Here is a 72,089-nt window from a genome sequence, read left to right on the forward strand (position 1 = left end):
ATGCTCTGTGGTCAAGGCACTGCTCACTAACTCCTCTGTGGTTTGTGTCCTATGTATGCCACCAGCCACGTTCACTGCTATCTCTGGCCTCAGCATCTTGAGCATCAACCGGATTCGTTCCTTCTCTGTGCTGACAGACGAGCCAACCTGCTGAATTTCTTCACGGCTTCCTCAACCGAAAGGTTGCACGAAACTCGCTGAACTCGTCGTAGTGGCGGTTTGTAACCGTATGTGAAAGAACTCCTCGAAGAACTCCTTCTAAGCCCATGACATCCGGTTCACCGGGCGCTTTGTTCGATTCTTTTCCACCACATGCGTGCATCCCTGTCAGTGAAGGAGGCACACTTCACCTTCTCGTGTTACGGCCCGAAGCTCCATCGTGCTCTCCAATGTTTTGAACCAGCTTGTGCATCCTGTGGTTCACTAGTGCCCGAGAAGTTCTCTGGCTTGACTCCCACTGGATCGATAGACTTCCTTTCTTGGCTCAGCTGTTGGAACTGCTGGTGTGCTGAGCTGGTGGAACCTCTAAGACTACCGAAGTCGTCAAATTCGGTTCACTGTGGGGGTACTCTGCCGATTAGCCTTTAAGGTGGCTATTTCTGTTGCTGTTCAGCTAGCTGCTGCAGGGGGAGGCACTGAACTGCCTGCCTCTTGCTGGGGCTCAGTAGCTAGTGCCCTTCTAGCTGGGCGTCCTCGTGCCATTTCTAAAGACATAGAGAACATATGTATAACTAATACTATCACAGTTATATAACTACTGATATCATGTTCAAACACTATCACATACCAACAAGCAATAGGCATATAGACATGAATTGTAATAACCAAAACAAGGAGCATAAATAAAGTAGAGGTATTCTTACTTGGAAGCTGTAGGTACAATGCTGATGTGTGTGTAGGAAGTATGGAACACTGCTCTGATACCACTCTGTAACGACCCGCCTTCTAGGTACTAAGCTGTAAGGCTGATCGCTACAGTTATGCTGAGCTAACTGTGTGGAAAACTGATCTGATTTAAATTTTAGTTGCTAACTGATAACTGTTCCTGGTTCTACATGTACTGAAGGATGTAATCTAAAGTATACCTAACATATACTACATCCCCTATGGTCAAGGAGCTGAAATAAACGTTCTCCGGCTGTTATCAGACCTCCCAATCGATCCGTTGATCGATTGGGACGTCGAATCGATCCAGGGATCGATTCAGCCGGCTACTGTACGCGGGACATAAGTTGGATCGATCCAGTGATTGATCCAGCACGCTACAGTGCTCGGGACGATATTCTGGATCGATCGGCTGATCGATCCAGACTGACCAATCGATCCAGGGATCGATCTTCGAACCTTCTGTTCGCGACAGAAATTGCTGGATCGATCGGATGATCGATCCAGAAACCTACTGTTCGCGGAGCAAGTTGCCCGATCGATCAGCTGATCGATTGGGACCCCCCCAATCGATCCACCGATCGATTGGGGTGTCTGATTTCGCACTGAAACTCTGATTTCAGCACTGGTTCGTGCCAAAACCTCACACTACAACTATCTAATGCATAATAAACACTCTAATAACATATGACTAGCAATCTAACTTGTTATAGTGCATGGTTCTTTAATTTCTAGCATTGAACAACTTAAAATGCATAAAAAGCAAAATACTAAAAGTTCATAATTCTAAGCTAGAATGTTTAAGTCCCCTAAAGATCTTTGATTCCAGTTCCTGCCACACACACCATCTTTGCATTGCCCTCCAGCTTCCTCTGTTAGTCCATCTTTCCTTTACCTTTATCTGCAGTATAAGGAAAAGTAGAATCTGTAAGCTTAAAGCTTAGTAAGAAACCATCTACCTCACAAAAACATGCATTCGATGCAATATGCTTTTAAAACATGCTGGTTGAAATATATACTGATTGAACTAAAACATAGCGTACCATCATACAATACATAGCAATCAAAGCTAGTCATGGCATACTATCATCTAAAGCATGTGTACATGAACTGAACATAGAGCTATCATACCCAATCATAGAAAGAAACTGGCTGAACATATAATGAGCTAAACTGATACTGAATTCAAACTCAACTAACATAACAAATTTTGAGTTTTGAAAACTAATTCATAATAAGTGAAAATACATAATCATGCTGTTTGGGCCCGGCAACTGCGCGCGTCCCTAACTAGACCCGAGTTTGCAAGTCCCGAATTTAGTAAGGTTAACTAGGTTATCTAAACCTAGGGACGACTGTGGGAGTCCAACCCAATGGATATCTGATCCAGTACAGTGCCACTGAAAATAAAATACTGAATATAGCTAACTGTTTAACTTGCTGTTTCTAGGTTATCTGAACCTAGAGTTAGGTTATCTGAACCTAGAGGCGACTGTGGGAGCCCACCCATTGGACCGTAGTCCCATAAAACTGGACTAAACTAATGTGCTGTTTTAAATGCTCCTAATGCATTTAACTGAGCTATTAAACACAACTGAGGTGGCATTTAGCTACACTAACATTTTACCGAACACTTAGTGTGCTCAAACTCTCTCCTCTAATAGGGAGATCACCTCTAGGCACCCGACAACGTCTAAAATCTCCAACTAAAGGGGAACAATGTGTCCGGCCCGTCTAGAGATGCTCAACTAGATCCCTAATCCTCGAGGAGGGTTAAAACACACCCTATGTGCCGAAAAACCTGCATATAGCTAAATCTAAAAGTATGCAATCAAACGAAAGCTATTATACTGCAGGTGAGGGGTTTCTTACCTCCTATTCGTAATTTCTTACGATTCTATTCGCTAGAACTCCGGTGGAGATGATCTTCTCGACGATCCGCTCGCGTCTACGGGTTCTTCTCACGAAGGGGAACGTCCTCGTATCGAAGATCTCGCCGGAAGAAGTTCCCTTGGCCCTCGGGCTTAGTGTGCCGTGAGAAGGAGGAGGAGAAGAGGGGCGCCGGCGTGAGGGTTTAAGAGGAGGAAGTGGCGTGAGGTTTTTGTGAGGAGAGGGCTGCCGAACCAAATTAAACCAAACCCAACTTAAGTTCTTAATTTATATTAAGTGGATTATTGAACCCAACTCTAATATAAATATAATTGGTTCCTCTTTCTTTCAGCACGGCCCTGCTGGGTTCACCGGTTACCAAGGCTAACTAAAGGTTTAGCGGACCCGAGAGGTCCCGGGTTCGATTCCCGCTTAAGCCTTTTTATTCTTCTAATTATTTTTGCTACTCTCGCTACTCGGAAAAATATCTAAAAATTCCAGAAAAATCAAAGGATAATTCTAATGCAAGTTTGAGAATTTTCGGGTGTTACATTACGTTAATGTCATTTTTTCTATTTACATTAAAAATAATTCCAAGGTTTATTAGTAATTCCACAAGCCAAACAATCAGTGATCTAGAGTTCGAGACTCAGCTACAACGTATTATTATGAATTTTTCTTATCATTAATTTTCTCTGATTGTTTTATATAAAAAAATATAGTTCTCTTTAGTCTCATATCTTAGAATTGACAACACTATGATCAAAGAAGCTTTTATAAATATTTTAGACTCACGATGTTAAAAATTATACTTTTCTTAGTTTTTTTTACTAAGACAAGTATAATATTAAATTAAAATAATTTTTTGCATAGAGAAGCCCGTTACAGCAGTTTATTGCTGGGATTCTCTAGCGTCACTATTGCATAGGTCTGACAAATCTTACCCAAATAATTAATTCTTGGTTTATAAGGGTGACAATAGAAAATCCAAACAATTCGGATTTTCAAAGATCCAAATAACTTATATATTATTATATTACATACGCAACATGTGTGCACGATCACACTAGTATTAAGAAAGTAGTAAGATAAATTATCCATCTAATCATAATAGTAATAAAATATAAATAATATATATATATATATATATATATATATATATATATATATATAATATAATATAATATAATATAATATAAATTATAGAGTATAAATTTAATGTAACGTGTGTATGATAATTAAGAAAATATAAAGGACTTAGCATTTAGGGATAAAACTTAGTATGTATAAATTTTCAGAGATTATTCATCTAATTAATATAGAAATAAAATATAGATAAAATATTATGCAATATAAAATATATAATATAAATTTCAAAGCATTAATAGAATTAAATAAGGAAAATATAAGATTAATATATATAGAATGTGCACATAATAACTAATTAAGAAACTATAGTATTATATGTTGTTCCCGGTATCTCCCGGAGTGCGCAAACTGATACTGATCATCGAGGCTAGTGTTCAACACTATTTCCGTAAACGATATTGCTCCGCTACGGTACTAACAGATAGCAGCAATTCGTTCCCAAGATACAACGACGAACATCTCGGAATCGTAGCACTCCGAATTCCGAGACCAGCCACTACAACAAAAATAGCTTTTCGCAGCGCGTAAATTCGCTTTCCGCAGCGCGCATTGCATGCTGCACAATTAAAAGCTGTTAAAAATCCTAAATTATTGACAGCGTACTTTGCGCGCTGCGGATAATATTATCCGCGGCGTGCTTTGCGCGCTACGGAAAGTATTATCTGCAGCGCACAAAGCACGCTACAAATAGTAGTTTCCGCGGCGTGCTTTGCGCGCTGCGGATAATATTATCCGTAGCGCACAAAGCACGCCGCGGAAATCATTTTTATGCACTAAGGATAATAATCTACACCTTATAAATGTATGCTGTTGATAGTCTTAACTATATTAAAAAATATATTAATTTGATGAAAATAATAAACCAAAATTTTACAATAAATTTAGTGCAAATAAATCCACAAAATTAACAAAAGTCATAGTTTTTCATTATACCAAAAAAATTTAAAGACCTTAAACAAGATACAAAATCTCTATCAAACTAGTTATTACATAACAACAATTAAACTTACAATCCACACAAATTAGTATATTATGTATCAATCACACAATACTATAAATTTCGATAACCATGCAACCGTGCTTCCTATTGCATCATCAAGAAACTGCATTTCAACATTTGGTCGAATTAGGTCTACCTTTTCCACCAAAACTTTATCAACCCAAACTTTCCAACATGATCCACTAAGAATAACGTGATGCACTTTTTTATTTGGATCTGTGGATGCAATTCGACCTTCTGCAACAACTAATTCATCAGCAGACCAATGAAGCAGCTTACATTTAGTATTAGCACATATATCTCCACGACTCGCATTTCTCAAATTTGACTGTAAATAAATAATACAAAGTTATTAATTCAATCATATATATTTTTGTAACAATTTTGTGATTCAGAAATACATAATTTTATGATAATCACCTGAAAAATATGACCAAAATCACCACTTTTTTTGGCACCAATATTAATATCGCTATTGCTACCAAATTCATTCCCAATACCGCTACAAACATGTAACGACCCGCCTCCTACTGACTAGGCTGCGAGGCCGATCGTTATGTAATGCTATGCTAAATTACTATTGCGGAAATCTGGATTGATTAATATTTTGCTAAACTAATTACTGTAAAATCTGAACTTAATATTCTAGGTGTACCTAGGAGTTGTACACATGCTAGGGAAGATAATCTATGCCTCTCGGATGACCTGCTAGCTGTAATCAGGCATTTCAATCGATCCCTGGATCGATTGGCCTGCCGGATCGATCCAGTGATCGATCCAGCTTGATACTGGCATGGAGAAAAGCTCTGGATCGGTCGGCTGACCGATCCATAGGCTACATTGCTTCTGTATGCGGCTGGATCGGTCTACCGACCGATCCAGGAGCACACTGATCGGTCGGCTGACCGATCCAGTGGCTCACTGATCGGTCGACTGACCGATCAGTGAGTTTCTGTGATTACTTGCTTCTGTATGCGGCTGGATCGATCTACCGACCGATCCAGGAGCACACTGATCGGTCGGCTGACCGATCAGTGAGTTTCTGTACTCTCTATTCGCATCTGGATCGGTCGGCTGACCGATCCATAACTGACGCTAACTCTCTGTTCGCGACTGGATCGGTCAACTGACCAATCCAGTGGCACAACCCAATTCTGATCGATCTGTAGATCGATCTGGGTTTCTGATTTCGCACTGAAACTCTGATTTCAGCACTAGTTCATGCCAAAATCTCATATAAGAGTTCTAAAATCAATTGAAATAAGTTCTAACATCTATTAACTAGCATTCCAACATAATTACTAACAACTTAAACAAATCTTCCATGGTTTAAACATTCTAAGGTCTAAAAGTGCATAAAGGTACTTGAGAAAAGAAACTAAGTTCTTAATTTGCTAAACTCCCTAAGGATCATCATTCCAGGTTTCTGCCACTCACACCATCACTGCATTGACCTTCAGCTTCCTCTGCTAATCCATTTTCCCTTTACCTTTATCTGCAGTATAAGGAAAAATAGTATCTGTAAGCTTTAAGCTTAGTAAGAAACCATCTACCTCACTAAAACATGCAATGATGCAAACATGTTTTTAAAGAATGCTATTTAAAAACATGCACTGAATTTGTTAAAGCATGGCATACTGAAGTTACATGGCATAAACACTGAAACATGGCATGCATAATAAAATCTAAGCATGGAGCTATCTCATGGTATCAACTAGGAGAAACTAAACTAAAACTGAAACTGAAACTGAGCTAAAACTGAGCTAGTGCTGAACTTAAACTATAATCACATAACTAGGTTATGAATTTGAAAGCTATTATCATAATAAGTGAAAATAGTAATCATACTGCTATTTGGGCCCGGCAACTGTACTTGCTGTGCACGCATCCCTAACTAGACCCGGGTTTGCAAGTCCCGTATTTAGTAGGGTTTACTAGGTTATCTGAACCTAGGGACGACTGTGGGAGCCCAACCCAATGGACATCTGGTCCAGTACAGTGCCACTGAAAATAAAATACTGATATAGCTGAATTTACTTATCTTGCTATTACTAGGTTATCTGAACCTAGTGCTAGGTTTTCTGAACCTAGAGGCGACTGTGGGAGCCCACCCATTGGACCGTAGTCCCATGAAAGCTGTAGTAAGGCTAACTAAGCTATTTTAAATGCTTCTATTGCATTTACTGAGCTATTAAAAATGCCTAAGTTGCATTCTACTGAGCTAATCATTTAATCGAACATCTAGTGTGCTTAAACTCTCCCCTCTATTAGGGAGACTACCTCTAGGCACCCGACAACATCTAAGACCTCCAACTGAAGGGGGAAAGACGTGTCCGGCCCATCTAAAGGTACTCACTAAATCCCTAAACCTGCGAGGAGGGTTAAATACACCCTATGTGTCGAAAAATCTGCATATAACTAACTAATGCATAGAAAACCAAACGGAAGCTACTTATACTGCAGGTGAGGGGTTTCTTACCTCCTGTGCTAGATTTCTTACAAATCTAAGCGCTAGTTTTCCGGTGGAGACGATCCTTTCGACGATCTTCTCGCGTCTATGCGTTCTTCTCGCGGAGAGGAACGTCCTCGTGTCGGAGTCGTCGCTGGAGGGTGTCTTTGGGACCCTTGGGGTGGAACCCTAAGCTCCCTTGTGGTTGGCGCCGAGAGAAAGAGAGGAAGAAGGAGGGGCGGCGGTGAGGGTTGGAGGGGAGGAGAAGTTGCCGAACCAAACAAAAATAAACCAAACCCCACTTAAACTTTCTATTTATATTAAGTGGGTAACTCGGCCCAACTTAAATATAAATATAATTGATTCCCCTTTCTTTTAGCACGGCCCTGCTGGGTTCAACTGGTTACTTAAGCGGTCTAAAGGTTTAGCGGACCCGAGAGTTCCCGGGTTCGATTCCTGCTTAAGTTATCTATTTTACTTTTCTAATTATTTTTGTTACTTCCGCTACTCTAAAAATTCCGGAAAAATATCTAAAAATTCCAGAATAATTATAGAATATTTCTAATATAGTTTTGAGAATTTTTCGGGCATTACAATCCCCCATACCTTATAAAAAGTTCATCCTCGAACTTAGAATAACTCTGGGTACTTCTGTCTCATGCTGACTTTTGTCTCCCATGTTGCCTCTTCTGCTGTGTGATTTTGCTAAATGACTTTGACTAATGGTACTTCCTTGTTCCACAATTTCTTAACTGCTCGGTCTATTATCTGAATAGGCCGACTGTCATAGCTGAGGTCTTCGCGGATCTGTACCGACTGGGGCTCAATCACTTGGGTGGCATCTGGGGTATGCTTCTTCAGCATAGAGACATGAAATACATTGTGGACAGTTGACATTTCCTGGGGTAGCTCTGGCTCATATGCTACCTTGCCCACTCTTCTGCTGATAAGGTATGGTCCCACATATCTGGGACTTAGCTTGCCCTTTTTCCCAACCCGCATTACTCCCTTCATGGGAGCTACTCTGAGGAACACTGAATCCCCAACTGAGAACTCTAAAGGTCTGCGCCGTGTATCAGCATAGCTTTTCTGGCAGCTCTGAGTTGTCTCTATCCTCTGGCGGATCTGTTGTATAGCTGCTGTGGTATCTGCTACTAGATCTGTCTGAAGTTCTAGTTCCTTCTGTTCACCACTCTCATACCAGCAGATTGGAGATCTACACCTCCGCCCATAGAGAGCCTCGTAAGGTGCCATGCCGATAGTGGCCTGATAGCTGTTGTTGTATGCAAATTCTGCTAGGCTCAGATATTTACACCAACTTCCCTTGAAATCTAGGGCACATGCTCGGAGCATATCTTCGAGTACCTGATTTACCCGCTCCGTCTGTCCATCTGTCTGAGGATGGAAAGCTGTGCTAAACTTTAACTTCGTGCCCAAAGCTGACTGTACACACTCCCAGAAGTGTGATGTGAATCTACTATCTCTGTCTGATATAATGATTCGTGGGACTCCATGTAGTTTAACGATCTCCTTGAGATACAACTGAGCTAGCTGTTCCATGGAGTAGAATATCCTGATAGCTAAGAAGTGGGCTAATTTAGTCAATTTGTCGACTATTACCCAGATGGTATCAAAACCATTCGTGGTTCTGGGTAATCCCACTATAAAATCCATAGAAATGTCTTCCCACTTCCATTCTGGTATCTGTATGGGCTGCAAAACTCCCCCTGGTCTCTGATGTTCTGCCTTAACCCTCTGACAGGTTAGGCAGGTGCTGACATATCGAGCGATGTCTCTCTTCATTCCGGGCCACCAAAAATGCTTCTTCAAGTCCTGGTACATTTTGGTGGAGCCTGGATGCATCGCACAGGGAGTCTTGTGAGCCTCATCTGAAATCTTCCTCTGTAGCTCCTCCTGATCTGGAACACAGAGTCTGTCACCAAAATACAAAACCCCGCTGGCGGACACTCTGAACTCTCCACTTTCTGATCCTGCTATCCCTTGCTTGATTTTCTGAATTTCAGGATCCTTCTCCTGAGCTGTCTGAATGTCACCAAGCAAGGTCGACTCTAAGGTCATAGTAGAGAGCTGTCCGACTATGAGTTCGAGACCAAAATATGTGATCTCCTTCTGTAGGGGCGGTGACATGGCCGCTAACGATAATAAGGTAGCACTGGACTTTCTGCTAAGTGCGTTTGCCACCTTATTGGCTTTCCCTGGGTGGTAGAGAATGTCTATATCGTAGTCCTTGACCAGTTCTAGCCACCTGTGCTGTCGCATATTCAGATCCTTCTGAGTGAAGAAGTACTTCAAACTCTAATGATCTGTATACACTCTGCACTGAGCTCCATATAAGTAATGTCTCCAAATCTTGAGAGCGAACACCACTGCTGCAAGCTCAAGATCATGAGTAGGGTAGTTCTTCTCATAATCCTTGAGTTGTCTGGAGGCATAGGCGATTACCTTGCCGTCTTACATCAGCACTGCTCCTAGTCCCAGTTTAGAGGCGTCACTGTAAATATCAAAGCTGTCTGTATTTCCTGGCAGTGTCAGAATGGGTGCACTGGTCAATCTCCTCTTGAGCTCGCTGAAGCTGTTCTCACAATTCTCTGTCCACTGAAATTTTTTGTTCTTCCTGGTGAGAGCTGACAGTGGAGAAGCTATCCTGGAGAAGTCCTCTACGAATTTCCTGTAGTAACCTGCTAATCCCAGAAAACTTCTGATCTCACTAGCATTCTTGGGCCTTTTCCAGTTACTCACAGCTTCTATCTTACTGGGGTCTACCATGACACCATCCTTCGAGATGATGTGACCCAGGAAGGACACCTGATCTAACCAAAATTCATATTTCGTGAATTTGGTGTATAACTGGTTCTGCTGAAGGGTCTGCAATACTGTCTTAAGGTGCTCTGCGTGTTCTTCCTGAGTTCTGGAATAGATAAGGATGTCGTCGATGAACACGATGACAAACTTATCTAAATATTTCCTGAATACCCTGTTCATGAGGTCCATGAAAGTAGCTGGAGCATTTGTCACGCCGAAGGGCATGACTACGAACTCGTAGTGTCCGTATCTGGTCCTGAATGTTGTCTTCGGTATGTCCCCTTCTTTGACCTTCACCTGATGATAACCTGATCTGAGGTCTATTTTAGAGAACACTGCTGCTCCCTTTAGCTGATCGAACAGGTCATCTATTCTGGGAAGAGGATACCTGTTCTTGATTGTGACTTGGTTCAGTGCACGGTAGTCTATACACAGGCGCATGCTCCCGTCTTTCTTCTTCACGAACAATACAGGTGCTCCCCATGGTGAGTGACTAGGGCGTATGAAGCCTTTGTCAAGCAGTTCCTATAATTGCTCATGAAGTTCCTTCAGTTCTGCTGGAGCCATGCGGTACGGCGCTTTGGAGATAAGATTTGTACCGGGAACGAGTTCTATCTCGAATTCAATCTCCCTGTCTGGTGCTAAGCCTGGTAACTCTTCAGGGAAGACTGCTGGGTAGTCACATACGACTCGGACCTCCGCTAGCTGTTGGTCCTTGTCCTGACTGATACTGACTATATGTGCTAAGAATCCCGTACATCCTGAATCCATTAATCTTTGTGCCCTCAGAGCTGAGAGAAACTTCTTGGCCTTCCTCCTTGGTTCCCCCATGTATTCAAACTGTACTTCTACTTCGGGTTGGAATACGACTTTCTGTTTACGGCACTCTATGGAAGCACCGTATCTGATCAGGAAGTCCATTCCAAAGATGACATCGTAGTCGGTCATATCTAGCACTATCAGATCACAAAAGAGTTCTCTGTCTGCTATAGTGACTGATACTGCTCTGAGCCAGTGCGTAGATGCCATAATTTCTCCCGAAGGTAATGTCATCAGAAACTGACTACTGAGTACCTCTGGAGGTATTGCTAACTTGTTTACGAATGCCCTGGCTATATAAGAATGGGTTGCCCCAGTATCGAATAAGACAGTTGCTATTTGCTGAAAAATACTAATCTGACCTGTAACAACTGTCGAGGCGTTCGCTACGTCATCTCTGGTCAGTGAGTAGATCCTCGCATTGGTCATGGTTGAGGGAGCTTCTAGTCTGCCCTGACTGATGTGTGGTCCCTCTAACGCAGCCTGCATCTGATGTAACTGAGCTGGCTGGCCTCCATACTGAATTGGCTGCGGTGGAGGAAAACTGGTCTTGTTTGGGCATTGCTTAGCCATATGCCCTTCTTGTCCACACTTGAAGCATCCTCGTGTGCCCTTGCGACAAATTCCTGAATAAAGTTTCCCACAAGTAACACACTTGGGATGGCTGGGCTGTTTACTGGCTGGTCCTCCCTTTGGGTAATTCCCTGGTTTACGCTTGTTGCTAGAGTTCCCTTTCCAGTTAGGGCCGTGGGAACTGTGGCCCTGGTGTTTCTAAGTACTTGAGCCTCCTTGGCCCTTAGACTCTGAGAAGACTTGCTTCTGCTGTTTGATGTTGTTCTGGTAGTGTTCTGTGGTCAGAGCACTACTAACTATTTCCTCAGTAGTTTGCGGCTTATGTACGCCGCCAGCCACGTTCATTGTTATTTCCGGCCTCAGCATCTTGAGCATTAACCGGACTCGTTCCTTCTCTGTGCTGACTAGCTCTGGACATAGACGAGCCAATCTGTTGAATTTCTTCACGGCTTCCTCCACTGAAAGGTTGCCCTGGCGAAACTCAGTGAACTCGTCGTAGTGGCGGTTCGTGACCCGCATGTGAAAGAATTCTTCAAAGAATTCTTTCTCGAAGTCAGCCCATGTCATCTGATTCACTGGGCGCTTCGTTCTAATTCTCTCCCACCACATACGTGCATCTCCTGTCAAGCAGAAGGAGGCACATTTCACCTTCTCCTGTTCTGGCTAGTCCAGAAGCTCCATCGTACTCTCCAGTGTTTTGAACCAGGCTTGAGCATCCCATGGTTCGCTGGTGCCTGAGAAATTCTCGGGCTTGACTCTCTGCCACTGGATTAGATAGGCTTCTCTCCTTGCCTTGGGTGCTGGGGCTACTGGTGCTGTAGGCTGGACTGGTGGAACCTCTAAGACCACTGGTGTTGCTATGTTCGGTTCCGGGGTGACTGTGGGAGTATTCTGCTGGTTAGCCTTTAAGGTGGCTATTTCCTGTTGCTGTTCAGCTAGTTGCTGCTGTAACTGCGCCACCAATGCTGTAAGGTCTGTAGGAGGCACTGAACTGTCTGCCTCATGCTGGGGCTCAGTAGCTAGTGCCCTCTTAGCTGGGCGTCCTCGTGCCATTTCTAAAGACATAGAGGGCATACATAACTAAAGCATTCATGTTTGTAAAATTTCTACTATCATGTTTAGCTAGCTACTATAAACATGTTAAAGCTATCATATGTAAGCATGCTATAATTATCCATAAACATGAAAGCAAGACATAATTAAAGTAGAGGTATTCTTACTTGGAAGCTGCAGGTTCAATGCGGATGTGTGTGTAGGAAGTATGGAACACTGCTCTGATACCACTCTGTAACGACCCGCCTCCTACTGACTAGGCTGCGAGGCCGATCGTTACGTAATGCTATGCTAAATTACTATTGCGGAAATCTGGATTGATTAAAATTTTGCTAAACTGATTACTGTAAAATCTGAACTTAATATTCTAGGTGTACCTAGGAGTTGTACACATGTTAGGGAAGATAATCTATGCCTCTCGGATGACCTGCTAGCTGTAATCAGGCATTTCAATCGATCCCTGGATCGATTGGCCTGTCGGATCGATCGATCAATCGAAGCTTAATTTGAATCCAAACATGAGAATGTGACCTGCAACCTGCAAGCTAGAAAGACTCACAGCAGATGGTTAAAAACAGATGGTGAAGACAAATACGGCAATCAGAAAAAGTACATGCAAAACAAACAATACTGTGGATCGGTCTGCAGACCGATCCATGCTTTCTGGATCATCTCTGATCGGTCTGCGGACCGATCAGGAACTAATCTGATCGGTCCCCAGACCGATCAGGCGTCGCTTTTTCCGAAGGTGCGCAGCTTCTGATCGGTCTGCGGACCGATCAAGCACTAATCTGATCGGTCACCAGACCGATCCAGTGGCACAACCCAATTCTGATCGATCTGTAGATCGATCTGGGTTTCTGATTTCACACTGAAACTCTGATTTCAGCACTAGTTCGTGCCAAAATCTCATATAAGAGTTCTAAAATCAATTGAAATAAGTTCTAACATCTATTAACTAGCATTCCAACATAATTACTAACAACTTAAACAAATCTTCCATGGTTTAAACATTCTAAGGTCTAAAAGTGCATAAAGGTACTTGAGAAAAGAAACTAAGTTCTTAATTTGCTAAACTCCCTAAGGATCTTCATTCCAGGTTCCTGCCACACACACCATCACTGCATTGACCTTCAGCTTCCTCTGCTAATCCATTTTCCCTTTACCTTTATCTGCAGTATAAGGAAAAATAGTATCTGTAATCTTTAAACTTAGTAAGAAACCATCTACCTCACTAAAACATGCAACGATGCAAACATGTTTTTAAAGAATGCTATTTAAAAACATGCACTGAATTTGTTAATGTTAGGATCGATTGATTGCGGCTAGAGAGGGGGGTGTGAATAGCCGCCCCTAAATTCGCGTTTCTTTCTACAAATCAAGGTTAGCGCAGCGGAAATAAAAATAATAGAAACGAAAGCGGAGAAATCAAACCTCAACACGCGTCGATGTAACGAGGTTCGGAGATATACTCCTACTCCTCGGCGTGTCCGTAAGGTGGACGAAGCCTATCAATCCGTCGGTGGATGAGACCCCGGAAACCCGGCTAATAATCACTCCTTCTGGGTGGAGAAACCTCGCCACAATGTCTTGTAACAGCAAGATAAACAGGAGTACAAGAATACAGCAGGAAACTAAGTACAATACAAAAATGTAATAACCCTAGCTTGCCTTCTTGTCGACTGGATGAAGCAGCAACTTCACGGGAATCCAACCACAGCACCAACTGTCCAGTTGAAGTCCCAGCCGAGGGAAGCTCACGCGAAGCTTCAGCGAAGAAGAGCTCAACAAAGCTCAAGCAGAAAATACTTCAGCAGTCAGTAGGAAGAAGAGGAAGAAGTAGAAGATGTTCTGTAGTGCCTCTCGATCCTTTTATAACCTCTGATATCCTGAGCTAACCTGCAAGGCAAAAAGGCCAGAACACAGAAGCCCGAAATAGCCTAGCCGTTGAGTCACAACGGCTAGGCCTGGACCGATCAGGCTCCATGATAACCATGATTTTACTGCATTATTTTGATTCATATATGCATGGTTTGATGTTGATTTCATAGGTTAAAATCATGGTTACATCACATTTTGTGCATTGTGTGTATTTTTGGACTTAATTGCAAATTACTTTATTTTTATATTATTTGATGCTAATATTTGATTCTTATTTTGTAGGCATCAAAGGATCTTGAGTTTGGATCTATTTGGACTGAAATTGAGCTCGAATCAGAGTTCAAACAAGAAGATCAAGCTTTGGAGAATTATGGGTCGTTCATCAAGAATAGGACAGATCTGGACCATCCATTGAAGATCTGGCCGATCCAACCTAATGGGGAGCAGATCTAGGCCATTGATGAAGATCCAGAAGTTTTGATCCAGATCTGAGTTCATCCAGCTATTGATCCAGCCGGATTAATCTGGGCCGTTCATTGAAGATCGGCAGATCTGGGCCATCCAGTTATGATCTGATCGATCCGACCTATGGGAGGGTAGATCCAGACCCTAGATCAACATCAGTACCTTCGGATCGGATTTTGGGCAAGCTTTCACCGTTGATTTAGCTCCAAATTGCTCCCAGCCGTCCGTTCAAATCTGAGATCTGTTTAAATGAGAAGCTACAGTGCTTCATGTTCTTCGTCGACTCCACAGCGCGCAGCAGCCTCGTCCTCGCGGCAATCTTCCGGATTTCGGCCCCATTCCTTCTTCAATCAATTTCCCGAGCTTCAACCCTCATTGTAGAGCTTCACGGCAGCACATCCTGATCATCTGGAGCCATCGGCGGGTGTTCTCTCCGGTGGAATTTGGCTCGCGGCATCTCCCCGTTTCACCTCAGATTTGGAGGTGGTCCTCCAAATCCGAGCTCCGATTCTCATCAGAAGCGTTCGGCGGTGGTCCTCCGGCGTTGCTGAACTCCATCCGACGTTCATCCGCGTTCCACAGCTTCCCATCAGATCCAGAGACCATATTTCCATATTTTCGGCATTTATGGGTTCCGGAATGTTCTTAGCTCGCCGGGGGTGGTCCGTCGGCACTTGTGAGCATTCCTCGAATTGATTTGCAGCTTAGAATCTCCATTGAGGTCCAGAGTCGGGTGGTTTCGACTTTGGCACTCTTGTGTGACGGCTTGAGCGTGTAGTTTGGTAGATGATTGAGGGATTGGATTGGTTTACCTTTTTAGTTCATTTTATTTCTGTTTTATAGCTTATATTGGATTCATTAATTGTTTGTTATGTTTTTAGCAGTAATTTAGTATTTCATTACTCAATTGAAGCTTAGTTTAAGTTTAATTTGATGCTTGGTTAAGTGTTTAGAGTTTAAGTTCTAAGTTAGGGTTTACATTTTGCTGTAGATCAGATTTACTTGAGTCTTGTTATTTCAATCTTCGTTTGATGTGTGTTGATGATTTAATTATAATGTAGGGTGACAATGCATTATGATTTGATCGTTGACACATAAGTAGATTTCATTTGTTTAGGTTTCACTCTTGTTTTAGATTAATTTCTTTACTGCTGTGTTTCACTTTTGTTAGATTTAGATTCAAAGCATTTAACTCCCCCAACTCTATTTTTTTATCTAAAACCCCAAAAATAGGAATAAAAGACAATCCTAGATTACATCATACTGTTGATTCCTCGAGAGCGATCCTGGGCTCGTTACTACAACGTTATTGTGAAATTAAGGGGTTCAGTGGAAATATATTTATTAATTTGATAAGCCTATTTGTGACATTTAATATAGATTTTAGGCCTTATCAAATTTTGGCGCCGTTGCCGGGGAAATTGTAATATGCAATGTTTAGTAATTTTAGGATTGTTGTTTTGATTGCTTTCATGATTATATATTCATGTGTTGATTTTATTTGTTCCTGAGTCTTCTGATTTTATTTTCTAGTGTTTCAGTGTAAGAACAGGACATTTATGTGACCATGGATCCATATCAGTATTTTGGAGATGGGATGGAGAATTATTTTTATCAGCCTCAGACTCAGTTCTATCAGTCCTACCTACCTATGGAGCAGCGGAATAGGTATGAGGATGCACAAGAACAAATTGAAGAATCAATGTGGAAATGCAATGAAGTTATGCAACAAATGAGAGAGCATCAAGAGCAACAATTTGTAAGGATACAGAATATACAGAGTCAGTTAGATCAGATAGCATTATCTATTAATCACTTACAAGCACAGAACTCCAGTGGAGAGATGGATTGTGGAGATCTTGTCAGGCCTGACACTACTTCCATTTCTTCGCAAGATTTTTCTAGAATTATTTGTGATGACGATGTAGTTGTTAAAATTTCTGACTCTACTAATAATGTTGTTGTAGATGATGTGAATGATGCAGGTCTTGTTGCAAAAGATGATTTAAGTGTAGGGGATTGCTTACTGGAAGCAATACCTCAAGGATCACCTGACTTTGATGATGATGATGAGAATGAAAGTGTAGGGACTTGTGCTATGGAGCCAAGCACCCAAGAATCACTACATAAAGTTGAACCTTCACCAGAACAAGAGGTTGAGTCGTTATTTGATGATAAGGAGGTAATAAACACCACTCCAGGTACCTTTCAAGATGACAAGGTGAGTATTTTGTGTAATTTTTCAGAGAATTTTATAGAGGTACCGATTATTGATTTTATTAGATGTGATGCATTTCTTGATATATCTTTTACCCACACTAATTTTCTCCTATTTTCTTTTTACCCCACATGCGTGTGGGAGGTATTTTCTTTTATTGATGTTGTAGGAGAACACAAGCTCCCGGAGTGGGTGCTAAAACTGAACCGATTAAGACCTCCAGAAAGAATTTTGAAAGGAAAAATGAGTAATAAGACGAATTTGTGTGGAACTATGATTACTCCACTTCCGGGGTGGATTCTACTTCTAAACCTTCTTCAACCACCGGGAAATGAAAGGAGAGTTGGTTTCAATTTTGTTTTCCCTTGCATTTTAATTCATGCTTTGTGTTTAGTTTTTCTCTAATAAATTAGTTATACATTTCTTTGGTTCTATACTTTGCATTTGCACTTTGTTTTTACATTTTGCATTTTATTTCCATACTTTGCATTTAGTTAGTGCATAGCATTTCATTTGAATAAAATTCACCATGGGAATTTTCTAAGTGATATTTGTAAGATGGTAAAAGCTTCTTAAATTTGATCATCAATTTTAGGTCATGTGACATGATTGGATGCTTTTCTTGCATGATATTGGTTAATTTGGTGGTGGATTCCAATTCGATCAATTAGGCATGATTGCATGAATAATACCTAGAGAGGACCACTTTAAGCCTATACACTATTATTTTCTTTTGTGTGGCATGTACTCATAGCAATTGAACTCTAGAACTTGCTTAGCTTCTTTTCAAAGTCACAATAGCATGAGTGTGCATGGAAATGAAGGATTGTTTTCATTCTTGATCCCTTATTAATTCTAATTCCTTTCTTCATAATTCTCTTAAAACAATTTCCTCTTGCATTTTATCCTTTTATTACCTTTGCTTGCTCTATTTTATTTAGAGTTTTGGTTGAATTCTTGATGAGTTTGATTTTTGCAAGATGGGTAAAAGTTCAAGTGTGGGGGAGATATTTGTATACATTTGAAGATGTTGAAGGTTTTGGATGGTTTTTTGCATTGAATGCTAAATCTAATTGTTCTTTGAGTCTATTCTTGGAAAGAGCAAGTTTCAATAGTTTGGAATTTTGGAAGTTGATACTATGGAGATACACTCAACATCTTAAGAAGTTTTTGGAATGCTGAAATTTAGTTGCAGTGCTAAGTGCAGAATTTTGTGCCAAGTTTTCTTGCAAATCTTTAATCAGAAGAAGTTTAAGTGAAGTTCTTGTTCTCGCAAATCCATTTGCTTTCAAGGAGAAATGCAAGAAAAGTTTGAAACAAGAGAAGACTGAATCAATTTGAATTACTGATTTTGGAGATGTGGTGATTGAAGGATAAATTCTGTGATCAAGCTGCAGGATAGAATTGAGAATTGTTAGAACTGCTGGAATGCAGAAACTAAAACCAGAAATTTCAGAATTCTTAAATCTGAAATTGTAACTAAATCAAGTTGCTGTTGTGGATGAGTTTCAGATGCCAACTGCTAATGCTGTTGAAGAACTTTTCTGCTGCAATTGTGAAAAATCTGTAATATGAAATCAGAGTTCAATCCTCTGCTGAGTTGCATTTGATACTACACATCTGAATTAATCAACAACTTGGAGGAATGTCATGAGTATGCAGAAGCTGCATCAAGAAAAGGGAGAGGATCAATGTGGCAAATCTGAAGAAGTTTAAATGCAGTAATTCAACAGAAGTAAAAAGATTGAAAAGGTCTCTCAAATTGGGATAACACCAAGGTGGATTAAATATAAATGGAAAGTTAAGAAAGAAGCATAACCAATGCTGCTAGAATGCAGTACAATTGTAGTGGTAAGAAGAGTTTCAGAAATGAAGATGAAGTTTTGCAGCTCCAATTTTTATGCAGTCTTGATTAATGTTTGAACACTTAACGAAACCTTCATTTAGACTAAGTTCTTTACATTTTAAAGTGAAATAGAGTGTGGTCCAAAATTCTGAAATTCAGAGATTGCTAGAGATTATAGAGCTAAACCTTGATATTTTGCAACTTCATTTCTAACTTGTTTGGATGGATATCTGAATTTGATCTATGCATTCATGAATTGCATAGATTTATTTCATTTTGGAGATCTTGTAGCCACTGGAGATAGCATTTTAAAAATTTCTTGGAGGCCATGTCAGTGCAACTGACACTTGGTGCAAAATAGATCAGACTAATGCATTTTCAGCAGTACTTCTGAGGTTTAAATGCAAAGAATTTCTATGATACAAATGGAACAAGTGAAGTTGGTGGAGAATATGCTATGTACAGAATTAAACAGAAGTGTTGAGCTTTCTGGATTAAAATTTGAATCAACATGAATCCTGGAATTGTAGCTAAATCAATCTGCTGTAAGTGAACAAAAGTGTGGAGCTGAGTCTTTAATCAGAAATGCAGAAATGGAGATTGGAAATGGATTTGGAAATGTTGAAATTGTATCCTGTTTAGTGCAAAATATGTGTGCTGATTCTGATCAGTAGCAACTGCAATTCAATTTCTTATTCATTTTATGCTAAATGGAACAAAACTGCATAAGCTGAGGAATCAGTTTCAAATGCTGGAAATTCTGAAGTTGATTTGTGCAAGTTTTTGATTCAATGGAAGATTCAAGCAAGGGCTAGTGTATGAACTTGCTGGAAATGTAGTGTTGTATGTGCAGGAATTGGTAGCTGCATTTCAATGCTGAAATCTGTTATGCATTGCTGGAAGTTTTTGAAACAAAAGTGTAGAAGTTAACGTTGTTTTGTGCCAAGCCAATTGCAGACTTTGATTGGAAGTAACCTCAAGATAAGATTTGGAATGGCAAACTTTAAGTTGATGCACTAAACTGGAAAATTTGCTACCAAGCTACATACTCTGGACTTGAAGTTGATTAGTCTAATTTTTCCAGCAGTGAAAGATATAGAAATCAATGAGAGGTTAAGTTAGTTGCTAAATTGTTGCAGGAGACAAGTTGCTGTAATAGATGTGGGAATTATGAAATTGCCCAAATGAGAATGATTCCTTATATGCGTTACTGGATTGCAGTGCAGCATTGCCAAATTTCTATCTTCACATATGCAAATTGAATTATTGAACTGATCGAGATACAAATCTGATATAAGAAGATTAGAAAAGGATAGATGTCATAGCTAACCTTATTGTTAGTTGTATCAAGGAATCTGAAATAAGTACAGAATTAGAGATGCTGGAATTGTGGGTGATGCTGCTGGGAATAGATTCTGTTTGGATTTTTAATCACAAGAAAAATTGATGAGATCTGTTGCTACTGTAAGTGAACAACAAGGTGGAGCGAAGTCTAAAAGAAGAGATGAATAAGTGAAGTTTGAAATGAATTCTGAAATGCACAGAACTACAAGTGTAGAAGATGAGAATTGTTGCTGGAATGGAAGTGTGAGAAACAAAATTTATAGGAATTCAGGAAATTCTACAAGTAACATCTGAAGGAATTAAGGAAGCTCAGTGGATTAAATTTGCTGTATGCCATTGTTTCAATATCTGTACATTTGATTGTGAAAAAAAAAAAACTTGTATGCTGAGCAGAATTATGCAGAGAGTGTAGAGCAGAGATGGAACTTCTGTATCAGATCTGTATCAGAATTCAGGATGTAATGTCCAATTGAGGGAAGCTTAATTGAATATTAAGAGTGTGCTGAAAACAAATGGTATGATGTTTTTCATGACATCTGCTATAACCAAAAGGAATTGGCAAGATGAAGAATATATTCTGCAGCAGTTATAACCTCTGTAATTGCAACAATCAGTTGAAGTTTAATTCTGAAAATGCTAAGCTGAATTTAATACTTAACTGCACATCTGGGAATAGGTACTCTGAAAATGTATTCCTAATTAGTGAGAAGCAACATGAAGTTGTTGGGTTTGCATTGTCATTTGATGTTCTACACTTCTTAATACTTTGTGTACAAATTCTGAATATTCTGAATACGAAATTGTTCTCCTTTTCAAGTCTTCTTGTTTCAAGAGCTTGAAACTTTTTAGAACCTAAATTCCTGAATTTCTAGTATCTATTCGAACTAAATGCTTTGGATTTATATGGATGATGAGATGTATAAATGTTGATTTCAGAGAATGTAAAAGCTGCAACTATATGTTATTGCAATCTTTGATAACAACACATTCTACTATGGAATTTCAAAATCTGTAGAAAAACAGAAAGAAAGGAGAAATCTGCAGAATGAGGACAAGGAAACAGTGGGGGCATTGTATCAAGTTTGTGGTTACATGTTGTGGCATTGTCTGAGATGGCCAAAGTTTAAGTGTGGGGGAGGGAATTCTTATTGATTAATTGTTGTGAGATGGTTTTAGTTTCCAAGTGCTGAAATTGAAGTGGAAAACAGTGAAGAAAATTTTTTTTTTGGCAAATCAAGAGAGTATCAAATGTGGAGATAGAGTATCAAGAATTTCGGATTGCCATCAAATTGAATGGGAGGTTAGCTTGGTCTTTTGAATTGATAAAAACAAATGTTATTCATCTCTTTTCACATCAAAATGGTCAACTCATCAAGTATATTCCTCCAATACTCTTATCTCTCATTTTCTTCATTAAATACTTTTCTTTTGCCTATTTCATGCATTTCACTTGTTCTTTTTGCTTCCATTTCAATTCTTGATGATAAATTCCTTTTGATTCATGTATGCTATGTTTATAGTGGTGGAGAATTAGAAAATAAGCAAGCTTATGGTAGTGAAATGTTGTGAGTTGCATTGAGTGAGCTCCACTTATACACATGTTTGAGTGTGAAAGATAGAATAGGTGAATACCTTGTGAGATTGCAACTTGCTTAATTTTTCAAGTGGATTGAAACTACCATACCTACTGATTATTGTTTGGATTGTATTCATGATTGTTGTGATCTTTTAGATGGTCTTAGTTAAATTCTTTTTACCATTTTTAGGTATTGCTAGGGAAATTTCTATGGAGATGATTTTTAGTTTTCTTTACTTGCACGGGACGTTTAAGACTAAGTGTGGGGGATTTGATAACCATGATTTTACTGCATTATTTTGATTCATATATGCATGGTTTGATGTTGATTTCATAGGTTAAAATCATGGTTACATCACATTTTGTGCATTGTGTGTATTTTTGGACTTAATTGCAAATTACTTTATTTTTATATTATTTGATGCTAATATTTGATTCTTATTTTGTAGGCATCAAAGGATCTTGAGTTTGGATCTATTTGGACCGAAATTGGGCTCGAATCGGAGTTCAAACAAGAAGATCAAGCTTTGGAGCATTATGGGCCGTTCATCAAGAATAGGAAAGATCTGGACCATCCATTGAAGATCTGGCCGATCCAACCTAATGGGGAGCAGATCTAGGCCATTGATGAAGATCCAGAAGTTTTGATCCAGATCTGAGTTCATCCAGCCATTGATCCAGCCGGATTAATCTGGGTCGTTCATTGAAGATCGGCAGATCTGGGCCATCCAGTGATGATCTGATCGATCCGACCTACGGGAGGGTAGATCCAGACCCTAGATCAACATCAGAACCTTCGGATCGGATTTTGGGCAAGTTTTCACCGTTGATTTAGCTCCAAATTGCTCCCAGCCGTCCGTTCAAATCTGAGATCTGTGTAAATGAGAAGCTACAGTGCTTCGTGTTCTTCGTCGACTCCACAACGCGCAGCAGCCTCGTCCTCACGGCAATCTTCCGGATTTCGGCCCCATTCCTTCTCCAATCATTTTCCCGAGCTTCAACCTTCATTGTAGAACTTCACGGCAGCACATCCTGATCATCTGGAGCCATCGGCGGGTGTTCTCTCCGGTGGAATTTGGCTCGCGGCATCTCCCTGTTTCACCTCAGATTTGGAGGTGGTCCTCCAAATCCGAGCTCCGATTCTCATCAGAAGCGTTCGACGGTGGTCCTCCGGCGTTGCTGAACTCCATCCGACGTTCATCCGCGTTCCACAGCTTCCCATCAGATCTAGAGACCATATTTCCATATTTTCGGCATTTATGGGTTTCGGGATGTTCTTAGCTCGCCGGGGGTGGTCCGTCGGCACTTGTGAGCATTCCTCGAATTGATTTGCAGCTTAGAATCTTCATTGAGGTCCTGAGTCGGGTGGTTTCGACTTTGGCACTCTTGTGTGACGGCTTGAGCGTGTAGTTTGGTAGATGATTGAGGGATTGGATTGGTTTACCTTTTTAGTTCATTTTATTTCTGTTTTATAGCTTATATTGGATTCATTAATTGTTTGTTATGTTTTTAGCAGTAATTTAGTATTGCATTACTCAATTGAAGCTTAGTTTAAGTTTAATTTGATGCTTGGTTAAGTGTTTAGAGTTTAAGTTCTAAGTTAGGGTTTACATTTTGTTGTAGATCAGATTTACTTGAGTCTTGTTATTTCAATCTTCGTTTGATGTGTGTTGATGATTTAATTATAATGTAGGGTGACAATGCATTATGATTTGATCGTTGACACACAAGTAGATTTCATTTGTTTAGGTTTCACTCTTGTTTTAGATTAATTTCTTTACTGTTGTGTTTCACTTTTGTTAGATTTAGATTCAAAGCATTTAACTCCCCCAACTCCATTTTTATATCTAAAACCCCAAAAATAGGAATAAAAGACAATCCTAGATTACATCATACTGTTGATTCCTCGAGAGCGATCCTGGGCTCGTTACTACAACGTTATTGTGAAATTAAGGGGTTCAGTGGAAATATATTTATTAATTTGATAAGCCTATTTGTGACATTTAATATAGATTTTAGGCCTTATCACTCCACCCTGATCGGTCCAGGGTGCTGCTGATCGGTCATGGGGACCGATCAGGCCCTATGCTGATCGGTCCCTAGACCGATCAGAATGCTTCACAGAGAGTTGCCCAACTCTCTGTGCGTACCCTGATCGGTCCCGGGGACCGATCAGGCTTCATGCTGATCGGTCCCCAGACCGATCAGTAAGCTCACAGAGGCACACTGATCGCTTTCTGATCGGTCTCCAGACCGATCAGGAAACCACAGTATCACTGGATCGGTCTGCCGACCGATCCAATGGCTAGGTTAGAGCTTCCCAGCTCTAAACCCTAACGCCTGGTCTAGAGAACGAGCTACCGATCCCTCTCTGACCTAGTTCGGAGAACGAGCTACCGAGCCCTCTCCGACTTCCACGTCCGGTCCAGAGAACGAGCTACCGAGCCCTCTCTGACCTAGTCCGGAGAACGAGCTACCGAGCCCTCTCCGACTTCGTCCGGTCCAGAGAACGAGCTACCGAGCTCTCTCCGTCTTCCCATACCAAGTTTCCATACTTGGACTTCTCCGTGCCAAGTCTCCATGTAACGACCTAATTTTTCCTATTTCAAGTTCTAAAAGTCCATAAAAATATTTGAAAATACTTTTAAAATATTCTAGAGATTTTAAGGAATTTTTAGAGTATTTTTACGTAATTTTTGGAGGTCGTTTAGTAGGGTTACAAAAAGAAAGAAGTTTTAAAAGAAAATGTTGAAGGTGAGATTCGAACCCACGATCTCGGGTCGGACTGACCCAAGCAAAACCGGCCGAACCAGCTGAGCTACACGATTTTTGTTAACCTTATATGGAGCGAAATATATATATGCAGTAGCTGGAACGTTTGAAATAAATTGGAGAAAAAGGGGCGCGGCTGAGAATCGAAGCACAAACCTCTGGCTTCGAGCAAAGCCCAACGGACCAACTGGACTAGCGATCGTTGCTAATTAAGTAGGCAGCGGAAAATATATAAGCTATAGTTGGAACCAAAAATAACTCTACTTATAAGAAGAGGATTTAGGTTTCCCGAAACCTAATTTCTTTCTCACCTCTTCTCACGCGGCGTCGGCGATTCCTCTCGGGCAGAAACGAAGCCGCGGCTAGGGCTTCGTCTCCGGCGGCCGGCGAGCACTTTTCTCCAAGAGCTCTTCACACCGTTGAGATCCTCTCGTCGAGGAGAGGTTGTGGGCACGAGGAGGAGCCGAAAGTCGAGCTACCGAAACCCTAGAACCTCTCTTTCTCGGTTGTAAGTCCAAGAAAACGAAGGTGAGTTGCTACTCACCTGCAGTAGGATAGCTCCGAGGTTTATTTCTTGTTAATTTCTTTGTTTCCGAAGTTTTGCTTCCGGTTGAAGTTGCTGCCGAGAATCTCAAAGAAAGGAGATTGATTTGTTTGTTTAGCATGTGGTTTGGTTTCTTCAGGCTTTGTAGTTAGGAATTCGGATTCCTTTTTGATGTAGATCTTCCTGTTGGGATCATAATGGGCATGTTTAGTTCATGTGGAGTTTTACAGATTTCTTGAGATTTTTACTACTAGGAAAGGAACATGAGATAGTATAGATTTATCTTTTCTTTAGCATCTAGTTTGGTTATGGTTTGTAGCCATGCTCTATAAAGGTTTTGGGAGTAGTTAACATAAGTAGGTAATAATGAATTAGTTTGTTTCATGCTCTGCTTGGGTTAATAATACCATGTGCTATAGATGCCATGCTTAAACTTTTCTTTAGTTTAGTTTGGAACAGATTTAATAGAATCATTAACCTCACTTTTAGTTCTCCTAGTAGCAGATATAAAGTCATGTGGTTCTTCCTTCTAAAGTTAATTCTAATTCAGTAGGAAAGGAATAAGAACAGCCGGTATCTTAGCAATCCAGTTTTGACCAAGTTGTAACAGGCTTAAAGGTTATGATTTTCTTATAAAAGTGTAGCTGTGAATAAGTTTTATATTAGTATTGTTTTAGTTTTACAGTCAGTTTAAATTGGTTGTGTAGCCTTGCAAATCTTGGGTTGTAGTTTTAAGTCATTGTTTGAGTAATGTAGTTCAAATTCCAGAATTTACTTATGTCAAATTGGAGCATGAAGTTTAGATATGCAGATTCATGTTTTTTTTCTTTGGTTAAGCTTTTCAAGTTTAGAGTTGTTTAAGCATATCAGATTTAGAATCTGTTTAAACATTTTCGTTTTGTAGAAGCATTCCTTTATTGGAAATATTAATAAGCATTGTAGTGCAGAATTTTGTAACATTCACAGCGCAGATTTGTATTAGTCTTATATGCAGATTTTCTAGTTTTCATTTGCTATTATTGAGCATGTGCAGTTTTTAATTGCTATGAGTTGAGCATGATCAGTTTTCTTTATTACTAGATACACATGAGCAGTTTCTTTAGTTTTTATTTGCTATTTTAATAAGCATGAACAACCATGTATTCTAGTGGGAAAATAAGAGTTTTATCAAATTCTTTTAGAAGCATAAACAAGTAAAAAGAAAGAAAAAAGAAAAGAAAGAAAAGGCCAAGGCCTTAAGTAAATCCCAAAGTCAAGATTTTAGGGTTTTTAGCACACAAGGTGCTTATTAATATGCCAAGGCATTTAAAGAAGTAAATAAGATAATAAGTATTTTACTTTTAAAGGGCATGTACCGGACACAAGGTCCAAGGGATGGGCTCCAAGTTGCCCCTAGGCAAAAGGCCTAGAAGTATCTTAGTAGTTTCGAGATTAGCTACCTCGATTCTTATTAAGAATGCGCGCAAAGTGGTACAATGCCGGGCCCAAGAGAAGTTGATTATTATTTTCAAGTATTAAAGTATAAATTTTAAACAAATGAAATAAAAGAATAAATTTAGAGTAAAGGAAGTAAGTTTCACGTTGTTTTAAAGATCAACAAGTTTAGCCTTCTTTTATGCTAGCAGCTTTTACATATTTAGTTTCTTACATATTATTTATTTGCTAGTTGATGAGCATGTTTAGCTTTATATGATAGCATTTCAGTTAGTTTGCTTTCTTTTATTAGTTTATGAGCATGATAAACTACACATGTTTAGTATTTCAGTTAGCATGATTCTTTTGCTATATATGAGCATGAGTAGTTTTATATGTTAGCATTCAGTTTTAGCATGTTTTTATTTATATACATGCATATTGAGTTTTTGTGAGTAGATAGCGCTCACTAAGCTTTATGCTTATAGACTGCATTTCCTCCTACTGCAGATAAAGGAAAAGCTAAGGTATGAAAGGAAGGCGACAAGGTGGTGGTGATGAAGGTGTGTGATGGCTGGACTATGGAGAGATCAAGAGATTGCTATGGAGTGTTAAAACTTACCTGATTAGAGTTTCCTTTTCTTTTCTCCTTAATGCTATGATGAAGTTGAGATTGTAATTGAGTCTATTCCGCACTTTGTTATGTTTTATTGTTGGAGTATTATCTGTTTACTATTGCTAGAGTAGTTTCATTCTTCTTATTGAGTTATTATACTGCGTGGTTGAGTGATTATATGTTCCAGCCGCCTGTGGCTGAGTATACACTGTTTGTATTGTTGATTTGGTCACCGGTACAGGGGAGATTCTGCCGAAATTTTTCGGTAGGGTTTTCCTAGAGATTTTTAATAAACCGGTTAAGTAGAGTTAGTAGATAAGTAACGGTCATTCTTAGAGAGTAGTAGTAGTAGTAAGAAGGGTGGTCGTTACACTCCATACTTGGACTTTTCCCGTGCCAAGCTCTCTGCTTGGACTTTTCACCAGATGTCTGGTCAATCTTGACCCATCTGGATTTCCCTTGCCTGGTTTCACTCACCAGGACTTTCCAACTGCCTGACTTCACTCACCAGGACTTTCACAACTGCCTGGCTTCACTCACCAGGACTTTCCCACTGTTTGGCTTCACTCACCAGGACTTTCACCAACTGCTTGGCTTCACTCACCAGGACTTTCCCACTGCCTGGCTTCACTCACCGGGACTTTCACTTTCACCTAGCTTCACTCACTAGGGTTTTCACCTGGCTTCACTCACCAGGATTTCCAATCTGCCTGGCTTCACTCACCAGGACTTTTCCGTCTGCCTGGCTTCACTCACCAGGACTTTCAAGTCAAGTATCCGGTCAATCTTGACCTACTTGACTCTTCTTCATTCAACCTGATCAGACCCTGATCAGTATCTCTCCGCATGGACAACTGCACCTGCATTGTCCATGTCTACATGTCTTTCTGTATTGTCAAACATCGAAACCATGACCAAGGTTTACGCTTGGTCAACTAGGTCAACCTTGACTTACTGGAAATTGCACCAACAGTTAAAGCATGACATACTGAAGTTACATGGCATAAACACTGAAACATGGCATGCATAATAAAATCTAAGCATGGAGCTATCTCATGGTATCAACTAGGAGAAACTAAACTGAAACTGAAACTGAGCTAAAACTGAGCTAGTGCTGAACTTAAACTATAATCACATAACTAGGTTATGAATTTGAAAGCTATTATCCTAATAAGTGAAAATAGTAATCATACTGCTGTTTGGGCCCGACAACTGTATTTGCTGTGCGCGCATCCCTAATTAGACCCGGGTTTGCAAGTCCCGCATTTAGTAGGGTTTACTAGGTTATCTGAACCTAGGGACGACTGTGGGAGCCCAACCCAATGGACATCTGGTCCAGTACAGTGCCACTGAAAATAAAATACTGATATAGCTGAATTTACTTATCTTGCTATTACTAGGTTATCTGAACCTAGTGCTAGATTGTCTGAACCTAGAGGCGACTGTGGGAGCCCACCCATTGGACCGTAGTCCCATGAAAGCTGTAGTAAGGCTAACTAAGCTATTTTAAATGCTTCTATTGCATTTACTGAGCTATTAAAAATGCCTAAGTTGCATTCTACTGAGCTAATCATTTAATCGAATATCTAGTGTGCTTAAACTCTCCCCTCTATTAGGGAGACTACCTCTAGGCACCCGACAACATCTAAGACCTCCAACTGAAGGGGGAAAGACGTGTCCGACCCATCTAAAGGTACTCACTAAATCCCTAAACCTGCGAGGAGGGTTAAATACACCCTATTTGTCGAAAAATCTGCATATAACTAACTAATGCATAGAAAACCAAATGGAAGCTACTTATACTGCAGGTGAGGGGTTTCTTACCTCCTGTGCTAGATTTCTTACAAATCTAAGCGCTAGTTTTCCGGTGGAGACCATCATTTCGACGATCTTCTCGCATCTATGCGTTCTTCTCGCGGAGAGGAACGTCCTCGTGTCGGAGTCGTCGCCGGAGGGTGTCCTTGGGACCCTTGGGGCGGAACCCTAAGCTCCCTTGTGGTTGGCGCCGAGAGAAAGAGAGGAAGAAGGAGGGGCGGCGGTGAGGGTTGGAGGGGAGGAGAAGTTGCCGAACCAAACAAAAATAAACCAAACCCCACTTAAACTTTCTCTTTATATTAAGTGGGTAACTCGGCCCAACTTAAATATAAATATAATTGATTCCCCTTTCTTTCAGCACGACCCTGCTGGGTTCAACTGGTTACTTAAGCGGTCTAAAGGTTTAGCGGACCTGAGAGGTCCCGGGTTCGATTCCCGCTTAAGCTATCTATTTTACTTTTCTAATTATTTTTGTTACTTCCGCTACTCTAAAAATTCCGGAAAAATATCTAAAAATTCCAGAATAATTATAGAATATTTCTAATATAGTTTTGAGAATTTTTCGAGCGTTACAAAACACCACCACTAGCAATCTAATTTTATAACCAAATCGTGTCAAACAATGTCATCATGATAATTTAAAATCATTTAAGTGTGCATATCAAACTTATTTTATATATATTGTTTACTTACTAACCTGTTCTGGATGATTTTGTTGTCTCATACTTTGTAAAAACATAGACCTCATTTCTTGCATTTCTAGTTGATTTTGTTGCCTCATTTCCTGCATTTGTTGTTGAACATTTTGTACTATAGTTTGAAGTTGTTGAACCATTCCATTTTGTTGCATTGAAGCTCCAACTTTCGATGGTGTTACTCCAAAGCCCATTCCACGCACTCTACCCCGAGCTTCATTGCCAAACACAATGCTAATTGCATCATCAACAATATTAGTTTTGTTTTGAGATTCGGGTGGACATTCTAATATTTTTTTCTGCAACAAAAAATAACTTTCAATATATTATCATTAATATAATAGATGACTATACTGAACATTAACATATAATGCATGTAAATGAAATCAACATATAATGCACGTAGTTTAATAAAATCACATGTACGTACTTCAACAAAAGATCTAATAGGTTGTTTTAGATAATTATTCTAAGAAATTGGTATAGGCTCAGTAGCACATCTATGTTTATGCAAATAGATGACTATACTGAGTTTGGCTTTTTGCAAGATGGTGTTCAGATTCTATATATGGAAAATAGAGCCTTACTGAGACTACTTTAACACTAATGCTTCTGTTGTTCAATATTGAATAGTTACTGAAACCAAGAATGCCAATCCAATTCGAACCACATAATAACTAAAGGTCAAATACAAAATGTAGGACCAAACGTTAACTCTAACATATCCACATTGACATTAGTTCTAACAAGAATCACATTATCATGGTTTGAGGAGATACTATTCTCATGTTCATCCAAGATTTCTGACAATTTGCTCACAAAAGCTGCCAAAATCTACCGACTAAGCATGATGTATATTCTCACAAGTCCCTAAAAGCTTTGGTGACTGTGTGCATATGTATTACAGTCAAAACTTCCTACTTTGGTATGTTCTCTTCATTTGCAAGTTGAAACTACTTGATTAGCCTTACCGTCGAATTGTTTGCAGCATACAGAAAGACCCTAAGCAACGCCTGTCATCCTTGGAGCTCCTGGTCAGTGGTTCGGTAATTCTTTTTTGTTCGCTGTAATGTTCGAGAAATTGATAGATTCTAACTGAATTTTCAGAGTCATCCTTCCATCAAAAAATTTGAGGACAAGGACATCGATCTGGCAATCCTTGTTGGCAGCTTAGATCCTCCTGTAAACTTAGATGAGTGATGTTAATGCTATCATTTCTTAGTGTTGGTATGTGTACAATCCAAATTGTGATTGGATTGCTGGGGAAAACTCGTTGACATCAAACAACCCCTTTATATGAACCAAAGCGCTGCTTAGAAAACCAGAATGATCCAAATTGTGACTGGATTGCTGGGGAAAACTCGTTGCTTCATTTGATAAGGTCATGATGCAAAGCAGAACAATTAGAGCTATGTATTGTATGGTTTCGTTAACATTCTTGGTCATATCTTAGATCCAAGTAATAGGTAAGGAGTTATAGAAAAAACAAGATTAGTGGAATACTTGCTTAACATGATAAAAGTCTTTCTACAGAGACATTGGTAAGAGTATAAATGGAGATCTTAAGTATAAATGCTTATGAAAAACCATATCAATGGAATAAAATTTCAAAGAAATCTAAAATGAATGAGCATGCTTACCATTTTCTCTCCAACGGCTTGAGTACTGGGCTCCCCATTTTTTCTCTTGTGACCTTCAATCCAAACTTGCGATCTCGTAATTTTTGTATCCATCGGACTTGTCTTTTCCTTAAATATAAAAATATATACAAAATCATTACAGCATAACTTAAAAGATGCATATATCATTAATTATTACTTAAATTATAATAAATTAAAAATAATTACCATAATGTGAGTCAAACGAGCATAGCCCCTCCGACTCATTGTGTGAATGTGGTCTTGTTTTTCCCTCATTGCTCTAAATCTTGCACTCTTTTCCTAAGATTAGTCAAAATCGCATAATCAAACTCTCCAACATATTAAAACTTAGTAGTCTCTTACCCAACCATAGCATTAGAATAAATTCAATGCATTCCCATCCAACTCATGGTCTAAGTGAATAAATACTTACTTGAAAGGTAGATGATAATGTCCTCTGTACAAACAAGTCCCACTGATTTTGGTCCATAAATTCAGGCTTCAACAAACTGAGATCTCGTGAAGCCACTCGACTTGTATTAGCTTCTCGTACAAGTATTTGCAATTTGGATTTTCTATCACGCCACAATTTAGCTAACTTTTGAAAAATTGTTTTCTTTTCCCAATCCTCAACTTTATAAGTCATCTGCACATTTAATAACACAAAAATATGTCTACATTTTGTTATAAAAATGGAAATGAAAAATTAAGTAACTAAATATATTACTTGAAGACAACTCCACATCCTATCTTTCACTTCTTCATCAATATCACTCCATCCATCTAATGTATATGGCACAAATTCCTTTATCATGCAACCTAGGAAAGAAGCGTACTTCACTGAATTATCTCCAATCGGCTGACCAAACTCATTACGCTCCAGCTCTTTGCGCTTGTCTTGGCCGCTAACCATTTTCAACTTTGACGCACCCCGTCCTTTTTTCTTATCAATTTTCTCATCAGCAATTGGTTCTTTACCATGCAAATCTTCTGATGAATTAGCTGAATTGTTAGAGTCCATTCTCGATAACTTATTAGTTATATTTTCCTGTTAAATAGCAAAAAGAGATATTGAAATGTCTTTAGTAAAATAAACCAAGATTTAAAATAGAATACAATATCACCTGAATTTCAGCTACAGATCCTTTGCCACGTTTTTTAACCATTTTACTCATCCTTTGAAAGCTATGTAATGACCTGGTCAAACATGTAATATGACATGATGCATTGCTGAAAATAAATAAGCAGACAAATATATTGAAATGCTAAATAAAGAGTTATGCAATTATTGATAAGAACATGTATCAATCAAAATAAATAACTATAAAATATATAGTTGAAAATGTCCATCATGTCTCAATCACATAAATTCCCTCACACTCATTCCTTGAGTACGGTTCTTTCTCAGTAATGTTAATCTCAAGTTGGGATACATCAAGAGGTGTTGATGACGTATAAGCATCTTCTTCAAGCACGTTCATGTTATGAATACCTCGAGGCGGCGCTTTTAGCAACACATACCAATTTGATTCATCATTATCCCTAGAATAGAATACTTGCTTTGCTTGTGATGCTAAAATGAAAGGATCACTTTCAAAAGTTTTTAGTCCTTGATGTAAGTTGACCAGTGTAAAACCATCTTCAATTTTGATACCAGTTCCAGGATTGGCCCAATCACATCTAAAAACAGGCACTTTAAAAGAATAGTAATCTAGCAAAATAATATCTCTAATAATTCCATAGTATGATAATCTTCCAACTGTATGTGAATTGTCATTAGCAGTAGATTGATAAATAGTATCGGCTTCAATTGAAACACCACTATCTTGTGTCGACCTTCCAACATTAATTGTGTGGAACCGATATCCATTTACAATATATCCTGTATAAGATGTAACGTGCTTTCTAGGACCATGTGCTAGCCATTGAATTCAACCTGAAGAGTTAACAGAAACCTGTTTTGATAACCATTCAGCAAATGTTTCCATATGTTTCTTTTGTAACAATGTTTCATTACTTGAGAAACGATGATTTGTTTGTTTAAGCTCGTCAAGGTGCATCCTATTTAAAATCATTGAAGGGAGATGTTAGAATACATAATAAATGTAATAGATCACGACTAACAATATGAAATTAACTACACTCACTGTAAGTAAGGTTCAACTTCTGCACTATTGAATAATATATATCGATGTGCAACTTGCAACACGTGGTCCTCTAAAATCTTTTCTTTCCCTTTAGAAATTGGGCGACCTTCTAATAATCCATCTTCCAAATCATCATTCCTATTAGAACGAACACCAATACTATAAGCCTTTTTTATATAAGCACTACAAAATATCATTCGTTCTTTTGCGAGGTAACACTCAGCTATGCATCCTTCTGGTCTTGCCCGGTTCTTCACATACCCTTTTAGTGTTTTCATAAATCTAAATCACAAAGCAAAATTCAAATGAAAGAAGTGTTTAATAAAATATAAATTATTTTATAATATTAAAATTATCAAAAATAATAATAATTATTTATTACCTTTCAAATGGATACATCCAACGGAATTGGACTGGTCCACACAAACGAGCCTCTCTTGCTAAATGAATTGTTAAGTGAACCGAGATGGTAAAGAAAGTAGGTGGAAAATACCTTTCCAACATGCATAGAATTTCAGCAATATTCTCCTCGAGTTCTTCTAAACGGTTCCGGTCTAATACTCTTTGACATAATTCATTGTAAAATGCACCCAACATAAATATAGCATTACGTGGACCTTTCGGTAGAAGATTTCTCAATGCTACTGATAGCAATTGTTGCATTAGAATATGACAATCATGAGATTTCAGCCCAATAAGATTACGCTCTTCTACAGAAACACAGTTACCAATATTTGAACTATATCCATCGGGTAACTTTATTTTCTTCAACCTAGAGCAAAACACATCCATTTCTTTTCTAGATAATGTGTACGGTGCAGCGGGCAAATGATATTTATTTTCTCCTTTTTCTTGAGGATGTAATTCTTGTCTAATTTTTAAGTCTACCAAATCTTTGCGAGCATTCACACCATCTTTGGATTTTGTCTTTAAGTTTAACAATGTGCCTATGATATTCTCGCAAACATTCTTTTCAACATGCATCACATCTAAGTTATGACGTAGTAAGAGGCCCTAAAGGTAAACATCAACATGATTTATAGTTAGTTCAGAATATTAGAACATAATTTAGGAAAAAAAAATAACAAATTGTAAAAGCTAATGAATACAGTGAAAAATAACTTACACTCCAATATGGCAGATTGAAAAAAATTGATTTTTTCTTCCACCTTCGAACTGGTTTTTGTACCTCTTTTGAACTCTCCTGTTTCTTCCTCTTTTTCCTCAAAGTGTTGACAGTCTCACCCTTTTTCTTTTTACCCCAGTCATTTTCAATATCTTTCAATGCATTGATAATTTCTAACCCATTCAAAAGTCTAGGTTTCCCTTTACTCTCCTTTTCCCCATTAAACCACTTTTTTTTTCTGACGAAATGGATGATTAGGAGAAAGAAATCTCCTGTGGCCTAAGTATGCAAACTTTCTACTATATTTAAGCCACATAGAACATGTGTCTGCACCACATATTGGGCAACCAAATTTTCCTTTTGTGGCACATCCAGCTAGATTTCCGTAAGCTGAAAAATCATTGATTGTCCACATCAAAATAACCTTCAGGTTGAATATTGACTTGCTAAATGCATCATATGCCTCCACTCCTGTGTCCCACAACTCCTTTAAATCCTCCACAAGGGGTTCCAAGTATACATCTATATCATTTCCCGGTTGCTTTGGACCTGGAATCAGTAATGTCAGCATAAGATTTTCCTTTGTCATGCACATCAATGGAGGAAGGTTATAATTGACCAAAATAACTGGCCAACAACTATATCTGGAACTAAGGTCACCAAAAGGATTGAATCCATCTGTCGCAAGACCAAGGCGGAGATTTCTAGGATCTGATGCACAATCTGGCCACTTATGATCTATTGTATGCCAAGCCACTGAATCAACTGGATGACGCATCATATGATCTTGACTTTTATGGTTCGAGTGCCAAATCAACTCTTCAGCCTTTTCTTTTGATTTAAACATCCTTTTCAATCTTGGTATCACTGGAAAATATCGTAGGACCTTCTCAGGAACTCCTTTACAAACTTTGGTGGTGGCTTTGTCTATCTTCCATCTTGAGGAACCACACTTTGGACATGAGTCCAAATATTTAAACTCTTTTCTAAATAGACAACAATCATTTGGGCAAGCATGAATTTTATCGTATCCTAAATCAAATGGTTTTTATAATTTTCTCATTGTGTAAACAGTTTCTGGAAGTGTGTTGTTTTCTGGAAGCATGTCACCTAAGATCTTAAGGAGCTCATTGAAACTATTGTCTGTGTGACCATTAGTAGACTTGTAATTATATAGTGTGACGACTGCCGACAACTTTGTATAAGCTGTACAACCAGGAAAGAGAGGTGTTTCTGCATCTTTTAATAAATCATCAAACTCATAATCTTTTGCCCCAGACATAGTGTGTCCAACCATTTCTTCTGGCACCAAAACATCCTTATATAAGTGATATGCCTCTCTACATTCATCCTCTTTTTGAACTCCTTTTGAACTACCTTCATCTTGAGATTGTGAGTTATAAGTTTCCCCATGGAAGACCCAAGTAGTGTAAGTACGATCAAACCCCTTAATAATTAAGTGGTCGTACACTTGGTCAAATTTCATATACTTTTTATTTTTACAACGCTTGCAAGGACATAAGATTACTTCACGTGTTTTTGCATAGTTCCTAGCTTGTGCAATAAATTTTTTTACCCCTTCTTCATACTCGGGTACAAGCCTTGAAGGCAGATGCATCCATTCCTTATCCATCTCGTGAATAAACATTTTTCATTTATATGAAATAATTATGAGATTTTATCAAAATATATGTATAAGAAAACACCACATAATAAATAAAAAACTTAAATATAAAAAATTGATTCCTACATCATAATATTTTAAACAAATAAATATCATGTGTCATAGTAGTATTTACTATCCATGTCAAAGTATTATTCACACACTTTAAAGACTAATAATTTTTTTTTTCTTTTTTAGTTTAATATATTTAATCATTATTTTTGTGTCCATTCATTCTTGTTACACGTATCAATCATTGTCTCTAATGATATACTCGTGTCAAAAGATCAAACAAAATATATCAATGGTGAGAACTAAATAATGTGGATTTCATGTAGAGCAAGGGTAGCATAATTAATAGAATTGTATTAATATATGCATGTAACACACAAGATCAGTTAATTCTAATCTAATTAGCATGTTCCAAATCAAGATAAGAAAATGGAAGGTGTTAAATTATACCATCAAGATAAGAAAATGGGAGGTGTTGAATTATACCATCGATAACGTGCTTGTAAATTGAAACTAGTAAAATACTTGATTATTTTATAAAGAAGAAAGGCATGACTCTTGGAGCGCAAATATTGTAAGACAAATCGAAGCATTAAGCAATCGAAACTAAAAAATCTTTTATATAAATCACTCACAAAAAGAGGATGCGAAATTGTAATTATTAATCCAACTCCTCCACTGCACTCTATAGAATTGATCATCCCTAACTAATTCTATTAAATCAGAATTAATCTATGCTGTGGGAAGAATTTAAAAGAAAAATAATAATAACAATTTGAGACACTATACTCCAAAATAATTTCTAAGAAAAATAAGAGGAAAGAAAGGAGGAAGTAGCTAACCTTCTTGGCTACCAAAGAAATACATCTCTCTCGATATAAGTCCAAAAAAAAAAAAAACTTATACCACTGGTCCGGAAAATCACATAATGCGATTTGTCGACTAATAAAACCCAGAAGATCACATATAAATCTAAAAAGGACAGGCAATGATATTCCAGAAGATCACAAGTCAAAAATTTGTCGACTAATAGAAGTGCAATAAATTGCATAGAGATCAGCTCTAGGAAGTATGAAAATGAATAGTCTAAAATATGAAACCCAAAAGTTTAGCAGGTACATTAGACAGCAGACAAACAGAATCACATAATGCAATTTGCTTGGAGGTGAAACTAAATCCTGGAAACACATCTGATACAGACTAAAACTAGATGTGCATTAAATGTAACTACTAAGTTCTAGCATACATGACCAGAGTGGCATGAAAACTCATGAACTGGGACTGGTCCACAATATAAATACGTCAAACAGGAATGAGGATCAAAGAAAAAAATTGATAGAACAATGTTGTGCTGGCAATATGAACATGCAAGATTAAAATCTTCAATGTAAGTAGAATGAACACAAAATTGTAAAATATATAAATTCACTCGAGTTCCAATTTATGAATAAAACTACTTGCTGTAGAGTGCCGCCCAAATAAGTTAAGGGACATAGAGATTAGGGTTACCTTTGCTTTGAGCTTTTGGCTTGATGTAGAGTGTGGAGTGGCTATCAAAGGGCTTGCTTACTCTTGCTGTGGTCCTATGATACGGAAAGATGGAAGGAAGTCTTGCAGCGACGGCGAGTGCGGAGAGGCGGAGTGGAGTCGTGCGGCCGGCGATGATCAGTGCAGAGAGGCGGAGAGGATTCCTACGGCTGGTGGCGGTGAGTGCCGAGAGGTAGAGAGGAGTCCGGCGACGACGACGATAGTGAAGAGAGGCAGAACTATTGTGGAGAGGTTGCGGCGAAGGCTTCGGCGGCGAAGGGTTCGGGCGTTTTTTTATTTAGCAGAATCTTGCTCTTTATTTAACCAAGTTACAATGAATGCATATAATTTTATTCGAAAGAATTGTTGACTTTTTTAACCAAGTTACAACAACTTTTTTAACCAATTAAGTTACGTTTTGTTTCATGTATTTTTTTAATTTAATTTTGTTTAATATAACTTTATTTTTTTATTACTTTTTCTTTATTATTTCCAAACTAATCATTAAATTTTAATCATGTTTTTTTATTTACTACGTTTATGTTATTATTATTAACTATTCGCAGCATACATTAACATGCATGCTGTTAATAATATATTATTGACGGCGTGCTTTTAATGCGCGCTGTTAATACCTTTTTTTATTTCAAAGTTCATACTATTAACAGCGCACATCAACATAGCGCGCTGCGAAAAGTGATTTTTGTTGTAGTGAGCGATGCTCAAGAGAGAGTAGAATAGATGAATTCGATGATTTGATTGATATTTCCAGCATCTGGAGGGTTCTATTTATACCAAATGAAGAGGTTGAATGCCTTTTTGGGTGAGAGGATGTGTTCTTTGGGCTGGATCGATCTGGATCGTCCATTCTGAAGAGTTATAACCCTTCACATATCCCACTTTAATCTCATCCATCAGATCTGAAGAGTTGTGACCCTCAGATCTCGCCTATTGTCATCAGCCATCGGATCTGGATCTACTGATCCATTCAATCTGACGCTTCAGATCAAGTCTCATCCCAAGCGGTCAGATCGTGACTCTTCGCGATCCAACGCTCTAGATCACTTCACAAGCGATCCATCACACCTCTTTGATCAACGGTTGCCATCCGTTTGCCCAATCAACAGTCAAGTCATCTCTTCTTGCCCACGTGGATGCCACATAGGTATTGCCATGTCAGATACGAGCCTGATACGTCACCCGTATGTCACGTAGGTACTGCAATATCCTCTGGAGCACCTGCTCGCCCCTGAGAAGAGAGCACCTAGTCTTTTTTCTGAGTTAACTCCATTAACACAGCATCATTAATAAGCAAAGAATGCACATCGAAAATTTTCGATGTGGGACTATTCTCCCATGCATTTCCTTATATATATCATTAATGAATAATTAATGTTTATTTAGGCCGACTTTAAACAATTAATTTCTCATTCACCTTTAATCGGTTTTGAGTAAATTAATAGTCTAAATTTATCTACTCAAAATGTAGATTTCAATTTTGAAGTCAATTATGACTTTTATCTATGGATGACATTCTGATTTTTCCACAAAATCGTATTGGTCCATTAAGGCCCCAATATCCAACAATCCCCCACATGAATGGAAATTAATTCAATGCGTGTATGCATGCTGACACTTTACAAGAGTCTAATCGATAAGTCACTGCATCGGGAGAGGTAGCTTGTGGCTTTGAACCTTCCGTAGTGGAATGCTATCGAGTATACTAGGCTGCGCAGTGAACGTGATGTCTTGAACTGCTCGGCTGTTGGTGTATACTAAGACAATAACACCCACACAGAGACCTATCTCACCTACTTTATGTTCTCATGGTTGGTTCCGTTTCGGCCATGGACACCATCTTGGATTCATGAGTGTTTCATTGAAGCGACCTGTCTTCACACTCATATAGGTGACACTTCTATCAGGAGTATCCTACCATACTCCACCTTGTAAGGTATAGAAGTCACTAAAAGCATAAGCTTTACCTCACTACATGAGGTAGGACAACACAAATTCATCCTAGGATTGGGATAGAGATAAAATATCTCATGTGCTGTAACACAACTTCTGTAACTTCGTTGTCCCATTGAACCAAGATCTTGGGATCTCCAATCAACAAGGTTGGGTTACCGCTGCAGTCATTTTTTAGTTGTAGATTTTTTATCCCATTCCTCTTGATGAGCAGTATACTTGATCTCGACTCAACCATTTCATAAGAGGATCTGCCAAATTATCTTTGGACTTAACATAGTCGATTGCAATCACTCCATTCGAGATTAACTGCCTAATGGTATTATGTCTACGACGTATATGTCGTGACTTCCTATTGTACATATTACTCTATGCCCTTCCAATTGCCGATTGACTATCACAGTGGATCAGTACGGCAGACACAGGTTTCGTCCAGCTCGGAATATCTTCCAAGAAATTCCGCAGCCATTCAACTTCCTCAGCTGCTTTGTCTAGTGCTATAAACTCGGGTTTCATAGTTGACCGAGCAATGTACGTCTGCTTAGTGGATTTCCAAGATACTACTCCCCCACCGATCGTGAAAATATATCCACTAGTGGATTTGGAGTCTTTTGTATCTGATATCCAATTAGCATCACAATATCCCTCCAGCACAGCGGGATATTTTCTATAATGTAATCCATAGTTCATAGTATATTTCAAATATCTAAGAACTCGCATCAATGCTTTCCAATGGGTGTCGTTTGGATTACTCGTAAAACGACTAAACTTGTTGACCGCACAGGCAATATCCGGACGTGTGCAATTTGTGAGATACATAAAACTGCCTATTATCCGAGAATATTCCAACTATGATAAGGTCTCACCATGGTTTTTCGCTAAGTGTTGACTTAGATCCATAGGTGTTTTTACTGTAGAGAAATCGTATGCATTGAATCTTTTCAATACTGACTCTACATAATGGGATTGTGTCAGAACTATCCCTTCTGATATCTGGAAAATTTTAATTCCCAATATAACATCTGCTTGACCCATATCTTTCGTATCGAAATTTTTGGTCAACATTTTCTTTGTAGTCATGATTATATCATGATTACTGCCCATTATTAGCATGTCGTCTACGTATAGACAGATACATAACCTTTAGGTGTGTCTTTGACATAAATGCATTTGTCACATTCATTTATTCTGAATTTGTTTGACAGCATTACTTTGTCAAATTTTTCGTGCCATTGTTTAGGCGCTTGCTTAAGTCCGTATAATGACTTAACAAGTCGACACACATTTTTCTCATTTCCTGGAGCCACGAACCCCTCGGGTTGCTCCATATAAATTTTTTCTTCCAACTCACCATTTAAGAACGCAGTCTTAACATCCATTTGATATATTTCAAGGTCATACAGTGCTGCAATGGCTATTAGCACTCGTATGGACGTAATCCTTGTCACCGGTGAGTAGGTATCGAAGTAATCAAGGCCTTCCTCTTGCTTATACCCCTTGGCTACAAGTCTGGCCTTATACTTGTCAATTGATCCATCAGCTTTATACTTGCGTTTTAGTATCCACTTACAACCTAATGGTTTATTACCAAAAGGAAGGTCTACTAATTTCCAAGTATGATTATTCATGATGGATTCGATTTCACTGTTGACAGCTTCTTTCCACATTGGAGCATCGGGACTAGAGAGAGCTTCACTTAATATTCTTGGGTCCATATCCGACATGAAAATCATGAAATCTGGCCCGAATGATTTCTTAGCTCTAGCCCATTTGCTACGACGTGGCCCTGCGCTTTGATCGTCAATAGTCCTTTTATAACAGCTAAGTTCGATAACGTCATTTTCGTTTGAACTTCTGTTGTTATCATTTTCAACGTTTTCCTTCTTATTTGGGAATTCGTTTTCAAAGAATATCACATTCCGAGATTCTATGGTTGTTCCCACATGAATATCAGGAATGTCTGATTTGTGAACTAGGAAACGATATACACTACTATTATGAGCATATCCGACAAATACCGCATCGAATGTTTTAGGTCCGATCTTTACTTGCTTTGGTTTAGGTACTTTGACCTTTGCCAAGCACCCCCACACTTTCAGGTATTTGTACGATGGCTTGCGGCCTTTCCATAGTTTGTATGGAGTTTTATCACTTTTCTTATGAGGGATTTTGTTGAGAATGTGATTTGCCGATAATATTGCTTCCCCCCACAAGTTTTGAGGTAAGCCTGAATTTATCAACAAGGCATTCATCATCTCTTTTAGTGTCTGATTTTTACGTTCAGCAACACCATTCGATTGAGGTGAGTAAGGTGTCGTTGTTTGATGGATAATGTCAGAATCTGAACAAAATTCATCAAACGGTGCACCATATTCTCCACCTCTATCGCTACGAATTATCTTAATTCGTTTGTCAAGTTGATTTTCAACTTCGGTTTTATAGGTTCTGAACGCCTCTAAGGCTTCGTCTTTACTTCTTAAAAGAAAGACATAATAGAACCTCGTGCAGTCATCGATAAAAGTAATGAAATACTTTTTACCTCCTCTAGTTTGCACAAATTTCAAGTCACATAGATCACTATGTATTAACTCTAGAGGAGTCGTTGACCTTTCCACCGAATGAAAAGGTAGTTTCGTCATTTTAGCTTCTACACACACTTCACATTTGTGTGTTTCATCAACATTGACGTTCGGTAATAAATTTAGTTTGACGAGACGTTTCAGAGTATTATTATGCACATGTCCGAGTCGATCATGCCACAAATTGAAACATTCAATCACATAGCTGGAAGCAATTATTTTATTACCATCAAATTTTCGGAGTACAGTCATTACGACCATTTTGAATAGACTTTGTTCTAAGTACCCCTTATCTACGAAGACACCATTCTTCGTAAGGACAAAGTTGTTGGACTGGAACACTAGTCTAAACCCGACCTTAACAAGTGTCGATCCAGAAACTAGGTTCTTTCTGATGTCGGTAACATGGAGCACATCAATCAGAGTTAGCTCCTTTCCAGACGTCATCTTCAGAACAACTTTTCCGAGTTCGACGATCGGAGATGTCGTGGAATTGCCCATATAGAGCTTCCTTCCATTTATCGGATTATACTTGGAGAACATCGCCTTATCTGAACAAATATGACGAGTTGCTCCATTATCGATCCACCACTGCTTCGGGTTATCCTTCACTGTATTGGATTCAAACACGACCGCAGTGAGATCCAAGTCCTCAAGAGAGATTGCGACGTGGTTTGCAGCATCTTTTGGCCCCTTGGTTGGCTTCTTCGGGTGTCTGCAGTCCTTTGACATGTGTCCTGACTTTCCACAGTTGTAGCAAGAGCCCTTGAACTTCTTTACTTGAGCCTTCTTCTTGAACTGCTTCAGCTTTTTGGTGTTTGGCTCGACCAGGTTGGACATTTCATCAATTGTCTGCTTGGTTCCTCTAGAGTCGGATAATTTTTAATTATCCTCCTCTATTCGTAGCCTCAGGATCAGGTCTTCCAGTCCCATCTCCTTTTGCTTGTGCTTGAGGTAATTCTTGAAGTCCTTCCATGACGGAGGGAGCTTCTCAATTACCGCAGCTACTGCGAATGACTCATTCAGCTTCATGCCTTCGGCGTCCAGATCATGCAGTATTAATTGCATATCTTGGACTTGAGCTGAGACGCTCTTAGAGTCCACCATCTTGAAATCCAGAAACCGGGCGACGATGAATTTCTTCAATCCGGCATTTTCGGTCTTGTATTTCTTCTCAAGTGATTCCCACAAAGCTTTCGCCGTCTCCAATGAACAATACATGTTATACAACGTGTTGTCCAAGGCGTTGAGAATATAGTTGCGGCACAGGAAATCTCCGTGTGACCACGCATCGCAAGCAACCTTACTACCTTCCGTAGCGGCTGACGGGTTTTCCTGCAAAAATCGTACAAGGTTTAGCCTCGTTAGATAAAACAACATTTTCTGCTGCCATCTTTTGAAGTCGGCTCCGCCGAATTTCTCCCGCTTTTCTCCGTGCGGAATTGATGTTGGCGGAATGGCGGTCGGAACGACCGTCGGAACGTCGTTGGAAGTAGCCATATCAGTTTGCAGAATATCGTTTACGACTGTTGTTCCCGGTATCTCCCGGAGTGCGCAAACTGATACTGATCATCGAGGCTAGTGTTCAACACTATCTCCGTAAACGATATTGCTCCGCTACAATGCTAACGGATAGAATTAATTCGTTCTCAAGATACAACGACGAACGTCTCGGAATCGTAGCACTCCGAATTCCGTGACCAGCGAACCTTCTCGTAAGCTTTTTGGATTCTTAAATGCACAAAATGAGATGAATGCTCAAGAGAGAGTTAAACAGATGAATTCAATGATCGATTGATATTTCCAGCATCTGGAGGGTTCTATTTATACCAAATGAAGAGGTTGAATGCCTTTTTGGGTGAGAGAATGTGTTCTTTGGGCTGGATCGATCTGGATCGTCCATTCTGAAGAGTTATAACCCTTCACATATCCCACTTTAATCTCATCCATTGTGACCCTCAGATCTCGCCTATTGTCATCAGCCATCGGATCTGGATCTACTGATCCATTCGATCTGATGCTTCAGATCAAGTCTATCCTCTGGAGCATAAAGTGCAAAGTGCGCCTACAATGCTTTTTGGACTCTTAAATGCACAAAATGAGATGAATGCTCAAGAGAGAGTTAAACAGATGAATTCGATGATCGATTGATATTTCCAGCATCTGGAGGGTTCTATTTATACCAAATGAAGAGGTTGAATGCCTTTTTGGGTGAGAGAATGTGTTCTTTGGGCTGGATCGATCTGGATCGTCCATTCTGAAGAGTTATAACCCTTCACATATCCCACTTTAATCTCATCCATTGTGACCCTCAGATCTCGCCTATTGTCATCAGCCATCGGATCTGGATCTACTGATCCATTCGATCTGATGCTTCAGATCAAGTCTGTCCTCTGGAGCATAAAGTGCAAAGTGCGCCTACAAAGCGCCCATTGCACGTGCACACGTGGCGGGTGGCGGGCTAACAGGTGCGAGCACCTGCTCGCCCCTGAGAAGAGAGCACCTGGTCTTTTTTCTGAGTTAACTCCATTAACACAGCATCATTAATAAGCAAAGAATGCACATCAAAAATTGCCGATGTGGGACTATTCTCCCATGCATTTCCTTATATATATCATTAATGAATAATTAATGTTTATTTGGGCCAACTTTAAACTATTAATTTCTCATTCACCTTTAATCGATTTTGAGCAAATTAATAGTCTAAATTTATCTACTCGAAACGTAGATTTCAATTTTGAAGTCAATTATGACTTTTATCTATTGATGACATTCCAATTTTTCCACAAAACCGTATTGGTCCATTAAGGCCCCAATATCCAACATTATAAATTATATATTATTATATATCATAAAAAAAATACTAAGTAAAATATATATGGAATTATATAACCATGGATATAGGTTTCTATTTAGACTCAGTATTAAGTTTTTTAAAAATAATATAAATGACTTAGCATTTATAAATCTATAACTTAATAATTTTATATTTGTGAATATATATGGAATTATATAACAGTTTATATAGGTTTCTATTTAGACTTAGTATTAAGTTTTATAAAAATAATATAAATGATTTAGCATTTATAAATCTATAACTTACAAATTTTATATATGTGAATATATATGTAATTATATAACCATAGATATATGTTTCTATTTAGACTTAGTATTAAGTTTTATAAAAATAATATAAATGATTTAACATTTATAAATCTATAACTTACAAATTTTATATATGTGAATATATATGTAATTATATAACCATAGATATATGTTTCTATTTAGACTTAGTATTAAGTTTTATAAAAATAATATAAATGACTTAGCATTTATAAATCTATAACTTACGAATTTTATATGTGTGGATATATATGGAATTATATAACCATGCATATAGTTTTCTATTTAAACTTAGTATTAAGTTATATAAAAATAATATATGAGACTTAGCATTTATATAATCTATCTAGTATTTAAACAAAAGTATAATAATTTGTATATCAACTTATATGCCTAAGTGTATATACATAACCTATAAAATGTATATGTTGTAGATAATAACTAAGAACTACAATATTATCACCTACAAATTATATATGTATATATGAAATTTATATAATTATGGATATGAATAAAGGATAGGGATAAAAACTTCGTATGAGGTTTTATATAAAATTTATAGGAATTAGAAATTTAGACCAAGTCCTAAAACTTCCACATTATATAAAACCCTCACCTAGAACTCCACCTTATTTTCTTGTTGCTGTCGGCCCTAAGCCCTCACCTCACCCAATTCCACCGATTCAAGAGCTCCAAGAGAAGACAACTAAAGGAGGGGTTGGTAGCTAAGATTTAAAGGCATGTTCTCAAATATGTATTGCTTTAAGTTAGTTTCTATGTCTAGTGAATTTCGGGTACCATATGTTGAGGTGTGATGCTTTAGTTTTAGTTCTTTCTTTAAAGTTTTGAAGGCTTGTATAAATGCATGATTTCGGATTCATGAGGAGTAGTTCCCTCATTAATTGTTAAGGGTTGTTTATTATGTTTTCTTTACAAATTGTGCATGTTTCCTACTTTGTTCAATGCACTAGTTAGTTTCTATAATTTTGTGGAATTCGGATCCCTTTAGTTTGATATTCTTGGCTGTTTTGGGAGGATGATACCATGATTTATGTCCTTTCCTTATGCTCCAAATGATTTGTGTAGATGGTAACTTCTGGATTTTTATAGCTTCTCCCTATGTTCCTCTCGGTTTTGAAAAGATGGCACTATAGTTTAGTTTATTTTCTCATCTCTACTTGAAAACTAACCAACTTTGATGCTCTAGTGGTGCTTGGGATTGGTGTAAGTTTTGGATCCTTTAAGACGGAGTTTAATTTATATTTTTAGGAGTTAGTTATATGGATGTTCTACCCCATAATGTTACATGCTTCTAATTGTTTTCCCTTGGAAGGTAGAAGACCCTTTTTATGCACAATTAGAATTATAAAGCTTGCGAGTTTCAGAATTATAGGATGGGTTTAACCACTTTTTTTAGGAGCTATTTATTTGGATGATGTACAAAAATTTCCTTCACATTTTGCTATTGGTTTACCCTTAGAAGTTAGGGAGCTTTTCATGCTCACATGGATTTGCAGGCCTAGTAAGTTGCGGATTCTATATGTTTGGTTTTAATCACTATTTATAGGAGTTATTCATCATGATGTTTCCCTATAATTGCTTCATGTTCTTCTATTTTGTTTACCCTTAGAAACTAGAGAACTATGCATGCTCAAATTATGTTATAGACCTTGTAAATTTCAGATATGATAGGAGTACTTTAAATTTTGGTTTAAGGGTTTATTCATCATGAGGTTTCTCTACAATGGTTTCATGTTCTTTTACTTGGTTTCTATTAGAAACTAGTGAACTATGCATGCTCAAATTGTGCTATAGACCTTGTAAGTTTCGCATACGATGGGCGTAGTTTTAAATTCGATTGTAAGGGTTTGTTTATCATGATGCTACTCTACAATTGCTTCATGTTCTTCTCATATCATGTTTTATTTTAGTTCCTCAAATTCATATATGTTTAGATAACTTAGATGAGTTTCAGTTTTAAGTTGGTAGAGTTAGGTTACCACTTGATCTCACCATGAGGACCATATATGCTATTTGTAATTTCAGAATTTGCCTTGTATTCTTGTGTTTACACTTGCTCCACATCATGATCATTTAGTAGGCGATAGATATGATATGAATTTGCATGCTTATGTTTAAGTTCACGATTATGCCATGTTTATGTTGCTAAGCATGCACATGCTAAGTTGATGTACAAGTCTATGCTTAAGATTATGATATGAAATTACATGTTTATGTTTAGGTTCATGATTATGCCATGTTTATGTTGCTAAGAATGCACATTCTAAGTTGATGCACAAGTTTATGTTTAAGCTTACGATATGAAAATTACATGCTTATGTTTAGGTTTACAATTATGTCATGTTTATGTTTATGCATGCTCACACTATGTTTATGCACAGAATTACGTTGAAATCCATGCTTAAGCTTATGTTGTGAATTTGCATGTTTATGCTTAAGTTTATGTTCATGTCCCTCTTATGTCTGATTACGATACCTTAAAGTGATAATGATAATAATAAAGATTTAATGAAGATACAGTGAGGGAAAAAGGGAGCCCGTTTACGGGAAAAGTCCTCAAAGGGAGTCCAATATCGGGTAGGTTGAATATAACAAAATGATAGTGATAGTGATAATGATAATGATAAAGATTTAATGATGATACCATGAGGGAAAATGCCCCAGAGGAAACCTGTTTATGGGAGAAGACCCCAGAGGGAGCCCAATATCGGGTAAGTTGTCTATGATAAAATGATAATGATTAGATGGAAGCACCGTAAGGGAAAAGGCCCAAAGGGATCCCGTTTAGGGGACAAGGCCCCAGAGGGAGCCCAATATCGGCTTTCCATGTTAGGCGACGGCCTAGTGATGAGAGTTGCTGACACCCCGCCACTAGGTACCATGGTTTTATAGTTGAGATTGATTAATCAACCATATGATGATAGCTAGTCACTTTCAACAATCCTTACCTTAAAAAGATTTATGATATATTATGCTTATATACATGCTCACGATTATGTTTATTCGTATTCTTATGTTTATGCTTATGTGCATACTCATGATTATGTTTGTTCATATGCTTATGTTTATGCTTATATTATGCTTATATACATGCTCATGATTATGTCTGTTCATATGCTTATGTTTATACTTACGTTATGCTGATGTACATGCTCATGATTATGTATGTTCTTATGCTTATATTTATACCCTTATGCTTATGTTGATGCCTATGCGTACATTTATGGTATATTAGTAGGAAGGTCCCTAGTTACCTAGAATGTGGTTTCCCTTAGTACACTAGATTATAGGCGCTAACTGTTGCATGCATAATTTTGAATATGTTGAGTCTCTCGACTCATAGAATTTAACCTTTCTTTTTCATACAATGGAATAAATAAGATGGGAGACGTTGACCAGTGAGCCAACTCGAAACAATGGTAGTATAACCCGAAGACCTTCCAGTTTAATTTTCACATTTAGTCATGTTATTTTCCAAAACATCTATGTAATTTTATTTGAACTAAGAAATCGCTTTGAAAGTATGAGCAAGTGGCATCCGCAGTTACATTTATGAATTGTAAAAAAAAAAGGAAAAACTAGGGACATTATAGGTGCCGACCCTTTCTTCCCCACCAGCTTTGTCGCTAGTCCCTTTTGTTGTATGAGTAAACACAAGGTCGACCACTATGGTTGCTGTCACCATGATTTTTGTGTACTGCTGGCTGACCAAGGTTTTTGACAAGGCCACCACTAGCTACCCGACCTCCGGCCGCCATCGAGTTGTTGAAGAAGAAATCAAAAATGACAAAAGGTAATTAATTAGGATTTTGTTAATAATTAGGTTTATGATCATTGTTAATGTCACGCCCCGGAGGAGTACCTGTCCGAAGAAATTTCAGCAGCATCTCCCCTGTACGGCGGACAATCTGAAACTTTCTACATCGCCCTCTGGGCCACATATACCTCGGCCAACACGGCCGGAACAATAACAATAATATAAACAATCACCCACGCAGTTAATAATTTAACAAACTGTAACAGTGATAATATGACTCAAAAACAATTCTACTCAACTACACCCATAAAGCTCAAAATATATTCCTACTCCACTACACTCATAAAGCTCAAATCCGACGATAAGATCAACTTACCTCTTCTGCCATCCAAGCTGGCATGTAGTAAAACAAATCCAAATAAAAACTCATCGACAATGTCCATATAAGATCCAAGTGTATCAAAATAAAAGAAGTCTCAACATAGTCTAGTAAAAGACACCAAAAGACAAATAAACATCCTCGTGGATTGCAGGGGACTAGCGACTGGAACTCTCTGGACAGCATCAACCTGAAAATAACAACGGAGGAGGGTGTGAGTCCAACACTCAGCGGGTAACAACTGATATGCATAATTAAGAAAATAACAACCAGCACTAATCATGCGTACAGTCTCCTGATACAAGAAAGATAAATGCAACTGAGGAATATAGGAGAAAACTGTACTAACCAGGACCAAGGTATATGGATAACAGGGTCGTCAGACCGAGAGTGTCATAATCCTGTATGCATGTCAATCATATGCATCCATATAAATGCAGCAAGTAAATGCAGCAAACACAAGCAATAAATGCATCATGCATATGATGCAAATGTCATGGTCACCCCTGACGCCAGTCAGTCATGTCACACACAATGGTGAGACCGAGTGGGTAGGGCTGTGACAACCGTGCACTCTGCCATTACGGCTCCTGATGAGTGACCGAGTGGGCGGGATGCTGTCGGAGTACACCTATCCTCCTACCCCAAATCATAAATGGGGGAGCACAATGCTCTCATCTCCCGGTACACGATGACGGGGAGGAATCTCTGCCGGCTACCACGCTGCGTCACAGTACTCATGAGCGGACCAACGGAGACAAATAGAGTCCAACCGCCTACCGGCTACCACGCTGCTACACTAAACCAGCGGAGCCAAACAGAGCAGAACCGTCTGCCGGCTACCACGCTGAGTCACCAGACCAACGGAGCCAAATAACAGAACTGTCACACACCTGTCTGATCTACCACTAACCCATGAGTGGTGGTGTGTACGGATACATGTAACTGGCGATGTGCTCGACAATAATAGAGCAGACTATCGCACAGCGTGCAATCATGCAAGATGATGCATGACACTAAACATGGCAATATCATGAACAGCATAATAAGATCCATATATAAATATAAAATGTGTACCACAGGACAATGTATCAAATGAAAGGTACAAAGATCAGCTAGGATATTGATCCGGCAGTAAGAATGGGGGACCCCCTTTAGCAGAGTCAACGCCACGTGGAGGTTGAAAGGTAAAAGGCCAACCAGAAGCTTGGCCGAGCGGTTAAAGATTGGGGCGATCGTCCGAATGTTCCGAGCGGAAGCAAAGACACCCCGGCGGGGAGTCGGGGTTCCGACGCTCACATTGAACAGAGTCGTATGGCCGAGCGGGTAACCCGCTCGGCCGAAGTCATAAAGTAGCAACACTGCGAACAGCCCACACAGCACACGACCAGGAATCTCCCGAGCGGACCAGCACATACGACCGGTCGGACATGAGGAAACTACCGACCGGTCGGACGCTCGACATGGAGTAAAAAGAGAAGGACAAGGGAACATCTTCTGACAGCGGGTATGTTCGACGAGGAGGCCATACGCAGGATCTTATGGCAGAGGGTTCCGCTGTCCCATCAGAGATGTGCTTGGACTGCAGCAGTATGGTGTCAAGTAAGCTTTGCTGACAAGCCCATACTGAGGTATGGGCTGAGGACACGTATTCGCCTCGGTATGTGTGCGTGAGCCTCTTCCCAGCTCTATATAAGGAGCCTCACACTTCGCTGGAGGTACGCATTCTCGCATATTCAGAGCCACTTTCTTGTCCTCCTCTTGCCTGACTTGAGCATCGGAGGGTCGTCGCCGGGAACCCCTTCCCGGCCCGACTTCTTTGCAGGTTCGCCGGAGGTCCGTACGACCGGTCGTAGAGCCACGTCAGCAGTTCGGAGAGCGCCACGTGCCCAGCGTTCGTTGATTCAGCGTTCAGACAAGATCAATTTGGCGCCGTCTGTGGGAACGCTCCTGCATCCGATCGGAAGCAATGGACGAAGCTGGACGACCGCACTAGGTGATGCTCTCCGTAGAGGAGCTCGACGCTTTGATCGAGACAAGAGCAGCTAAGCTTGTGGAACAACAGAGATAGAAGTCGCAAGCCGAGCGGATTGAGCAGCAAGCGACATCAGTATCAGGGGGCCGAGCGGAAGCACCTCAGGCCACAGTTCCATTTCATCGGGCCCTATTCCGCACGCCTCCTGAAGCCGCAGCAGTTAATCGTGATCGAGGATCTTCATCAGACAAAGTGCCAATACGAGACAACAGAAAAGGCAAGGCCCCCCGAGCGGACGCTTCTCCCGAGTGGATCAATTGGCAATTCTCAGAGGCCATTCTACGAGACCCTTTGCCAAAGCAATATGTGCCCCCGACGATCGGTGAATACAACGGAACCACCGACCCGGACGATCATTTGGGTAAGTTCGACAACACAGCTACCCTTCATCAATACACAGATGGAGTGAAGTGTCGGGTTTTCCTTACCACCCTCTCGGGATCGGCTCAACGGTGGTTTCGGAGGTTGCCGGACGGATCCATCACAAGTTTCAAAGACTTCCGGACAGCTTTCCTCCACCACTTTGCAAGCAGTCGGCGTTATCAGAAGACAAGTGTCAGCCTGTTCGCTATCAAGCAAGAGCCCAGAGAGACGCTCAGAGCTTATATCCAGCGATTCAACCAGGTGGCCATGGACATTCCAACGGCCACCTCAGAAACGATGATGAACGTGTTCACGCAAGGCCTCGTGGACGGTGACTTCTTCCGATCGCTCATTCGGAAGCCGCCCCGAGACTACGATCATATGTTACACCGGGCCAATGAATACATCAATGTGGAGGAAGCCCAGGCGGCTCGAAGGAAAGAAGTCCCAACTGCCGAGCGGAAGCCTGTCACTCGTCCGGAGCCACCCAGAGGACCGCGGGCCAAAGCAATCCGCTCTCACCATGCGAGGTCCCATGTCCAAGAGGTAGCGGCCGAGCGGCCCAAACCAAAGAAAAAGGTATGGACCCCTATGTTTTGCTCATTCCACCGGACGGACAAGCACAACACAAGAGATTGCCGAAGCCTTCCCCTGATCGCTCACCCCGTTCCCCGGAGTGGCGGGCGTCGATCGCCATCATCCGACAGGGGACAGAGACCTCGTGAAACCGATCGGACGATATCCGACCGGCGACAAAGACAGACTCCTGAGCAGCATCATACTCCGAGGCATGAGAATCCCCAGATGTCTAGGGAGCGGCCTAGACCGTCCGCTTGGGAAGAAGAAAATAGAAACAATACTTCCCGAGGCGAAATCAACATTATAGCTGGCGGGCCGACCGGAGGTGACTTTAATCGAGCAAGGAAGGCGAGCGTCAGGCAGCTCCAGATCCATGCGGTCGGCTGCAGTCAGGAACGGGCGAGCGGTCCCGAAATCAGCTTCGGGCCCAAGGACTTGGACCGAGTCGAAGTACCGCATGACGACGCTCTACTCATCAAAGCGGTAGTAGCTAACTACACTATTCACCACATTTTCATTGATACAAGAAGCTCGGTCAATATTATATTCAAAAAGGCCTTCGACCAACTGTAAATTTATCAAGCCGAGCTGCTGCCAATGACAACCCCCCCCTCTACGGGTTTACGGGCAATGAAGTTCAACCGGTCGGACAGATCCGGTTGGCCATTTCGCTGGGAGAGGAGCCGCTCAGAAGGACGCGGACTGCAAACTTCATCGTGGTCGACTCTCCCTCAGCATATAATGTTATTTTGAGGCGACCGGCGCTCAGCGAGTTCCGAGCGGCCGTCTCTACTTTTCACCAGAAAATCAAGTTCCCCGTTGAAGATAAAGTGGGAGAAGTATGAGGAGACCAGCTGGCGGCTCGGCGATGCTACGTCGAGATGGTCCGAGCTGAAGCTAATTCCGCTCGGAAGACGCCATGGATCGAGGTGAACGCTATAACCGAAAAACCACCCTCTTTGGTTTATGAAGAAAAAGAGGAAGTGTAGATTCACCCGACCCGATCGGAGGCCACCACGTTCATTGCGGCCGATTTGGAGGCAAGCCAGAAAGAGGAAGTGATCAAATGCCTCGAGAGAAACGGTGATGTCTTCGTATGGTCAACACATGAGCTGCCCAGAATTTCGCCGAGTATAGCGCAGCACGAGCTCTATGTCCGACCGGACGCTCGGCCGGTGAAGCAAAGGAAGAGGGACTTCAGTGCCGAACAAAATGCCATAATCCGAGCGGAGGTCGAGAAACTTCTGGAGGCCGGCCACATACGCGAGGTCCAGTTCCCAAGCTGGCTGGCGAACATGGTACTAGTCTCCAAGCCGGGCAACAAGTGGAGAGTATGCATCGATTTCCAGGATCTCAACAAAGCGTGCCTGAAGGATTTTTATCCTCTGCCCCGGATCGATCAACTGGTGGACTCCACAGCCGGCTGTGAGTTGATATGCATGCTCGACGCTTATCAGGGCTACCATCAAGTGCCGCTCGCCCGAGAGGATCAAGAGAAGGTCAGCTTCGTTACAGTCGACGGCACTTACTGCTACAATGTGATGCCGTTCGGACTGAAGAACGCGGGAGCAACTTACCAGCGCTTGATGAACAAAGTATTCAAGGAGCAGATCGGGCGAAATCTGGAAGTATACGTGGAAGATATTCTCATCAAGTCTGTCCGAGCGGCCGATCTCTTTGAAGACATGGAGGAGACTTTCCAAACGCTGCGGAAATATGGAGTTAAGCTAAACCCTCAGAAGTGCCTGTTCGGAACAAAAGGCGGGCGTTTCTTGGGCTACATAGTGACCGAGCGGGGCATCGAGGCAAATCCCAGCAAGGTGAAAGCATTACAAGATATGCCACCTCCAAGAAATCTGAGGGAAGTACAGCGCTTGACCGGTCGGATAACAACATTGTCCAGATTCATCTCGAAGACGGCCGATCGGAGTCTCCCGTTTTTCAAAATCTTGCGCAAGGCTACCAAGTTCCATTGGGATGAAGAATGCGATCGGGCGTTCGAAGAGCTGAAGACGTACTTTAACTCTCTGCCTGTGCTAGCTAAGCCAGCGGTGGGTGAGCCGCTCTGTATTTACTTATCTTCAACCGAGCAAGCAGTAGGCTCGGCATTAGTGAGGGCAAGCGAAGAAGAACCCGTGTATTTCTTAAGTCATATTTTAAAGGATGCAGAATCTCGCTACACCGGGCTCGAGAAGCTGGCTTTTGCTTTGGTCCTTGCCGCTCGGCGCCTCCGTCCTTATTTCTTGGCTCATATTATCATCGTCCGGACGAATAGCCCATTGGGAAGAGTGCTGTTGAATCCAGAAGCATTCGGACGGCTCATCAAATGGACAACGGAGTTGAGCGAATTTGACATTCAGTACCAACCCCGCTCGGCGATAAAGGCGCAGTCCTTGGTAGATTTTGTCACAAAAGTGCAAAAGCCAGAGCCCGAAGCTATGTGGAAAATATTTGTGGATGGATCGTCCACTCGTCTCGGGAGCGGAATTGGCTTTTTATTACTCTCTCCACAAGAAGAACGGATGCATCTATCCGTCTGGCTGGATTACAGAGCCACAAATAATGAGGCAGAGTATGAAGCCCTTATAGCCGGCTTACAGGCTGCCCGGCATGTTGGGGTCGGTCGGGTGACGCTCCACTCAGATTCTCAACTGGCCGCTCAGCAGCTCTCTGACACTTTTGAGATTAACAACGCTCGGCTCAAACTCTACGCTAAAGCCTTCGAAAAGCTCAAGGCCAACTTTAGAGAGGTTATTATCCAGAAGATACCCCGAGCGGAGAACCAGGCTGCAGATGAGCTAGCTAAACTCGCAAGTTCAATATCCCCGGTCGTCATCCAGCAGCCAATTGAACAAGTATCTTTGGTGGCGCACGTCGACCGGATGGAGGGCCTCACGTTTCCGAGCGATTGGAGGACACCCATCATGGAGTTTCTCCGCTCGGGTGCTACCCCGTCCGATCGGGATGAAGCCCAACTACTGAGGAGGAGAGCCGGCCGGTTCACACTCATTGGAGATCAACTCTACAAGAAGGCTTTCTCCCGCCCGCTTTTGAAATGAGTGAGCTCGGAAGACGCGGCGTACATCCTCCATGAAGTGCATCAAGGATCGTGCGGAGGGCATCCGGGCGGACGATCGCTGGCTAAGAAGATCCTGCTGGCCGGATACTTTTGGCCAACCCTGCAAGCAGACGCCACTCAGACCGTCGCGACGTGCCTTTCCTGCCAGAAGTATCACAACTTCTCCCACCGACCGGTGGAGGAAATGAAAGCAGCTACCGTGTCCTGTCCATTCAACCAATGGGGAATGGATATTGTGGGTCCGTTTCCTATGGCAACCGGGCAGTGGAAATTTCTACTAGTGGCAGTCGACTATTTTTCCAAATGGATGGAGGCCGAGCCGCTACCCAAGATCACCGAGCAGATGGTCAAGAAGTTTATCTGGCAACATATAATCTGTCGGTTCGGCATCCCTCGCCGGCTCGTATCTGATAACGGACGACAGTTCGTAGGGAAGCAGCTCGAAGAATGGTACGAAAGTTATGGCATCGAGCAACACTTTACTTCCGTGGCGTATCCCCAGAGCAGCGGCCAAGCGGAAGTAGCCAATCGGGATATTCTTCGCATTCTTCGGGCTCGACGAGCTGTCGGGCATCTTATGTGCTATCCGCACGACCCCAAAGGAAGGAACGAGCGTCACTCCATTCTATTTGGTGTATAGCGGCGAAGCGGTGATCCTAGTTGAAGTTGGTGTTGAGTCCATCCGGATCCAGAATTATGATGATGATAACGCCGAGCGGAGGAACATGGAGCTGGATTTGGTCGACGAGGAGCGAGCCAAGGCGTCCGTCCGGCTGATGGCGTACCGGCAAAGAATGAAGCAGAACTACAACCGGCGCGTGATCCCTAGAGCATTCCAAGTTGGCGACCTTGTCTGGAAGAAAGTAAAGCCGGTCGGCGACGTCGGTAAGCTGGAGGCTCCTTGGGAGGGCCCCTTCAAAGTCATCGAAAAGCTCCGCTCGGGTGCTTATTATTTGGAGGATGAAGACGGACGGCGGCTAGATCGACCATGGAGCGCGAATCATCTCCAGCCGTACCGAGCTGGGTGAGAGGTGCGCTGATGTAATTTTACATATGTTTTGGTCGCCTATGTCCTTATAATGCAGGAAGCAGAAATGATAAAAGGATGGCAAATAGCTTCGTCGAACGGAAGTGTTAAAATTATCCTTAAAGGTCGTCGAGCTCCGACGTTAAAAATTGAGAGTCGAGCCGGAGACTATAAACCCTCCGAGCGGAAGACCGTCGAGCTCCGACGTTAAAAATTGAGAGACAAACCGGCATCTATAAACCCTTCGGCCGGAAGACCGTCGAGCTCCGACGTTAAAAATCGAGAGACAAACCGTCGTCTATAAACCCTCCGAGCAGAAGACCGTCGAGCTCTGACGTTAAAAATTGAGAGTCGAGCCGGCGACTATAAACCCTCCGAGCGGAAGACCGTCGAGCTCCGGCGTTAAAAATCGAGAGTCGAGCCGGCGACTATAAACCCTCCGGCCGGACTAAGGCAATAAAGAGGACTTGTGAACAAGTACCCAAAGGTACTCGCCGTCAATATCGTTCGACCGCCTGTACGTTCCGCTCAGTCCAGTACCCAAAGGTACTTCATCAACATCCAGCGAACAACCTCTTCTGTCGAAGCAGGACATATTCAGCCGAGCGAAAAAGTTACGCAAAATACTTCGTAAAAATCCCTTTCGAACACAAGAGAGGTGTGATAAGAGGCGAGCGGACAGCACACATATTGACTAGCAAAAGGACAAAGCAAGCAAAAGGATATTATATTAAAGAAACTAAAGCCGAGCGGCCAAATTACAAAAAAGGATAGTCTTTGGCCGAGCGACCGAATTACATATAAACTTCTATTCTAGATAATCGTAAAGATCCTTCGGGATGTTGTCGAGGAGCGCCACTTGATCTGTGGCCGGGATGAGAGCAGAGTCGGGAAGAAGACCCTTGGACTTCAAATAAGTTGTGGTGGCGGTCATAGCAAGGTCAAAGGCAGTGTACATCCGCTCGCAAACTTTATCCGAAAATTCGGGTGAGCGGATGTAATTCTGTCTCAGGGCGGCGACCCGGCTTGGCTCGGCCTCTTGATATTCTTTAAAGGCCACTTGGGAGGCAGCGAGGGACTCCTGCAGAGTTTTAAGCTCGTCCTTTTGCTTATTCGCCTCTGCCGAGCGGGCCACCTTCTCGCCGGCCAGTTGGTCCGTCAGCTCTTTAACTTTCTGCTCCAAGCCCCGAGCCTCGACATTCTTTTTCTCCAGATCGGAGATAGTCGTGTTCTTCCGCTCAGTCGCCAGGCTTATCTTGCGATCTAGAGATTTATTCACGCGCTCGAGCTCGGCCAATGTGTGGGCCTGATCGGCCGTCTTCTTCTGCTCGGCCGTCAACAAGTCTTGGGCCTTCTTAAGCTCTTTCTGCAGCTCAGAGTAAGAGGGGCCTTAGGAGCCGGGCGAACCGCCTGCAGCCTTCAGTATTCTTAATTCTTCGTCCACCATCGCCAGGCGGTTGGAGACAGCTATCTCCTCTACCCATCTCTGCAATTAATAAGATCATTAAAAGTCGATTGGAAGGACTACGTGAAAAACTTCGGAAGAAAACACTAAAGAAAACACTTACCCCAGTGGCCTGCTGCATGTGGCTGTTGGCCAAATTGCGAAGGGGGATCAGCGCGACGCGTGCCCGAGCGTCGGCCCACATCTCGGCTAGGGGCCCCTTCAGGGTGATTGTGTGCTCAGGCGCAGTGGGCCGCTCTGACTCGGGTAAAATCTCCACGGTGGGGAGATGCAGGGTGACCCTAACAGTGCGGCCGTGACCAGGGGTCGTCCGAGCGGAGGATGGAAGAGGATTGGAGGCCGACGCCGAAAATTGAGATAAAATTGTTGAACGCTGGACTCGGCGGGAAGCGGGCGGAAGGACGCTGACGGGAACGGCCTCAAGAAGGTCCGCCGGCGCGTCCATTTGAGATGGGGTCCGGTCGGACGAAAGAGCCTCGACCTCTGGAGCCTTGCCGCAAGCGCTTGCAGTGACACGGGCGGACGGCTGAACCGCGGACGTGGCTGACCGAAGGGGAGTCTCCACTCGGCGCCTCTTTTGATGGGGAGGCCGCTCTTCTTCCGGAGCGGAGCCTTCCTCCCGAGCGGAAGGCTCTTGGCTAACAGTTGCGCCAGCCGCTGGCTCTGGGAGAGAAGCCTGAGCGGCCGACTCCCCAGCATTTGTCCCGCTCTCTTCTTCATTAGAGCCGACCGGCTGGATGCCGAGCGTCTCCATTTCTTTGGCCGCCGCGGCTTCAAGTGCCACCGCCTTCCTCTTCAGAATACCAGCCATCACCGACTCCATGACAATATTCGCTGCAAAGGAAAAAGGAAAAAATCAGTTAGCAAGCAAGGCAAGTGTACAAGTAAAATTCTTACCGAAGCCGCTCGGGAGAGGTGTTCTGATCGGACTCAGCCCGAATATGTACATAACCCCTTCTGGAAGGAATTTGTTGATGTTAATCCGTAGATCGACAAGCATGTTGGCGGCGTGAAGATAATCCGGCCGGGTCTTGAATCTTTTGAGTTCTGGGGAGAGAGGATTTCTGACCTGCCATTGGGTTTGGAAGGAAGCCCGCTCGGGAAGGCGAATATAAAAGTAGAATTCTTTCCAATGCTTATTGGAAGAAGGATGTTTATTGAAGAAAACTAAGCCGGGCCGAGCCTAGAACATGTAAGTGCCCGACTCGGACTGTTTAGGGTAATAGAAATAATAGAAGACCTCCGGTCGGAGGGGAATGTTATGGATCTTGAATAAGACGACAACGCCGCATAGGAGGCGGAAGGTATTAAGGACTAGGCTTCCGAGCGGAATGCCGAAAAAGTTGCAAACTTCTACAAAGAAGGGATGGATCAGAAATCGTAGACCGGCTGTAAACTGGTCACGGAAAATACAGAAAGCTCCGCGCGGCGGTTTGTGTGGCCGAGCGGAATCTGTGGGTAGGATGATTTCAAGGTCGGAGGGGATGCCAAAACTATTAATCAGAACATCGGCGTCACGCCGATCGAAGCCCGACTCTATGGTAGTGTACCATGGGCCGAGGGTTTGGTCTTGGGATGGAGAGGAATGGGCCATTGTCTGAACGGACGGAATCAAAAAAAGCAAAGAAAGGTAAAAAGGAGACAGCAAACGAAACGAGGCCCCGAGGATCGAAACTCGGGAAAGAAGTGCAGAGAAAACACAAGAACCAAAGAGAAAGAAGGAGAACCTTACAACGAGGAGGAGGATCGAGGGAAGAACACAGAAGATCGCCGGAATCAGGAGAGCAAGATCGCCGGAACTCTAGAGCGCGAGAAGCAGCAAGGGGCACGCGAGAGTAGGAATGCGGCGAAGGCAGAGGAGGCGAAGGCTTTATAGGGTTTAGCCCGAGCGGCCTCCACCGTCGGATTAAGGTTGCGAGAACCGGAGCACGCATCACACCATCCATTTCAAATCGCCTCGGTTTCGTCGCCTGCGACGCTGCCGCCGTACGCTGACGGCAGCAATGCCACATGGCATTCCGCCACGGGAGAGCATTTAATGAGCGCCTTATCGAGGTGCAGAGCGCGTGCTTGGCCTTAATGACGGAGATTGGTGCAACTTCCAAGGAGATCCGAGGGATGGTGGCGTTGACTGAGGTCGTAGTTACCGCCACATCTGCCGAGCGGAGGATGATTTCTTGGAAGAGCCGCTCGGCGAAACAATCATCCAGTCAGTCGGACTAATCGCCTCCTTCGACTAGACTTGAAGGGGAGGCAAGTGAACTGACAGTAAGAATGGGGGACCCCCTTTAGCAGAGTCAATGCCACGTGGAGGTTGAAAGGTAAAAGGCCATCCAGAAGCTTGGCCGAGCGGATAAAGATTGGGGCGATCGGTCGAATGTTCCGAGCGGAAGCAAAGACACTCCGGCGGGGAGTCGGGGTTCCGACGCTCATGTTGAATAGAGTCGTATGGCCGAGCGGGTAACCCGTTCGGTCGAAGGCATAAAGTAGCAACACTGCGAACAACCCACACAGCACACGACCGGGAATCTCCTGAGCGGACCAGCACATACGACCGGTCGGACGCGAGGGAATTGCTGACCGGTCGGACGCTCGGCATGGAGTAAAAAGAGAAGGACAAGGGAACATCTTCTGACAGCGGGTATGTTCGACGAGGAGGCCATACGCAGGATCTTATGGCAGAGGGTTCCACTGTCCCATCAGAGATGTGCTTGGACTGCAGCAGTATGGTGTCAGGTAAGTTTTGCTGACAAGCCCATACTGAGGTATGGGCTGAGGACACGTATTCTCCTCGGTATATGTGCGTGAGCCTCTTCCCAGCTCTATATAAGGAGCCTCACACTTCGCTGGAGGTACGCATTCTCGCATATTCAGAGCCACTTTCTTGTCCTCCTCTTGCCTGACTTGAGCGTCGGAGGGTCGTCGCCGGGAACCCCTTCCCGACCCGACTTCTTTGCAGGTTCGCCGGAGGTCCGGACGACCGGTCGTAGAGCCACGTCAGCAGTTCGGAGAGCGCCACGTGCCCAGCGTCCGTTGATTCAGCGTTCGGACAGGATCAAATAAACCCTAGGTCCTGAATATAATATATAACATGGTTGTGTCACTACCTCTATAAGCAGGTATGATCAGGTAAATACTAACATGATGTGCATAAAAATAAACAAACAACATGTAACAGGTCGGGTAGTGATCAACCAAAGTAAATGAGAAACATAATCATTGCTATATGTTAAAAACATTATTATGCATATCAAAAGACATAAAGTCAAAGTACCCGCCTCTAACAGAAAGGTCAAACCGATCCAAATTCTGCGTCGAGATACTCGTCTCGCGTCAAAGTCCTGTAGTACATGGTACCCAAATTTAGCTAATTACATATAAATAAATTAGCTAAATCAAATCCTCGAGAAGCTAATATAAATCCAGATCCAATTATAAACCCAAATTAAATCATTTAACTCCTCAATCGTTTCTAACTAATCCATTCAAATTAGGACTTGCAATAAGCATGGTTAATCATAGCATCTTACCCGATTTAGCCCTAATTCAATACATGTACCTAGGTTAACATTAGTTATTAACAAATCCATCAATCATCGACAACATGATCAAAATAAAACCCTATACCTTACCTCAATTCACAGCCTTATGTGAATCCATAACCGGAGACAACTTGCAGCCAATAAACTTGACTGAAGTGAGGTAAATGGTGCTGCCCTCTAATTCAAATACCCTACATTTTATTGTCCATATTAGAATGGAACTCAAAAATCATTGCAGTAGTCCAGACAACACAACATCTACAACAAGGATACAATTCCCTACTCCTTACCTCACTACCTAGCCATTGTTGACGCTGGAACAAGATGGGTCGGACCAAGAACACCCCACAGAACTGAATCTCCCTGCTGAAATCCTTCCCACTGATCAAATCAAGTTGAATTCAATAAGTGGGATCACAAATCATGCAACAACCAAATTTTTTTACCTCACTGAACCCCACTGATATCAACCGGATCAAACAGGAGGTCGCTGATGTGATCGAGCAGAGGGGTGGAAACTGGGGAGGATCGCAAGCTAGGGCACAAGGAAGAAACTATGACTTGAATCCTCCTTGCTCCTGGCCGGAAACAACCCGAGCAGAGACGTGCCGGCGAAGAACCTAGGGCACAGTGAGAATCAGAGAGGGCATCGGCGGCGTCGGTAAGGCAATCAAGCAAAGGAGGCGTCGGGGAGAAACGGCTAGGGCTCTGGGGAAGGCAAAGCAGTGTCGGCACCGTGCTGCTCGTCGTCGTGGAAGAAGAGGCTTCGAAGTCGCAGAGGTTAGGGCACGCAGAGGAGCGGCACTACTCCGTGCGACGCCGGCTGTGGTGGCGGCACGAAAAGAGAAGACTTTCGGCGCTGCCCGACCGGAATAGAGGAAGAGATGGGGGATCGATAGAGGAAGAAGTAGGGAACCGCCGCTTGCGGTTAGGGCAGAGAGGAGAAGGCGCGAAGGAGGGGAGACGACGTTGGCCACGCGCACGGGGGAGGAGAAAAGAAAATAAAGAAAACAAAATAAATAAAAAGGAAAAGAAATATTTTCCTCGTTAAAATGGTGTAGCCTAAACAAGCTTTCTTGGGCTCCATTTTTATTCCCGTTAACTCGTCCATACGAGCTCCGAAAAATTACCGAAAAATTTCCAAAAATGCTGGAAAAATCCTTATCTTTATTCACCATTTTTCGGTATTTTACATTCTCCCCCACTAATAAAAAGTTGGTCCCCAAATTTTGGTATCTACCATCAGCAAATACTAACAATAGATAAAGAGTATAAATACTGAACGGTAAATTAAATCACATACCTCAAGTGAAAAGATGGGGATATCGAGCTCGGATCGTATCCTCGAGCTCCCAAGTAGCCTCCTCGTCCGAATGATGCTGCCATCCGACTTTAACCAGCCGGATTGTCTTGTTCCGCAACTGATGCTCCTTCCGGTCCAGAATCCGTACCGGAACCTCCTCATAAGTGACGTCAGGCTGAACTGGAACTGAGACATCTGTCAGCACATGCGTCGGGTCGGGTACGTATCTCCTCAACATAGATACGTGGAATACATCGTGGACGCCTGCCAGGGACGGTGGTAATGCTAGCCGGTAAGCTACTGCTCCCATCTTCTTCAGGATCTGGAAAGGGCCAATGTATCACGGAGCTAGCTTACCTCTGAGACCAAATCTCTTCACCCCTTTCGTGGGTGAAACTCTCAGGAAAACATGATCACCAATAGAGAACTCCAAAGGTCTGCGTCTTCGATCAGTATAACTCTTTTGGCGGTCCTGCGCCTCTGACATCCTCCGTCTGATAATACGAACCAACTCTGCCTCCTGCTGAGCTCTATGAGGTCCCAACAACTGGGCCTCCCCAACCTCATCCCAAAGGGTGGGTGTCCGACAAGGCCTACCATACAACGCTTCAAACGGTGCCATCTGGATAGCCGAATGAAAGCTGTTGTTGTAGGCAAACTCTACCAATGGCAAATGGTCCTCCCAACTGCCTCCAAAATCTAGTACACAAGATCTTGGCAAGTCATCTAGAGTCTGAATGGTCCGCTCTGACTGTCCATCTATCTGTGGATGGAAAGTTGTACTAAATCGGAGCTGAGTGCCCAAGGCCTGCTGCAGACTCTGCCACAAACGAGACGTAAACCGGGGGTCTCTATCCGAAATGATAGTCAAAGGGATACCATGTAATCTGATGATCTCCCGACAATACAAATATGCCAATCGATCCAGGGAATCTGTCCTCCGAATCGCTAAAAAGTGCGCGGATTTGGTTAATCGATCAACGACTACCTAAATCGCATCATGGCCTCGTCGTGTCCTTGGCAAACCCACCACAAAGCCCATGGTAATATGTTCCCATTTCCATTCAGGAATAAGAATCCGCTGAAGTAATTCGGCTGGTCTCTGATGCTCAGCCTTCACCTGCTGACAGACAAGACATCTAGCTACAAATTCCGTGATGTCTTTCGTCATACCGTTCCACCAGTAGCAACGTCTCAAATCTCGATACATGCGAGTCTCGCCTGGATGGATCGCAAATCGAGAGCGATGAGCCTCCTGAAGTAGATCCTGTAAGACCAGATGAGACTGAGGTACACATAATCTGCCTCAGAAGTATATAATACCCTCCTCGTCTCGTGTGAACTCAGTCTGCTGCTCGGAAGCTATCTGGCTGCCAATAAATTACAAATGCTGATCACCAGCCTGGGCCTCTCGGATTCTCGTCCTGATCAACGACTGAGCAACCATGGTAACAAGAATACCCTGCTCTGTATGTCCCTGCTCCTCAAAGTCTAACTCAGAGAAACTCTGAACTAAGTCTGTAACTGAAACTCGGTGGCAAGCTAAAGTCCCTCTGGACTTCCTGCTGAGTGCATCTACAACCACATTAGCTTTCCCCGGGTGGTAGCTAATGGTACAATCGTAATCCTTCAGGAACTCCATCCATCTCCTCTGTCGGAGATTAAGCTCATTCTGAGTAAAAATATATTTGAGACTCTTATGATCAGTGAGAATTTCAAATGTAATGCCGTATAAATGATGCCGCCAAAGCTTCAGAGCAAAGATGATGACAGCTAACTCCAGATCATGAACTGGGTAGTTCTTCTCATGCTCCTTCAACTATCGAGAAGCATAGGAGACTACCCTGTCGTGCTGCATCAGAACAGTGCCAAACCCTGAAAAGACGCGTCGGTGTAGAGTACAAATCCATCCTCTCCAGAAGGTAAAACCAAAACTGGAGCCGACACTAATCTCTGCTTCAGCTCCTGAAAGATGGTCTCGCAATCCTCGGACCATGTGAACTTCACGCCTTTCCTGGTAAGGTGTGTCAACGGCATAGTAATACGCGAGAAACCCTCGATAAAACGTTAGTAATATCCTGCTAGTCCCAGAAAACTGCGGATCTCCTGAACTGATTTCGGCTGCTCCCAACTGGTGACAGCCTCGATCTTTTGAGGGTCTACTGAAATACCTCTGCTCGAGACCACATGAACCAGAAAACTGACTGAAGATAGCCAGAATGCACACTTGCTGAACTTCGCGTACAGCTGATGTCGTCTAAGAGTCTCCAAGACTATGCGAAGATGCTGTGCATGCTCCTCCTCGGAATGCGAGTAGACCAATATGTCATCAATGAAAACGATAACAAACTGATCCAGATACTCCAGAAAGATGCGGTTCATCAAGTCCATAAACACCGCTGGAGCATTGGTAAGCCCAAATGGCATTACCAAAAGCTCATAATGACCATATCTGGTACGGAAAGCTGTCTTCTGAATATCTGAGTCTCTGACTCTTAGTTGATGATACCCGGACCGCAGATCAAACTTAGAATACACTGATGTACCTCTGAGCTGATCAAACAAATCCTCGATCCGTGGTAAAGGATATTTATTTCTGACGGTCACTGCATTCAGCTGTTTATAGTCAATACATAGTCTCATAGTGCCGTCCTTTTTCTTGACAAATAATACCGGAGAACCCCATGGAGAAACACTAGGATGAATAAATCCCCTGTCTAAAAGCTCCTGGAGTTGAACCTTCAGCTTGTTCAACTCTTTTGGTGCCATACGATAAGGAGCTTTCGATGTCGGTGCGGTCCCCGGAATCAGCTCAATAGCGAACTCCACTTGCCTTCTGGGAGGCAGACCTGGTAGCTCCTCTGGGAATACATCTAGGTACTCTCGGACCACCGGAACGTCGGAGAGCTACGAACTACTGCTGTCCTCAGTACTAATCAAAGATAACAGAAAACCCTGACAGCCATGTGACAGCAGCTTCTGAGCTTGAATCGTCGAAATGATCGATATGCTGTCGTCTCTGATGCCAGTGAAATCCCACGAGGGTTGGTTCGGAGGCCGGAATGTGACCACCCTCGTCTGGCAATCAACAGTGGCATGATATGCTGACAAACAGTCCATGCCAAGTATAATATCAAAATCGACCATTTCCAATACTAAAAGATCTACCATAAGTATCAGGTTGCCAAAATCTAACGGGCAACCTCTGACCTCTTGGGTGACGTCCATGGTGTCACCGGAGGGTAGAGAGACGGTCAGTCGCTGCGATCTGAAAGTGGGTAATCTACCAATCTCCCGCATAAAAGTATGAGATATAAAAGAATGTGAGCTGCCAGTATCTATCAGTATATCTGCAGATAAGGCATAAATAGAAATCGTACCGCGGAAAATGGATCCGTCGGCTCGCTGCGCATCCTCTCGGGTGACCGCATGAATACGCCCAGTCTCTGGTGGAAGAAGAGGTGGTAACGCTGCCTGCGACTGCTACGTCTGGGCAGGAGCCTGCCACTGAGGCGGTGCTGGATACTGTGCCAGAGAAGTCTGAGAGGGCGGCGACTGGTACTGTACCGATGGCTGGGACTGCATCTGATACTGAGCCTGTGGCTGGTGCTGTAGTTGATACTGCCCCTGAGGCAGATAATGAGGTCCCGGAACAGAGCTCTGGGGTACTCTGGGAGTACTGGGGTACTCCTGTCCGAACATGCCAAATGCAGCTACTGTAGGGAGAGCACTCCGCTGCTGGCCATGTGATGGTTGGGTTCTTCGCCCTCCTCAATAAGTTCCGGACTGACTGGACTGTCCTCCATGACCAGACCCTCCGGAAGTCATATGCTGAGTCTTCTGCGGACAATCTCGACTCTGGTGCCCAGGAAGTTTGCAATGAAAGCAAACTGACTGTCACAGAGAGCAAGCTAAGGTGATGCGATCTCTGGACCCACATCTGAAACAGCGAATGTCGCTGGCGGGTTGTTTCTGGTTCTGCTGTGGAGACCGGAAACATCCTGAAGAAGACTGCCCTGATTTCTGAGGCCTACGTACTACCCCAGAAGTACCCTAACCCGACCGACTGCGACCGCTCTGCAGCTGTGTAACCTATGGCTGCTGGATCTGTTCAGACTCAGGAAATCCTGACGGCGAGCCATCTGATAAGCTCGTGGGAAGAAGCGGCGCTCAAAAGCCTCTCTGAACCTAACCCAAGTAGTGTTCTGCTCGCCGATGATGGAACGCTGAGTAATCCACCAAGTGTCGGCCGCGTCCTGTAAGTGAAAAGCAGCAAGCTCTGCTTTCTCCCACTCGGAGCAAGCCATATAGAAGAAAGTCCGCTCCATCGTCTCTATCCATGACAGGGCCGCACTCGGATCAAGGTCTCCTCGGAAGAGTGTAAATCGACTCTGCCAACGCTGGAATCCTGGCTCGTGCCGCGACAATGTTAGTGAGGTGCGTCGGAACGGCTGTAGGAACTGGTGGAACCACTGGAGCTGGTGCTACAGGTGGTACCGCTGAATAGATCGGAGGAGGTACTCCTGGTGCTGCTGTATAAACTGAAGCATATGTCGTCGGAGGCACTGCAGGGTCAGCGTAGGTGGCCACGGCTGGATGTACTATAGGTAGTGGTACCGGATGTGGAGTACCGATATCGCTGGTGCAGGTACTGCTGGGTACACCGTAGGTACTGAGGGCACAGGTGTCGCTAGTGTCGGGTACACGGTAGGTCCAGGTGGCGGTGGTGTCGGGTACGCCGTAGGCTGCGCTGGAGCAGGTGTAGGGTATGCCAATGGCACCCTGGTGGTACCGTAAATACAGTAGGGGTGGATACAGTTGGTGCAGCTGAGGTAGGGAGCCATCGGAGTCTGAGAGCCCGACGCACCCGTAGTATCTTGAGTCTGCCCCTGACAGACAGGCTCAACAACAATAGGTATCTCTGGCATGTCCAGAGATCCCAAGATCCTCGTACGTGGTCGTCCAACACCACGTCTCGCAGCTATTCGAGTAGATCTCCTCATATCTGTTAAATTATATCACAGATATTACTACAAGTATAGACAATTACAAAATAACATCATACCTAATTGCTGTCTGGAGCTGTTCCGTCGCTATCCAGTCCCCATTTTACCTCGAAATTTCGTACAAGAAAATCATCGAAAATCCATATAAATCCGAAACAAATACCCAGTTTGACTCGCAAACCTGGGCTAACACAAAATATCCAGAATACCAAAAGCTGGTATCACACCCTGCTCTGATACCAATTCCAATAAATTGATATCAGATAAATCTCAAGATCCGTACACGAAAATCAAAACAAGTATCGCCAAACCTTGGCGCTCTGATACCAAATAAATTGGTATTAGGTTATCCCAAATATCCAAAATATGAAAATAAAGATCGTAAAACTGTGCTCTGATACCAAATAAATTGTCACGCCCCGGAGGAGTTCCTGTCCGAAGAAATTTCGGCAGCATCTCCCATGCACTGCGGACAATCTGAAACTTTCTACATCGCCCTCTAGGCCACATATACCTCGGCCAACACGGCCGGAACAATAACAATAATATAAACAATCATCCATGCAGTTAATAATTTAACAAACTATAACAGTGATAATATAACTCAAAAACAACCCTACTCAACTACACCCATAAAGCTCAAAACATATTCCTACTCCACTACACTCATAAAGCTCAAATCCGATGATAAGATCAACTTACCTCTTCTGTCATCCAGGTAGGCATGTAGTAAAACAAATCCAAATAAAAACTCATCGACAATGTCCATATAAGATCCAAGTGTATCAAAATAAAAGAAGTCTCAACATAGTCTAGTAAAAGACACCAAAAGACAAATAAACATCCTTGTGGACTGCAAGGGACTCTCTAGACAGCATCAACCTGAAAATAACAACGGAGGAGGGTGTGATCGTCCAACACTCAGCGGGTAACAACTGATATGCATAATAAAGAAAATAACAACCAGCACTAATCATGCGTACAGTCTCCTGATACAAGAAAGATAAATGCAATTGAGGAATACAGGAGAAAACTGTCCTAACCAGGACCAAGGTATAAGGATAACAGGGTCGTCAGACCGAGAGTGTCATAATCCTGTATGCATGTCAATCATATACATCCATATAAATGCAGCAAGTAAATGCAGCAAACACAAGCAATAAATGCATCATGCATATGATGCAAATGTCATGGTCACCCCTGACGCCAGTCAGTCATGTCACACACAATGGTGAGACCGAGTGGATAGGGCTGTGACAACCGTGCACTTTGCCATCACTGCTCCTGATGAGTGACCGAGTGGACGGGATGCTGTCGGAGTACACCTATCCTCCTACCCCAAATCATAAATGGGGGAGCACAATGCTCTCATCTCCCGGTACACGATGATGGGGAGGAATCTCTGCCGGCTACCACGCTGCGTCACACTACCCATGAGCGGACCAACGGAGCCAAACAGAGTTCAACCGCTTGCCAGCTACCACGCTGCTACACTAAACCAGCGAAGCCAAACAGAACAGAACCGTCTGCCGGCTACCACGCTGAGTCACCAGACCAACGGAGCCAAACAGTAGAACTGTCATACACCTGTCTGATCTACCACTAACCCATGAGTGGTGGTGTGTACGGATACATGTAACTGGCGATGTGCTCGACAATAATAGAGCAGACTATCGCACAGCATGCAATCATGCAAGATGATGCATGACACTAAACATGGCAATATCATGAATAGCATAACAAGATCCATATATAAATATAAAATGTGTACCACAGGACAATGTATCAAATGAAAGGTACACAGATCAGCTAGGATATCAAATAAACCCTAGGTCTTGAACATAATATATAACATGGTTGTGTCACTACCTCTATAAGCAGGTATGATCAGATAAATACTAACATGATGTGCATAAAAATAAACAAACAACATGTAATAGGTCGGGTAGTAATCAACCGAAGCAAATGAGAAACATAATCATTGTTATATGTTAAAAACATTATTATGCATATCAAAAGACATAAAGTCAAAGTGCCCGTCTCCAATAGAAAGGTTAAACCGATCCAAATCCGACGTCGAGATACTCGTCTCGCGTCAAAGTCCTGTAGGACATGGTACCCAAATTTAGCTAATTACATATAAATAAATTAGCTAAATCAAATCCTCGAGAAGCTAATATAAATCCAGATCCAATTATAAACCCAAATTGAATCATTTAACTCCTCAATCGTTTCTAACTAATCCATTCAAATTAGGACTTGCAATAAGCATGGTTAATCATAGCATCGTACCCGATTTAGCCCTAATTCAATACATGTACCTAGGTTAACATTAGTTATTAACAAATCCATCAATCATCGACAACATGATCAAAATAAAACCCTATACCTTACCTCAATTCACAGCCGTTAAGTGAATCCATAACCGGAGACAACTTGCAGCTAATAAACTTGACTGAAGTGAGGTAAATGGTGCTGCCCTCTAATTCAAATACCCTACATTTTATTGTCCAGATTAGAATGGAACTCAAAAATCATTACAGTAGTCCAGACAACACAGCATCTACAACAAGGATATAATTCCCTACTCCTAACCTCACTACCTAGCCACTGTTGACGCTGGAACAAAATGGGTCGGACCAAGAACACCCCACAGAACTGAATCTCCCTGCTGAAATCCTTCCCACTGATCAAATCAAGTTGAATTCAATAAGTGGGATCACAAATCATGCAACAACCAAATTTTTTTACCTCACTGAACCCCACTGATATCAACCGGATCAAACAGGAGGTCGCTGATGTGATCGAGCAGAGGGGTGGCGACTGGGGGAGGATCGGAAACTAGGGCACGAGGAAGAAACTATGACTTGAATCCTCCTTGCTCCTGGCCGGAAACAACCCGAGCAGAGACGTGCCGGCGAAGAACCTAGGGCATAATGAGAATCAGAGAGGGTGTTGGCGGCGTCGATAAGGCAATCGAGCAAAGGAGGCGTCGGGGAGAAACGACTAGGGCTCCAGGGAAGGCAAAGCAGTGCCAGCGCCGCGCTGCTCGGCGTCGTGGAAGAAGAGGCTTCGGCGTCGCAGAGGTTAGGGCACGCAGAGGAGCGGCGCTCCTCCGTGCGACGCCGACTATGGTGGCGGCACGAAAAGAGAAGACTTTCGGCGCTACCCGACCGGAATAGAGGAAGAGATGGGGGATCGGCAGAGGAGACTTTCGGCACTGCCCGACCGGAATAGAGGAAGAGATGGGGGATCGGCAGAGGAAGAAGTAGGTGTTGGTGCAACCTTAGGTCAAGGTTGACCTGGTTGACCCGACTCGAGGTGACTTGACTCGAGTTGTATTTTGATGTTTGACTTGGGAAGATTGTCGGTGCAACCTTAGGTCAAGGTTGACCTAGTTGAGTTGCATGTTGATGTTTGACACTCGTGAGAGAGTTCTATTCTTGATGTGAGACAAGAATAGATGATTGGGAGATTATTGGTGCAACCCTAGGTCAAGGTTGACCTGGTTGACCTGAAAAGTCCAAGTATGGAGACTTGGCACGGGAAAAGTCCAAGCAGGGAGCTTGGCACGAGGGAAAATCCTAACTGGGATGTTACGCAGTGGGAAAGTCCTAACTGGGATGTTAGGCAGTTGGAAAGTCCTGGTGAGTGAAGCCAGGTAGTGGGAAAGTCCTAACTGGGATGTTAGGCAGTTGGAAAGTCCTGGTGAGTGAAGCCAGGGAGTGAGAAAGTCCTAACTGGGATGTTAGGCAGTGTGAAAACCCTAGTGAGTGAAGCTAGGTGAAAGTCCTGGTGAGTGAAACCGGGCAAGGGAAAATCCAGATGGATCAAGGGTGATCGGACATCTGGTGATGGGAAGTCCAAGTAGGTCATAGGAGTAACCGGATACTTGGCACGAAGAGGAAAGTCCAAGTGGGTCAAAGGGATTGACCGGACA

At 42.0% G+C, this 72,089-nt stretch overlaps 1 protein-coding gene across 4 annotated transcripts; it reads right to left on the reverse strand.

Moving 5' to 3' along the window:
* Positions 1 to 13,739: 13,739 nt before the first annotated feature.
* LOC121992251 lies at positions 13,740 to 38,221 on the reverse strand. Of its 4 annotated transcripts, none has more exons than XM_042546483.1 (8): positions 37,903 to 38,221; positions 32,570 to 32,642; positions 32,173 to 32,493; positions 31,879 to 32,091; positions 31,653 to 31,745; positions 31,446 to 31,553; positions 29,808 to 30,104; positions 13,741 to 13,792 (listed from the first exon to the last, which is right to left on the reverse strand). In XM_042546483.1, the coding sequence occupies exons 2-8, from the start codon at positions 32,618 to 32,620 to the stop codon at positions 13,754 to 13,756; spliced, it is 1,122 nt and encodes a 373-aa protein (XP_042402417.1). In that variant the 5' UTR covers positions 32,621 to 32,642; positions 37,903 to 38,221; the 3' UTR covers positions 13,741 to 13,753. The 4 variants fall into 4 exon arrangements, with proteins under 4 accessions (XP_042402420.1, XP_042402417.1, XP_042402419.1 ...); XM_042546485.1 differs by lacking the exon at positions 13,741 to 13,792 and adding an exon at positions 17,934 to 18,849; XM_042546486.1 differs by lacking the exon at positions 29,808 to 30,104 and having other exon boundaries at positions 13,740 to 13,792.
* Between the last annotated feature and the right edge of the window lie 33,868 nt (positions 38,222 to 72,089).

This window comes from Zingiber officinale, chromosome 6B (genome assembly GCF_018446385.1).
Source record: "Zingiber officinale cultivar Zhangliang chromosome 6B, Zo_v1.1, whole genome shotgun sequence".
Lineage (NCBI taxonomy): Eukaryota > Viridiplantae > Streptophyta > Magnoliopsida > Zingiberales > Zingiberaceae > Zingiber > Zingiber officinale.

Coding starts and splice junctions, on each gene's coding strand:
- LOC121992251 (XM_042546483.1), bottom strand. CDS start 32,620: ATGAGTAAAATGGTTAAAAAACGTGGCAAAGGATCTGTAGCTGAAATT. Junction 32,092..32,172: donor GGATGTGGAGTTGTCTTCAA/GTAATATATTTA, acceptor TTAAATGTGCAG/ATGACTTATAAAGTTGAGGA. Junction 30,105..31,445: donor AAGCCGTTGGAGAGAAAATG/GTAAGCATGCTC, acceptor TTTTTGTTGCAG/AAAAAAATATTAGAATGTCC.